Source organism: Mytilus californianus, unplaced genomic scaffold, assembly GCF_021869535.1.
Source record: "Mytilus californianus isolate M0D057914Y unplaced genomic scaffold, xbMytCali1.0.p SCAF_4, whole genome shotgun sequence".
Classification (NCBI taxonomy): domain Eukaryota; kingdom Metazoa; phylum Mollusca; class Bivalvia; order Mytilida; family Mytilidae; genus Mytilus; species Mytilus californianus.
The window spans coordinates 52,951,986-53,007,838 of NW_026262690.1; the positions used below are offsets into that span (position 1 = coordinate 52,951,986).

The 55,853-nt window shown below is 33.0% G+C and overlaps 5 protein-coding genes across 7 annotated transcripts in view; 3 read left to right on the plus strand and 2 right to left on the minus strand.

Moving 5' to 3' along the window:
- The window catches only part of LOC127738238 (calmodulin-A-like), an 8,650-nt gene extending 8,130 nt beyond the window's left edge, over positions 1-520 (plus strand). Inside the window, exon 5 of the mRNA XM_052249417.1 lies at positions 1-520. This exon is cut by the window's left edge and continues 19 nt beyond it. Coding sequence (XP_052105377.1) covers positions 1-7 — 7 coding nt within the window. The 3' untranslated portion in view covers positions 8-520.
- A 2,896-nt stretch (positions 521-3,416) lies between these two features.
- Positions 3,417-14,873, plus strand: LOC127738239 (calmodulin-A-like). 3 transcript variants are annotated; one of them, XM_052249420.1, is made up of 7 exons: positions 3,417-3,432; positions 6,181-6,255; positions 8,840-8,891; positions 9,529-9,553; positions 11,108-11,251; positions 13,610-13,864; positions 14,696-14,873. In XM_052249420.1, exons 3-7 carry the CDS (start codon positions 8,889-8,891, stop codon positions 14,788-14,790), a joined length of 522 nt encoding a protein of 173 aa, XP_052105380.1. In that variant the 5' UTR covers positions 3,417-3,432; positions 6,181-6,255; positions 8,840-8,888; the 3' UTR covers positions 14,791-14,873. The 3 variants fall into 3 exon arrangements, with proteins under 3 accessions (XP_052105380.1, XP_052105379.1, XP_052105378.1); XM_052249419.1 differs by lacking the exon at positions 3,417-3,432 and adding an exon at positions 3,822-3,838; XM_052249418.1 differs by lacking the exons at positions 3,417-3,432; positions 6,181-6,255 and adding an exon at positions 8,622-8,729.
- An 18,661-nt stretch (positions 14,874-33,534) lies between these two features.
- On the plus strand, positions 33,535-42,405 carry LOC127738243 (calmodulin-beta-like). The gene is made up of 5 exons (XM_052249424.1): positions 33,535-33,645; positions 36,001-36,028; positions 36,273-36,416; positions 40,828-41,070; positions 42,160-42,405. Exons 1-5 carry the CDS (start codon positions 33,643-33,645, stop codon positions 42,195-42,197), a joined length of 456 nt encoding a protein of 151 aa, XP_052105384.1. The 5' UTR covers positions 33,535-33,642; the 3' UTR covers positions 42,198-42,405.
- Positions 42,406-50,312: 7,907 nt separating this feature from the next.
- LOC127736969 (ATP-dependent helicase wrn-1-like) lies at positions 50,313-50,879 on the minus strand. Its single transcript, XM_052247529.1, has one exon. The coding sequence runs from the start codon at positions 50,877-50,879 to the stop codon at positions 50,313-50,315; it is 567 nt and encodes a 188-aa protein (XP_052103489.1).
- Positions 50,880-50,987: 108 nt separating this feature from the next.
- LOC127738254 (probable ATP-dependent DNA helicase RecS) lies at positions 50,988-54,998 on the minus strand. The gene is made up of 5 exons (XM_052249438.1): positions 54,924-54,998; positions 53,681-53,909; positions 53,228-53,241; positions 52,169-52,314; positions 50,988-51,264 (listed from the first exon to the last, which is right to left on the minus strand). The coding sequence occupies exons 1-5, from the start codon at positions 54,996-54,998 to the stop codon at positions 50,997-50,999; spliced, it is 732 nt and encodes a 243-aa protein (XP_052105398.1). The 3' UTR covers positions 50,988-50,996.
- Between the last annotated feature and the right edge of the window lie 855 nt (positions 54,999-55,853).

Sequence of the window (55,853 nt, forward strand, 5' to 3'; positions counted from 1 at the left end):
AAAGTAAACTGCGACCAAGTTGCTGTTGAGAGATTAGCTCATAAGTAATGACATTTACCATATGCCCTACGAGGTGTGTTGTATTCAGCATTTGTAAACCATAATTAGTGTTTTATTTTGCTTTGCATAAGACTACGTAAATGGAATTTAAATGCAAGAAGTGGTTCATTTACATGCCACTATAGTATAGTTTAAATATGTACTTATCTAAAATATGCGCATTCAAGGATACAGATTAGTAAAAGTACATGTAGGTCATTAATGTAATCTCAAAAGCATATGTTTTATATAAAATGCATATGGAGAAAAAAATAAGACAATTGTAAACAATTTGTAGTCTTAGACCTTGTACACATATATTTTACTTTTTTATTTTACACATGTTGTTCTAAACAGGTTGTACTTTGAGGCATTAGCATCAGTATCATAAAGCGTATACATGTATATGTTACATTGCCTACTACTGTTAAATACAAATATAAAAACCAATGTGTATTTCCAAATAAATACCAAAAATGCAGTTGTTCAGTTATTTACGCACGTACCGAGTCTGAAAGACACACATGATTTACCAGCAGAACAGATTTGTAATATAAAAAGATTTTAACAATCAATGTACATGTTATCCTCCATATTGACAAACACTAGAAAGTAATGATACAGCTTTATAAAAAACCTCAATGCACCATGAACACTACATTGACTAAAATGTTTATAACTTTAAAAGTTCAAAAAGAGATAGGCTGTCCATAAGATATGATAAATTAACAAAGTTCAAGAAGCCTTAATTTTTGTAATAAAACATTACTAAGATAAGATATTAAGATAATTTTATTGGTTCAAAATCCAAAATTATAGGATTGTTACCAAGACAATAAACATTGACTATACATAAACATACAAACATAATCTGACCACATTTATAAACATTATATATATAACTGTATATCCCCTCCATTATTAAAAGAAAATATTGTTAAAATAATAAATGAATGTATATAATCTCTGCTGAGGAGGTGGTACCACAAAGTTATTAAGTACTCAATAAAGCATTTCTAGAATTACACATGGTGCTTATGAATTTTACAATAATTTTAATTATATCAGTCTCACCACAGGTATACAAAAATTTAAATCTTGCTTCATTAGTCATATTTAAAAAAGAGGGAACTATTTCACTAATTTTGGAAAATAATTGTTCTCTAATTGTATTTAGTTTTGTACATATTATAGTGAAATGAAATTCATTACTAAGAAAAACAAGTTCTGGCAATATGTACCATCTGTTTATATCTATGCTATGCCTGTTATTCAGTGGAAGTCGTGTGTTGCTATATATATCATATTTGTTTTTTCGTTTATTATCTAGTACATAAATCGGGTCGTTAGTTTTCTTGTTTGAATTGTTTTACATTTTGTCGAGTCCCTTCATAGCTTCCTATGTGGAGGTATGGGTTTGATTAATTGTTGAAGCCCGTACGGTCCCCTATAGTTTCTTACTTTTACGTCATTTTGGTCTTTAGTGGAGAATTGTCTCATTGCCAATCATACCACATTTTTCTTGTTTTTATATCAGAACATAAAAAAGATTTTGCTGGAATATCGTAAGAAGAGTTAACGGTAACGCATTAGTAGGCAAACGATTTGTCTTTTAATCAAGTTCCACATAAACAAAAGTTCCATAGTTCTTAATTGACATTTTTAATGCTGAAGATTGTACTAAAAATACAGCTTTATAAAATATTAACTTAAATAAATCGCATCATACTAATACGTATAGGTCAGACAAATGAATACTTGGCTACGCCTTGGGTTTTAATATTCATAAAACATGACCAAGTATTGACTAACCTATACCTATAAAAGGTTTATTATTATCTCCACTCAGTAGCGATCTAATAGTTTTAAAACATATCATCAATGAAATGTTTATTATATTTTATTGTGTTTCCTATCATGATTTCCTTGATAGAGGATTGCTGCTCACAAGGAAGCTATTAAACCAAGAGTTCCGAATGGTGAGGTTGAAGTCATCCCTTCGTAAATTTTACGGACGCCATCACGAGTTGGTTGACCGTTATGGAATAACCGTTTCACAGATGATATCGGATATGTTCCTTATGTCGTAACTACAATACCCTCCCTTTTCACGAATGTGACTTACCGAATTAGACTATTTACCGGATTTGTAATAAAATAAGCAACACGACGGGTGCCGCATGTGGAGCAGGATCTGCTTACCCTTCCGGAGCACCTGAGATCACCCCCAGTTTTTGGTGGGGTTCGTGTTGCTTAGTCTTTGGTTTTCTATGTTCTGTCATCTGTACTATTATTTGTCTGTTTGTCTTTTTATTTTTGGCCATGGCGTTGTCAGTTTGTTCTCGATCTATGAGTTTGACTGTCCCTCTGGTATCTTTCGTCCCTCTTTTATACAATAAATGACTATGTTAATAAAATGTACAACATAGGGCGTTATAAAATACATTTATTAGCATTCTTTGAAGTAATAGAATGAATCACCATTCCGTTTTTAAATGATTTTAATATGAAAGGATATTGTCCGAGATTACTCTGACGTCCAACGGCTGTTTTGTCAGACAAGCTATGGCCGTGGGTCCGGCCCCATCTTGTCTGGCAAAACAGCCGTTGGACGTTAGAGTAATCTCGGACTAGAAAGGAAAATGTGTAAGAAGATACCAAGGGTACAATACATAGACAATAAATAGGATTATCGCACCGCGGGTAAATTATTACGTTGTGACTGGTTTAACGCCGTCACGTGGTGACCCCCTATGGATCCGTAGGGGGTTAGTAAATTTCATAGTGGGTTCATGACGTCATGTCTACTGTTAATGGTGACGTCATGTATTGATGTTGTTGTATTTCATTGTTTATTTTTCTACAAAACGCTGCAGAAAAAGTCTCGCGTACGATAAATTCGTTATACGGTTCACTACTGACCCCCTACGGACCATAGAGGGTGAATAAAATCCACAGGGGATTCGGCCTTCGGCCTCACCCCCTATGGATTTTACTCACCCTCTATGGATCCGTAGGGGGTCAGTAGCGAACCATATAACTTATAATAGTGAGCACAATCATCAATTAATTATAGATTTTTCATATCTGATCAAAACGGTTAAAAACAGTTGTTGGTGATAATGTTTATCCCCATTCCTTCAAATCTTATGGCGACAAGATGATCTAAGAATGTTTCCACTCCCCTAGGTTTTGCTTAGAGAAACTGTCTTTCGCATTAACTTCGAAATTACTTTTTTCACAAGTGTTGTGATGTTTGTAGTTTCTCAATGTCACAGTGCTCCAATCGTTTCAAATCAATGGCTGTTTTTTGTCAGTAAGTTGACAGGCAATTTTGACCATGTGTTTTGTACCTACCTATCTTTGATTATTGGATGCAGTACTAATTGTAAGGTATGTTTTTGCAAGATATTTGGCAGTTTTTTATTTCTTTAATTATAAAAAAATGAAAACAACACATTATAAATAATTGAAAAATCAATATTGCTTAAAAGAGGACATTTTTTTCTGCAAGATACGTGTTTGGCACTACAAAATGAGAATTCTTCATTTACAACGAGCGTGAATACTCCAAAAGAGGGACAAAAGATACCAAATGGACATTCAAACTCATAAGTCGAAATGCGCCACGGATTGTAGTAGTGAACCTTCATTTATGACGTATTACATATTGACTTGTCACAGTGCTCCAATCGTTTCAAATCAATGGCTGTTTTTTGTCAGTAAGTTGACAGGCAATTTTGACCATGTGTTTTGTACCTACCTATCTTTGATTATTGGATGCAGTACTAATTGTAAGGTATGTTTTTGCAAGATATTTGGCAGTTTTTTATTTCTTTAATTATAAAAAAATGAAAACAACACATTATAAATAATTGAAAAATCAATATTGCTTAAAAGAGGACATTTTTTCTGCAAGATACGTGTTTGGCACTACGAAATGAGAATTCTTCATTTACAACGAGCGTGAATACTCCAAAAGAGGGACGAAAGATACCAAATGGACATTCAAACTCATAAGTCGAAATATGCCACGGATTGTAGTAGTGAACCTTCATTTATGACGTATTACATATTGACTTGGTTCTGTTGCTTGTAGCCTAGCACGTTTAACCTCCTATACGTGTCGGTTTAGTACCGAAGCAGGATATAATCTTAGGATATTTATAACCTTATCATTGTCCTCAGTATTCATTCAATATTCGACACTCCACTTTAATCAAGTCAGGAATATGACAGTTGTTTTCCATTCGTTTGATGTGTTTGAGCTTTTGATTTTGCCATTTGATAAGGGACTTTCCGTTTTGAATTTTCCTTGGAGTTCGGTATTTTTGTTATTTTACTTTTTACACAGCCAACAAACACACAAAATAAAAAAGAAACTTATGCAAAATTATGAGGATACTGACTTTGCAAATATACTTTGAAATTCTGATATTTTCAATAAAATATTACAAAATACATCAGCACTTCCTATGGTCACTTTATTTTCAAGATAAACATTAAACATTTTCTAATTCGTTTTGAATAGATTGTTTTATACAATTGAAAAAGGGTGACCATAGAGCATATTAGGCTGGTGGTAACGAGTGTTACATTGTATACATGTAGGCATTTTCATTCGTATAAATAACATAGTTACATTTTCAATATGTTAAATAACTACAGAAAGTTGGGATGAAAAGGGAGGGGTTGTTTTGTTGTTGCTCACAGCAAAATTAATATGGACATTCAAATATCGAAGAGTGTAGCATAAGGGCTAAATGGGTCATCGGCAGAGTATTACATTCGCAAATATAATGCCCCTAATATACTAAAGTGCACAGCATTGGTTTCATTTAAAAGCCTTGATGATCTAATATGAATAAAAGGTGATGTGGGAAATTACGTCAATGAGACAACAATCCAACAAAATAAAAACGAAAAGGCATCTAAATATTTGTAAAAACATTTTTGATTAAAGGTGCTTTTGGTGCCATGTAGCTTTTATCTTAGTGAAGGTGTTCCGTAAAAATCGGCACATTATGTTGCTTATGATAAAAATATTTCATTTTCATCATGAAATAACTCAGTTGTTATGAATGTTCTTCCGTGTACCCGCACGTTTGACATCCATTGACACGAATGTGGAACATGGAGCACCATAACTGTTTGACATCCATTGACACGAATGTGGAACATGGAGCACCATAACTGTTTGACATCCATTGACACGAATGTGGAACATGGAGCACCATAACTGTTTGACATCCATTGACACGAATGTGGAACATGGAACACCATAACTGTTTGCTTCTGATAGAGTGATAGTGAATTAAAAAAAACCCACATAGTTTTTTTTCATAGAATCTTCACACATGTTGAGGATAAAATATGATTTACTGGTAATTAATTTTCGTTCGGAATACGTATGAAATATTTGCCACTGAACGCTATCAAACAACAATCAATCATTGTAAAATCTCCCGAATCGGGCTTTTTGCTTCGAAAATGTAATTATCTATAACTCCTTTATTTATCAGTCAGAGGATTGCTCTTATTGTCAAAATATTAGGTCTGAAACCAGCAGGTAAACATCAATTACGTGTGTATAGTCTCGTTCGTCTGATCCTGTCTAGAATTGAGCCTATCAAGTTTATTTCTTCACTTGAAGTGCAACATTTTACAACAAAAGAAAGTTAAATCAATATGGAATCAAGCATAAAATAAGTTTTAAACAAACGTTGCTTTTGTGTCTAAAATGATATTTTGAGTTTAAATTCTGCATTATTATCAATACACTATTGATCATATGCATGCATATAAGACTTGCTCACATTTTCCAATACTTATAAATATATTTATATACATATCACTTTCTTGTATCACATGAATTCTACTTCAATTATTCAGGACTAAGTCAATTCCGGGTGAAATAACAACCCGTAGAATATAAGACTCCATTCAACATTAGGACAATTGCTTCAACTGGAAAAGATGGATTATGTCTCCCGTTTCCATAGTCATAAAAATACAATACCCGATCTACATTTAGTTAATTGCTTTACCTGAGAAAATATAACCTAGAAACTGAAGTAAATGTTTACTGTATGTAGGAAATCGTAGGTGCTTTCTTTGATATTTTATTCAGTTTCGTTGTAGATAGAGAAGTTAAAGAATACAGTATATAACCGGATCGATACTGTTCTAGCAAGACTCGGAAATACAGCTAAACAGGTATGTGATAATAGAAGTGTTGCATGTATTTCAATTAATTAAGGGAGGTCGGTAGGGGCGGGATGATTCAAGAATGATAAAAAGAGGAACTCATAATTTTTGTTTATATTTGAAAGTCTTTTAAAAAACAATTTTAAAACATTTTTATGTACACTCAGAAGGTGTCCCCCACCCCTCATAGGAAAACAAACTCAAGTGAATGAAACTTTAAGAGTAACTCCGCTTGCGTAGAACCCACTGTTCAAGAGAGAGCGAACGAATCCAAATTATAAAATAAGGGTTTTGTAATCGAGTGTCTAGCATGTCTCATGAAACTAGAGAAGGATGCGTTATTAGCATGATGATTCTATCAACCCAGCCTTTTTGTAGATATCGTAATTGGTCACTTGAAAATCAGCCACATCAATTGGGCATTGTTAACAAATGTCTTAATTTGTGCCAATCTTACAATATATCTAAACACTTGGTAGTTTTGGAAATAGTTTAGATTAACAAACATCAAACCACTAATGAATTAAGAAATTATTGTAAATTCGGTTATTGTAATGTTTGACTCGAATCTTTATGTCAGTGCAGGAAGACAAAAACAAATAAATAAATATATGTATAAGCATTTTACCTGATTTTGATGTCCAATCAACTAAATGATTGAGACATATTATCATCGGATAAATAGGATGTCACTAGTCGAGCAGGGTTTAATAACCCTTCTAAATTTGAATGCAGAACAGAAAGTCAACAGGACAAAAAGTCACAAACAAAAAAGTCACGGACAAAAAGTTACGGACAAAAAGTCAAGGGACAAAAAGTCACAATTCAGTGTGAGATTATTTTTCTTTGAATAAAAAAATTTTATTTAAAAAAAAAAACATTTTTGGAATTTTCTTGAACTATTATATATAAAACAACTTTGTAGACAAAATGTATTCTAAATAAAATCAATAATGATCAAACTAATAAACGAATTATTTGTGAGTTTTTTGTCCAATTAATTTTTGACTTTCGGTGCTGTGACTTTTTGTCCTGTGACTTTCTGTCCGCTTACCCCGAAATTTCATTCTTGTTTTTGGCGGGGTTTCTAATCGTTTATGTAGTGTTTCGTAGACTGTTGTTTGTTTGTTTGTCTGTTGGTTCTGGCATTGTCGATATTCCCTCTTGGTATTATGATTTTTCATATAGCGATTTGGGAGCATCAGTAGAACATATGTTACCTCATACTTTCACATTTGTGTGTGAATCATGGTTACAATTGCTTGATTGTTGTTGTTTACTTATCGTTCAGTGGCAAATATTTCATGCATATTCAGGACGAGAACATATTAACAATAACTTCAATAGTTTGATTTTGCATAATGGGTCGACCGGGATTAATGACAGGAATTTCGAGTGCCAATGGAAAATGAGGGTTCCTTGGATACAAACAGAAATTTTGCCTTGCAGCATGCCTCTTATAGACCCCTCAAAGAGTTGTTACAAGGGTTCTAAAATTGGCATGCAGACATTGTAATATTATATACACGAGGCATCGAATTTAACACCATAATTCAGACAAGACGTGGCTGCATATTTATTCATCCCCCAGTCAAACGGATATCCCACATTAACAGCCATGGGTTTACGATCGGATTTTGGTAGTCCAGTCATGGCCATATTTGTATACCCCAATCAACAATTGTGGCTCCAACGCTAAAAAATTTCAATGGATTGAAAACAAAAATAAGAGTGGCGTTTATAGTGGCATTTGCTACATTTGTAATTCATATAGACGATGACTGACAAACGTATTTAAAATTGTACACATATATTAGTGAGGCGCCGTCCCTGTATCGTGTTAAAAAGATAACTACAGGACTTAGAAACGGAGAGCTACTAAGGGGTAATCAAAATCTTAGGCGAAAAACCATAGGCGAAGATACAAAGACAACACAATGGTCAAAATAAAAGTGAAGAACAGACAACCAATAGTCCACTAAACATCACACAGAAAACTAAAGACTGAGCATCACGCGAACCCCACACAAACCGGGAGGTGTCAGGGGCTCCAAGTGTTAATATGGTGTTATGAAGCAAGATATGCTTAATTGGGTAGCGTTGAACGCTGGTGAAATTCAGAAAAAGGTCGGTGAAGAATGAGTAAGAAATAGTATATAACAACACCAGTTTTTATAAGTAAATGTATAATGATACCGTATTATCATATGGGCCCATTTAAAAAAAAAGTTCGCTTAAGTATTATAAAGTCGACAATTATATATTACACGAATATTTGTAGATTTAAAAAACACAAATATTGTCACAAGTAGAAAGAAAGAAGTATTATGATAAATAGCAACAGTTGTTAAGATGATTGTTAGAATATTCAAATTCTTTTTTTAATTATAATTTTAAATGGTAAACTACAGAAAGTTTTGACATGAACTTATACTTAAGTGATTAAAGTTTATCAATCGATGACACGGGTATCATAATATAAGGTAGGATTTATAACATTAAAGAATTATTTTTCTTGGAATAAATATATAATTCGATCCAATAATAATTACAATGATGCTTTGTTAAAACCATTACATATTGTATTTTACAGACTGAGAGCATAATTTGGGACGCTTAAACTGCAAACACAATTAACGAAAATGGTAAGTTCTGTTTTTAGATTGTATTGAACTTGTATGCGACTTGTTAATATTGAGTGAGATAAATTTTGAAATTGTATTAAGCTTGAAATTTGAATAACCCATAGCCATTACGACAACTTTGATACATATTTCATAAATGACTTTGCAGTGTATCTGGTTTTTTGTTTTATTTTTTTTTTTGGTTTTGTATATACCTGTTGGCATATTCCATTGCACAGTCCGACTAGATATATATGTCCAAATGATCCAAATTTAATATATTTTGGCACAAGCAATTTATTACTTTTTGTGTGAATTAAAGACATATTAACGCTGAATGTAAATTGTGTATACAATGAACACGTAAATTTTAGTTATATACAAGCTTATATGTAAACGGCTAGCAAGTTCAGCTACATTGAGTTAATTCGTTAAGTTGATTTTTTGTAGACCTCTTAAATTCTTGACAATTTGTCAAAACTCAATCGATTTGAAGCTGGCATATGATAGAAGCACTTGACTGTCACTGAAGGCCACAAAATGTCTTTTAGATGTTCATATTATTGTTTTATATTTTTTTTTTATGTCATTGACGTTTATCCAATGTTAACCAGTATATTCATTGTATAATTTAAATCAACTTTCATCTGGATTTTAGGCAATGACAGAAGATCAGCTAAAGGGTAAGATACGTTTATTAGATCTAGACTGAAAGATATTATTAGTGAAAAAAGCGACTGAGATAAATGTACTACAGTTGCGAATATGAATATTTGTTGACCTTTTATGATATAAAAATAGCCTACTTATCCCTTAAGTTAACACAGTAATGTAAGTACAAATATTTCTCTTTCAGATAAGCGAGTTTAAATATTAATTTCTTTTATATTTTACTATTCAAAATTCATGGAGGCTAGTTTGACTTTCGACATCACTAAGCCGTAGCAAACTTATTTTATTTTTAAGTTCTATTGATTGTTAAAAGAATGTAATAAGAAAGATAATTTAGTCACAGAACCTCGTTAGACGAGATATTATATGCATACTGTTTTCCCTATTTCCACTATCATCGTTTGTGACATTTACGGGTGCCACATGTGGAGCAGGATCTGCTTACCCTGAGATCACCCCCGGTTTTAGGTGGGGTTCGTGTTCCTCAATCTTTAGTTTTCTATGTTATGTTTTGTGTACTATTCTTTGTCTGTTTGTCTTTTTCTGTTTTAGCCATAGCGTTGTCAGTTTATTTTCGACTTATGTGTTTGAATGCCCCTTTGGTATCTTTCGCCTCTCTTTACATATGGTTATGATCTCATTTCCAAACGTTATTACTTTCCATAACAAAATTTTGAGTTCATTTGCCATAATATTCTGCCAAAAGGAGGGAGTAAACATCACATTTTTTCTAAATAAATCCTTTCCTCTGATCCTTTACAAGAATATAAAAACAATATGCGCTTTCTCTTATTTTCCGGCTTAATTGCATCGTATTGTCTGTATTTATATTCGTGGGTATATCAGGATTTACATATATAAGGTATAGATAAGACCATACGAACTGAAGGCAAAGATAAGAGCCAACAGAATATACATATAAAGATCATTATATTGATAAGAACCCACTCTATTTAATCCTATGTAATGTTGAGAAAGACAATTATTGCACCACTTTCTCGAAATAAAAAGATCTGAAAAAAGTAAATAAATGTACGTTAGAAGCATAGCCGACTTAGTAAGAACAATGATATATTTTGTGTCTCTTTCAGTTGTAATAAATTGTTGAACAATTAAAACTTTGTACACAAGTCGTCTAACCATTGACTATGATAAATGAATACAACAAATAAATAGCGAATACTGCTCCTATTTCATTAATTCAACATGCATATATACATGCAAGTGTGATTCAGGAATTACCAATGTGAGATACATTGTAACTTGCGATGTTTAACCCAAATCCCAAAATCTTTTTTGCATGGATTCCAGTGAAATGAATTTAACAGATAGAAGAAAACTATTTAACTTTCCCGTGAAAGTATTAAATAAGAGAGAAGACACAAAGGGGACAATCAAAAACCTTAAGTCTAACAAAAAAAATAGCAAATGAAGAAGATAGAAATACGAAAGGACACACAACAGAAGTACGAGTTAGAAAAATGTGTTGTATACCTTTAGAAACAGATGAATTATGGAAACATTTATGGTTCTAAATCTTTATGGTAATATTTATCTTGAAACAGAATTAGAAGATACATTCTTACTTTTTGACAAAACTGGTGACCAGGAACTCGATATTGAAGAAGCAGGAAAAATGTGGAGATCAACAGGATTAAATCCGACCAAATCAGAAATACAAGAGATGTTCAACGAAATTGACCAAGATGGTAAGTTCAAAATTACAAAAAAATAAATAAATTATTGTGTCCTTTGCATTTTAGACAAATACATTTTTTGTAGATGCACATGTTTTTGTTCTGGTAATGAATAACAAACAAAAATAGTGTTAGCCTAATATCGTGCATAGTTAAGACCATATGCCGTATAGCTATGTACTCTTTAACAAATCTAGAGGTCACCACATATACAACTGTTTCCATAAAAAGACAAAATAATAATTGAGGTATAACTTCATGTATTTTTTCCATGAAAAAATATATATTCTTGAAACAAATTAAAATGACAGCTGGAGCGGTATAATGTAAAATCTTATATTGTTGACCTGTCAAGCTCACATGGAGTTACTGACCAATAGGCGGGCATAGTTAAAAAAAATCTGATTGACAGAAATATGACAGACCAAGATGTTCCGTGAACTATTGCTCACAAGTGATACCTCCGCTATAAGTATTCGGTAAACAAGCAATTGCAACAGGCAGTACTAACATTGCCTTTATGTGTAAGAATATATAAAAATGTAAACAGGAAATTGATGACCGATGGATGTAAAGGCATCAGGCGGTAAAGCATACGCAAAGAAAAATTGATATCAAATTTCAGAAATCTCTGATTTGTCCTTTCTTGGAAAAATGCGACAAAAACAATTCATGCGGAGAACTTATTGATTGACCGACAGAGGTATAGCTGTATACCACCCTCCGTCGATGTTGGGTTATAACAACAATATGAATTGCATGAATTCAAATCTGAATGAGAATATGAAAACCACCAGTGTAAGCATTTTCTGTGCAAGCATCACCTGATATAACATTTTAAAGTTTTATCCGATAGTAAGGTTCACAGGAATTATAAAAATATAAGACAGTTACAACCCAACAACCACTTACAACCGACTAGCTTCACCGAGGAAATTAATATACAATATGAAAATAAGGAGCTGTGGTATGATTGCCCCCAAGACAACTTTCACCAGACACCAAAGAGCGAGGATCTTAGCAACTAAATGTCTCCATACGACCTTCCAAAACGACCAAATCCCATACCATATAGTAAGCTATAAAAAGCCCCGGCATATACAGATTTGGAACAATTCAAACTGGAAAGCCAACGGTCTGATTTATTCTAAAACAATAATCGAAAAAACAAAAAAAGACAAACAGCAACCAACAACAACCACTCTGAATTACGGACTCCTGCCTAGAGACACACATCAAGAATGTTTCGGGGTTTAATACGCTCAACCCTCTCCTTACCTGGTTTAGTGGTATAACATGGTTGTGTATTACATGTAGTTGAAAAGGTCAGTACTCATAGATCGGTAGTTTACGTCTATTGTCTATTCCCCAATTATTGTCACGTTATCCAATTATGTCCTTTTGGGTTGCTCACAAAATTTTGTCAAAATAACGGAACTTTAAACAACTGTCATACATGTTGAAGGTCTAGCTAGCTATACAACCAGGTTTAACCCACCATTTTCTTCAGAAAATGCCTGTACCAAGTACTGTATGGAAAATGAGTTGTTTTCCATTCGTTCCGTTGGTTTTTATAGTGGAGCGTTTATATTAAGCGCATCTATTTCATCGAAATAGAAATGCATGATACTAATACCACAGACACAGTAGTCTGCTTCATATCTTGACTTTCACATAAAAATTGACAATGGGGATCGGTCAAAAGCTAAACTTTACGGCAAGAGAATTATTTCAGCTTTCCGATTGTGAATTTCCATGCATATGTAGAGTGCCTGGATGTGGAGTTGATTACTCAAAGTTGATACACTATTCCAGAGCTAACATTTACTTTCCTATCATGATTTTTTGACAACGGATTGCTGTTTATAATTAACGAAGTTATTGAACCAAGGGTTCAGACTGGTAAAGAAGTTGAATTTCATCCATTCTAAAGGTTTATCGACGCTATTATAATTTGATTGACCATTATGGAATATCTGTGTCACAGATGACCACAGATATTTTCTAATTGTCGATGCCATAATCCCGTCCTCTTTATCTCAAATATGACATCATTGAATGCAACTTATCAATGAATTTTACTTGCCATGAACAGCACGACGGTTGCCACTAGTGGAGCAGGATTTGCTTACCCTTCTGGTGTTCACCCCGATTTTTTGTGGGTTTCGTGTAGCTCAGTCCTAAGTGTTCTGTGATGTGTTTTGTAGACTGTTGTTTGTCCTTTTGTCGTTTTTCTTTTTATCATGGTATAATTGTCTGTTTTTCTTCCAACTTATGACATTTGGTATATTCTGTGATGGTAGCATCTATAGGTCATTGTCTGTTATGTCTTCTATCAAAGTTTCAATGATATCATATTTATACATATAGGTCGTGGAACGATCGACTGCAAAGAATTTATATCATGGATGTCAACAAATGGAAACAAGAATTTTGTTGATAACTTGGAGGAAGAAATGAGAGAAGCATTCAAAGTATTTGATAGAAATGGTGACGGTTTCATAGATAGAAAAGAATTCAAACGTATCATGACTGAACTTGGAGACGAACCCTTGACCTCTGAAGAATTAGAAAAGCTGATGGGAAAATACGACGAAGATGGAGACGACAAAATAAGCTATGAAGGTAAACGATATAAATAATGTTACATGTGTTATATTAAAATTTTCATGTAACAGGGGCAAAACTGTACAGATATCATATATAGACTCTTTGTAATAAGAAGTTATGTATAACACCTATTTAAACATCAGTGTGGTTATTTAGTTAGACAGTGCTTTTGTTTAAAACTTACTTATACACATATTATGCATTTTTATACCATATCGAAGCCATGAGCTTTCCTGAAAATATTCAAAACCTTATTTTGATAATGATAAGTTATTATGAAGGAGTTTATTTATGTGTTAATTCGGCCGACTCACTAAGGCACAAACTGAATCAAGTCCTAATTAATGATAATTTTGTGCGTGAAAGGCAAAATTAAAAGATAAATTAACTACGTAAAATAACATTGTTACTTATTTATTCCAATGAAAGGTAATACCACTTATATCCAAATAGAAAATATACCAATTACACTTACAGAAATATTTCGCCCGTGTAGGAATTCATACTCGTGACGCCAGTGGTTGCCGTGGCACTATTTAAGTTTATAAATGAAAAATACATGTGTATCAACAATAACTATATGTATCATACAACAGTGGATCACTGGAATGTGATAAAAGCTTTTCTTTAATGCAGGAAGTTCTTTTAAAATAAGCACAAATATATTAAAGAGGACTGACTTTTGTTAAAGGCCAAACGTGTTTGTAATATTGACCATCGTGCACTTATATTATAAGTGCAACTTATTCTATATCTATTCAAAACCGATTTTGTTGAAGAGTTATTTATACTTTCACAAATAAATAAAATTTCAGGTTCTATATTTATTACCTCCTCTTTTTGCAGAATTCATACCAGGTTTTGTTGAAATGGCGCGAATCAGAGATGCATTTGAAGTAAAAGAAGATGACGAACAAACAAACAATGAAAATGAATACTAAACATCATAATTCATAATAGACTGAAATGTTAAACATTTGTATTTGTTTTAGTTATTAGTGCAATATATTCTCATCAAGCTTCATTATTATCAATTTACACAGTTTTAGTTTGCTCTTGTCTTGCTTTTTTGGCATATACGCTGTTGTTAGCACTCAGTTTTTGTGGTCGTCCCGATAGGCAGCAACAGCGATGTTTTCACTTCAAAAAACAAAGATTATAAAAGTAAGCTTGTCAGAAATATTCGAAAGGTATACCGCAACTTCTCTGCGGAACATATTATTCTGCTGCGGATTGCCTACTTAACTTAATAAATATTCACTCGTTAGACTCAATCGCAAATACATCTGAATTATATCTATGCACATTATAGATTTAAAACAATATGTTAAAATATAAACAAAACCCATTAAATCGATGACAGTTGAATATGTAAACAGTAACTGTCTTTGGTTAGGTAAATATGTGGTTTTATTTCTCATTATGACGGTGACAGTTGACTATTTATACACTTATTGTCTTATGGTTAGGTAAATATGTGGTTTTATTTCTCATTATGACGGTGACAGTTGACTATTTATACACTTATTGTCTTATGGTTAGGTAAATATGTGGTTTTATTTCTCATTATGACGGTGACAGTTGAATATTTATACAGTTACTGTCTTTTGGTGTTTTATTTCTGTCACTGGACCCCACCAATTGCAGTTCATTTAAAATTCTTAGCAAATTGCAATTTGTTTTTTCAAACCAAACTGTTCAACTTGTCAGAAATTTCAACCAACTTATGTAGAAAACCACAGTCAAGTCATACAGGTGCAAAGGGAGAAAATAAAAACAAATTGCAAATCGTGTTTACTCATTGTAAAAGGATATATATATGTTATGTAAGTCAACATCTTTTAATGGTAGTAATATAAATTTGTGCTTCAATGATGCATTATGGGTATCAGCATGTCCTCAGGAAAAAGAGAACATTATTGGTGTTAAAAAAGTCTAGTGAACAGGTCAGAATTCTGAATCATCAGAAATCATGAACGCTATGTTAATAATTTATATTTGACTACAGTTTTATCATAATTCCTGTTGCTTGGAATTAATCAATTCATGGTACGTCAAACTTTTTGTGCATTAATATTCTATTTCACAATAAAAAAGATCAGTCCTTCGAACAAGGACATGCTTTGTAAACCATCTTACCTTGGGTACTATATAATTAAAAGGTCAGAATTTTGAATAAACTGCAATAGTTGGAGGGCAACAGTCAAGTCACAGTACATTTAGGAAAAAACCTGATATTCAATAAGGCCAACTATCGTAGTTAGTATCAGTTTTTTATATTAAAGTTAATAAACCACATGTTTACCGAAATAAAAGACAATAGTTGTTTTATTCTATTTCCGAAAGAAAAAATATGGTAAAATGTATGGTAAAATAATTGTCATTAAATATGTTTTTCTCGGAATATGGAATAAAACAATTATAATTGTCTTTTGTTTGGTAAAATATGCGGTTTAACTGACTTTTATAAAAAAATATTCACTTTGGCCGTCAATAAAAACACAAAGACACAGGTATGACATAAATACTACTAAATAGTTCTTAAAAAGGAAATTTTAAATTCTACATTCAGACCCGTGCGCTCAAAGATGAGTCAAATAGTAAACAATCATATCATTACCACATATCAGATTAAGGCATTTTTGAACACTTGAAAGTCCCTAGTATGTATTGGTTAACTAAATTACGCCAAAAAAACCCCTAAATATTGTTTCATCTCGGCCTCTAATAAGTGTTCTTCAACTAACCGCTCCGTGTTTTAACTACAGGTTCCCAACTATTATCAAAGAAGTTATCATTAACTTTTGTAGTATGGCATAAGTAAATAATGAAGAGTAAAAAAAAATAAATGTTTTAGGTAAATTTCGTGCTTTTGATGGTCGACAGTTTTTACTTTTCGTCTCTCTATACTACACTTCCATACAATTTTTCAAACAAAAGTTTTCTATTTAAATAAATGGTCGTTTGAACAATCTCAGTGCAACATTTGCTACATGTACAACTCATTATATCTTCTATAATGAAAAAGGCAAATATGCTAGACATACCTACTGGAAATGTGATGAGAGTGATTAAAGCTATAAATTTTCCCCTTACCAACATCTATGTACGTTTTGGCAATACAGATTATCGACAGGTTGCAGGTATTCATATGGGCATTAATTGCGCCCCTTTGATAGAAAACTTGTTCCTGTATTGTAACATCCACAGTTTATGGCAAAACTCAGTAAAGATCCGTCTCAGTTCCATTTAATTACTAAATTCAACAACACTTACCGTTAAATAATCAAGAGTTCTGTAAATATACTGCCAAAATCTACCCAAAGAAACTTACTTTTAAATAAATAAATCATATATTAACAGCAATAATTATCCTTTCCCAGATTCATTTATTTCAGTTGCAAACGGGAAAAACTTTACACAAATTTTCGTCAAAAGGGACGATTTTTCGTTCTCTATTGTTATTTTTTCCTTTTTTGGACGTAGATGTTTCTTTGTCTTTATCTTAAGATGTTTATATAGTTCACATTATTTGGTTCGGAATTTTGGTTGCACCTGCAGAAAAACGTATTACAAACAGCATATCACATCCTATTTTTACGGCAATGTTGTTTATAGAGGACCGTAAATTTAGAGATTATTCTTGGAAGTTTATCGACCCTTAAATAGACTTCATCTAAAAATATCAATTTAACTCAGTATAATTGAGTGTAATAAATTTTTTGAATACTGTTTAATCGGTACAAACATTGATTTTGTTACTTAATTAAGTAGTATTACTATACAGCTATGAACATTAACGATACTACATTCTGTCGATACTTATATTTTGACTTTGCATAAGATCGTGTTTTTCTCTGACTGTTTATGACGATTTAAATTAAATCCTTTGCATGTGTACCTTATTGATATTTTAGTGTTGAATAGATAATTTTTTATTAGATGTAATTAACTTTGAACTAGCTTTCAAAGTCTTTCTTCTGTTGTTTTTTTTTTGGTATTTTTGTTGGTTTTTATAGTTTTATATTATGTCACATTCTGCATGTGCCCATCCAAAGTGATCAGAAGCCTGTAATTTCAGTGGTTGTCGTTTGATGTTGTATATCAAATTTGTTTTTCGTTTATTATCTTGTACATAAATCAGACAGTTAGTTTTCTTGTTTAAATTGTTTTACATTTGTCTTGTCGTGGCCTTCTATAGCTAGCTATGCAGTATGGGTTTTGCTCATTGTTAGAGGAAGTACGGTGACCTATAAATGATAGATTTTCCGTCATTTGGTGGAAATCTTTTATCAGCTCATTTGGCTCGAAGAGGCAGTGTGAGCTTTTGCCGACAAACATTGCCGACATGGCTAAAAAATAGAACATAGGGGTAAAATGCAGTTTTTGTCAATTGTCTTGAAAACTACAATTATAGATAAAGAAAATATGACAGCATCAAAAATGTTTAAAATGATGAGATCTACTTTCTGTCTATTAACATCAAAACTGTCAGACGACTTCTTATAGAAGTTATTGCCCTTGAATGACGATTTTCCCCATTTTTAGGCTATTTTGCCAATCATATAGAAAACTATAATAGATAAATAGAAACTTTTAATAGAAAAAATGATCAGCAAGACAAAATCTACAAATAGGTGTATGAATCGTTAGTCGATCCTTTTTGAAGTTATTGCCGTTTAATGGTTATTTTCTTCAATTTTTTGCACTTTTATCTATTATCGTAAAACTACAACATATATATAGAAATTTCAATAAAAAAAATTACCAGCAAGACGAGATCTACAAATAAGTCATCTTGCCGAAATCTTCAGTCGACTCATTATTAGAGTTACTGCCCTTTAATATTAATTTTTACCATTTTTTAGAGGTTTTTTTTTTGCCTATTAACATGGAAACAATAATAGATAAATATAAACTTTGAATACGAAAAAAGATCAGCAGAATAAGGTCCACAAATAAATCAACATGACTGAAATTGTCAGTTAACTCTTAATAGAAATATTTTCCTTTAATGATGATTTTTACTAAAAATTGGTCATTGTTGAATATACAGGTGAGTAACACAGACTCTTTAGAGCCTCTAGTTTTTGTCGAGCCTGCGACTTTTGTCGCAGAAAGCTCGACATAGGGATAGTGATCCGGCGGCGGCGGCGGCGGCGTTAGCTAACTTCTTAAAAGCTTTATATTTTAGAAGATGGAAGACCTGGATGCTTCATACTTTGTATATGGATGCCTCATGTTACGAAGTTTCCGTCAGTCACATGTCCAATGTCCTTGACCTCATTTTCATGGTTCAGTGACTACTTGAAAAAAAAGTTCAGATTTTTTGTAATGTTAAATTCTCTCTTATTATAAGTAATAGGATAACTATATTTGGTATGTGCGTACCTTGCAAGGTCCTCATGCCCGTCAGACAGTTTTTACTTGACCTCGACCTCATTTCATGGATCAGTGAACAAGGTTAAGTTTTCGTGGTCAAGTCCATATCTCAGATACTATAAGCAATCATAGGTCTAGTACATTCGGTGTATGGAAGGACTGTAAGGTGAACATGTCCAACTGGCAGGTGTCATCTGACCTTGACCTCACTTTCATGGTTCAGTGGTTATAGTTAAGTTTTGTGTTTTGGTCTGTTTTTCTTATACTGTATGCAATAGGTCTACTATATTTGGTGTATGGAATGATTGTAAGGTGTACATATCTAGCTGGCAGGTGTCATCTGACCTTGACCTCATTTTCATGGTTCAGTGGTTATAGTTAAGTTTTTGTGTTTTGGTCTGTTTTTCTTATTCTGTATGCAATAGGTCTACTATATTTGGTGTATGGAATGATTATAAGGTGTACATGTCTAGCTGGCAGGTGTCATCTGACCTTGACCTCATCTTCATGGTTCAGTGGTCAAAGTTAAGTTTTTGAGTTTTGGTCTTTTTTTCTAATACTGCATGCAATAGGTCAGCTATATTTGGTGTATGGAATGATTGTAAGGTGTACATGTCTAGCTTGCAGGTGTCATCTTACCTTGACCTCATTTTCATGGTTCAGTGGTCAAAGTTAAGTTTTTGAGTTTTGGTCTTTTTTTCTAATACTATATGCAATAGTTCAACTATATTTGGTGTATGGAAATATTTTATGATCTATATGTCAGTCACGCAGGTTTTATTTGACCTTGACCTCATTTTCAAGGTTCATTGCTCAGTGTTAAGTTTTTGTGTTTTCGTCTGTTTTTCTTAAACTATAAGCAATAGGTCAACTATATTTGTTGTATGGAAGAATTGTTAGCTGTACATGCCTGCCTAGCATGGTTCATCTGACCTTGACCTCATTTTCATGGTTCATTGGTCAATGTTTAGTTTACTTGGTTAATGTTAAGTTTATCTGACAGTTGTAATAAAGCTTTATATTTAGGACTATCAACATAATATCAATGATTAGTAAAGAAGGCGAGACATTTCAGCGTGTGCACTCTTGTTATACATATTTATATGTAGAACTGGATTATAAATGTATATGCAGCCAGCTTTTTAGACACAGTATTATAAAGATACAGTGTATTGAAATACCAGTCCATGAAATAATATCAGCATTGTGGTTTCATGTGAAAGTGGTATTCCACTAAATAAGTAAAAAAGTAAGGTAATACCAGAGTGACAATTAAAAACATAAAGTCTAGGGAAATAATCGCCAAAGAACTATCCATAGGATACTATAGATTAAGCAAAATGGTCCCCACCAAAAACGGGAGTGAACTGTCCACCAGTGACTCCTGTTGATTTGCTCTTTTACAATTCTGGTTATAACTCGTATTAGAGATTTCCAATAAAATGACATACGTACGTAACTCGACGTACGAACCTAATGGGACTGGTTATTGCCAACCATTGAATTTGATTAAATACGTCGCTCAAGTTTAAACAAAGTATTCCAAGACTTCTAAAATCACACACTGGACTTTTCGTCCATATAAAATAATTTTATCATGACGAAAAATGATAGAAATCTTGCATTTTTATTTATCACGTGGTTTTCCAGATTCCCGCCTTTATTTTCACTGACATAAGATCACGTATAAACACGCTTATCTCATACCTATCGTACGATTTGAGTTATCTTTCATGGTTTTGATTATGACAATTATTTTCCAATATACTTTGCAGATGAACGCCCCATTATGCTTTTTTTCTGTCTTTCTTTATAGTTTATCTATCTTTTTATTATATTTGTTGCGGGGAAAATATTTAGGATATTTTTCTGACAATTTCAGAAATATCGAAACCTGAGTTTGTCAGAATCTGTCTCTTTATTAAAGTTGAAAATTGAGATAAAACTATCGCTTTCATTTAATTTCTAAACAAAAGTATTTTTCATTTATTATAAAATGTATTGATAAAAAAAATCCCTATATATGTTGTTTTTAAGAATTAAAGTGTGTTCGATTAGGGATTGTTCTGTATTAATTTGTTTAACGGGAATGCTATCGGAGTCCAAATACAAAAGACATTTCCAGGCATTTTTTTTATACCCCTTGAAGTAAATTAACTTATAGTATTTTATCTATTTTATTGATAAACAATTAAAAGGGGTCACCGAATTCATTTTACTGAATAAATCATTAATGGAAATGTGTAAGGTAAGTAACATTGAACAACAGAATATAATAAGATTTCGTTGCCAGATGCGGATCCAGGATTTTAAAAAGGGGGGGGGGGGGGGGGGGGGGTATAGGCAATGTTAGAAGTGGAACAAAAAATAGAAGTATTAATAGGATGTAAGGCCATATATATATAAGTGTTCGTTGCATATGCATATTTAGGACGTGAAGATGTATATAAACAAGACTTTGTATTATACCGCAGAAAGACATGTCATCCTACCCGGACACATGATTTCTACCCCGGACCGACCAATCTTTGCTCTAATTCCTAAATATTGCTTGCTTGGCAGAGAGGCAGCCAATCTTCGATTTGAAACGGGCAAGGATCGAGCCCAAGACTTCCCGCACTCGAGCAGTGGTGTAGCTTTCATTGACGCAATGAGGCAACCGCCTCGCCAAATTTTTGACCATTAAAACAGAGAGATAAAGAGAACTATATACCACGTACGTTATAGTATAAAGTATACTGAGTGACGACTGTTCAAAACATTGACTGCTTTACTCTTTACTCACTCATTCCTCATTATTAACGTCTTGAAAACTTTCTTTCATAAAATGAACAAGACAGATGCAAATATCTTTTTTAAGTAACAGAAAAAGTATACCTCGCAAAAAACTGATTCAAACAAGAGGTCATAACTGTGAAACTGATATGATGATTGATATTTTTTTTGACAATGAACTTGTTACTTTTGGTGGAAAAAGTTTTCAACAGACACTTGGTATCCCTACATTTTATGTAGTACTCATCTACCTTGGTTAATATAAGCAAGACTTCATAGTTCACCCAGTAATTATCATCCATACATTTTGACCAAAGCTAAACGTACAAAGTTAACAAGAGGCTCTCAAGAGCCTGAATCGCTCACCTGTATTTCAGAGGAGACGATTTTTAAATGTAAGCAAACTTGATGAACAAATTGTGTAAAATTGTCTTTAAAGGGCAATAACTCCTTAAGAGGTCAATTGACAATTATGGTCATATTAACTTTTTTGTAGATCTTACTTTGCTGAACATTATTGCTGCTTACAGTTTATATATATCTATAATATTCAAAATAATAACAAAAAACTGCAAAATTTTGTTAAAACTACCAATTCGGTGGCAGCAACCCAACAATGGGTTGTTCGATTCGTCTGACAATTTCAGAGCTGTTAGATCTTGACCAATTGAACAATTTTACCCCATGTCAGATTTGCTCTAAAAGCTTTAGTTTTTGAGATATAAGCCAAAAACTGCATTTGATCCCTATGTTCTATTTTTAGCCATGGTGGCCATGTTTGTCGATGGATCAAAACTTCGGATACAATTTATAAACTAGATACCCTAAGGAACATTTAGTTAAAGTTTGAAGGTATTTGGCCCAGTAGTTTCAGAGGAGAAGATTTTTGAAATAGTTTACGACGACAGACGACAACAGACGACGACAGACGACGACGACGGACGACGACGGACGCCAAGTGATGGCATAAGTTCACATGGGGCCCTTCGGGCCCCGGTGAGCTAAAAAACATAGTGGATCTTAAACTTAATATCCCCAAATCTGTACAAAAGCATTTTAGAGGAGGTCATACATACAATTCTGTCAATTATTTTTGTTTTGATCAGGACCTGTCTGTAATTGAATACTGAGAATTAAACCTTTAAGCAGCAGTTTATTGAAATATATTGATTTAATGCGCACTATAAATATTATATCATGATAAAATTCCACAAATCTGGATTTTTCATAGATAGGATCTTTTTGCCAGTGTGTGACCTATCAAGAGTATGATCAATACATCTATTTTGCGATTCATATTTTCAATTAACCGTCCACTCCTACGGAAGCCGATAAGGGCCATTAAAAAAAAAAAATTATGTCGTAATTACGACATAGCATGTCGTAATTTCGACATAACATGTCGTTATAACGACATCGCTATGTCGTAATTTCGACATAACATGTCGTTATAACGACATCGCTATGTCGTAATTTCGACATAACATGTCGTTATTTCGATATCACTATGTCGTAATAACGACATAGCTATGTCGTAATAACGACATCGCTATATATATATATAAGAATATGTATTATGATTGCCAAGAGACTTAATGACACAGAAATTAACAACTATAAGTCATCATAATGCCCTCAATAATGAGAAAAGCCCCCGCATAGTCAGCTATAAAAGAGGGACTAAAGATACCAGAGGGAGAGTCCCCGACATGACAGCTGTTTAACAATTTAATTCAAACGAGTGAAAATAACGGTTTTAATAATGTACAAACAAAGACCGGAAAACGAATATGTAACACAGCAACAAATGACAACCACTGAATTACAGACTCCTGACCGCTATGTGATAATAACGGCAACCTTATAGTTAAACTTTTCACTTTTTGATGCGATAGGCATTTCAAAATGGTTGTCAGTAAAGGCAAAGTTTGTAGCGGAAACAAATTTATCTTTTCTTTTTTTTTAGAATAATGAACACTATATGCAATCAAGCTTAATTAAAGTTATTCACTTGCACCTCAGACTTGCACATACTAGAACTTTATTTATAATCAAGTCAAATGAGACCCAGTTGAATAGGGGAGCAATTCAAGCTCCTTGGAGCCTCTTATTATGTTTGGCATGTACAGATTTGTGTAAATTATGAAGTCCTGCATTTCCATTGCAGGTTCTGAATAAGATGAATTTTAAGCTTTTCCCAATAAAGACTATGTTAAACTTTGGACTCATAGTGCTCAGACCCACGGATCTCTGTACCTTCATTTGTACACACTTGAATCTTAATGTACAGTAACTCCTGAGGCTTGATGCAAATTATTACTGCATTGCTATTGTTGGTTCTTAATGAGATTCTTCAAGCGTCCTCCCCATTGAAGCCCTATTAAAACTTTGTACCCCAAGTTCTTTTAACCACTTTTCCCCAGGGCAACTATTCCTACAAACTTAAGGGGAGGGTTAGGATCCCGCTAACATGTTTAACCCCGCCACATTCTTTATGTATGTGTATGTCCCAAGTCTTTAATTTACATATTTGTTTTTCGTTTATTTTTGTACATAAATTAGACCGCTAGTTTTTCTCGTTTGAATTGTATTACATTTGTCATTTCGGAGACTTTTATAGCTGAATATGCGGTATGGGCTGTGATCATTGTTGAAGGCCGTACGGTGACTTTAATTGTAAATTTCTGTGTCATTTGGTTTCTTGTTGAGAGTTGCGTTTTTGAACAAACCAGCGTATCCCAAGGCCTTGATAACCTCTGTAGGCCCCAAATAAGACGAAAAAAACATCAAAATTGGAGAGAAAACTGAAAAAAATGGTTTCTAACCTCAGGGATATTAACCCTTGGCTATCTTAGATTTAATGCAATCAGTATGCATCAGCATCAGCATCAGCATTTGCATATCATTTGCATATTTTTACAAATACACGAAATTTAGACAATTTCTGATAACAATTCAGCATGCCAAGGGTTAATATCCCTGAGGTTAGAAACCATTTATTTTCAGTTTTCTCTCCAATTTTGATGTTTTTTCGTCTTATTTGGGGCCTACAGAGGTTATCAAGGCTTTGGGATACGCTGGTTTGTTCATAAACGCAACTCTCCACAAGAAACAAAATGACACAGAAATTAACAATTATAGGTAACCGTACGGCCTTCAACAATGATCACAGCCCATACCGCATAGTCAGCTATAAAAGGCCCCGAAATGACAAATGTAATACAATTCAAACGAGAAAAACTAGCGGCCTATTTCATGTACAAAAATAAACGAAAAACAAATATGTAAATTAAAGACTTGGGACAGACACATAAATTAAGAATGTGGCGGGGTTAAACATGTTAGCGGGATCCCAACACTCCCTCTAAGTTTGTAGAAATAGTTGTCCTGGGGAACAGTGGTTAAAAGAACTTGGGGTACAAAGTTTAAATAGGGCTTCAATGGGGAGGACGCTTGAAGAATCTCATTAAGAACAAACAATAGCAATGCAGTTATAATTTGCATCAAGCCTCAGTAGTACATTAAGATTCAAGTGATTACAAATGAAGGTGCAGAGATCCGTGGGTCTGAGCACTATGAGTCCAAAGTTTAACATAGTCTTTATTGGGAAAAGCTTAAAATTCATCTTATTCAGAACCTGCAATGCCAAACATAATTAGAGGCTCCAGGGAGCTTGAATTGCTCCCCTATTCAACTGGGTCTCATTTGACTTGATTATAAATAAAGTTCTAGTATGTGCAAGTCTGAGGTGCTAGTGAATAACTTTAATTAAGCTTGATTGCATAAAGTGTTCAATATTCTCAAAAAAAAAAGATGAATTTATTTACGATACAAACTTTGCCTTTACTGGCGACCATTTTGAAATTCCTATCGCTTCAAAAAGTGAAAAGTTAAACTATAAGGTTGTCGTTATTATCACATAGCGGTCAGGAGTCTGTAATTTAGTGGTTGTCATTTGTTGCTGTGTTACATATTCGTGTTTCGGTCTTTATTTGTACATTATTAAAACCGTTATTTTCACTCGTTTGAATTAAATTGTTAAACAGCTGTCATTTCGGGGACTCTCCCTCTTGTATCTTTCGTCCCTCTTTTATAGATGACTATGCGGGGGCTTTTCTCATTATTGAGGGCATTATGATGACTTATAGTTGTTAATTTCTGTGTCATTTAGTCTCTTGGCAATCATAATACATATTCTTTTATATATATAGCGATGTCGTTATTACGACATAGCTATGTCGTAATTACGACATAGTGTTGTCGTAATTACGACTTGTTATGTCGAAATTACGACATAGCGATGTCGTTATAACGACATGTTATGTCGAAATTACGACATAGCGATGTCGTTATAACGACATGTTATGTCGAAATTACGACATAGCGATGTCGTAATAACGACATGTTATGTCGAAATTACGACATAGTGATGTCGTTATTACGTCATGTTATGTCGTAATTACGACATAAAATTTTTTTTGAATGGCCCTTATCGGCTTCCGTACACTCCCTATTGGCATTGACGTCTTTTAATCAAGGTGGGGCTTTGACTGCCAAGATTCAAATCATTTGCCTCACCAGAAATAAAATTTAAGTTACGCTACTGTCGATTGATTGATAGTTGGTTGCTTAACGTCCAGTGGCAAATATTTCATGCATAATTAACGTGTAGAGAGCGTGACATTCTCTCTACAAGAGGCATCCGATTTAACGTCCCCACTCTGACCGAACGGGACTGTGTACTTGTACATCCCGCACAACCAAACGGACTCCCCACTTTGGCAATGGTTTAACTGCCGATCGGAACAAGACCAATAGTGACTATATTTTTATTCCCCCGATCACCTTTGAGTGGTTACTGTCGAGGCGAGCGCGCGACCAAAGAGACAGTTATGAATATGGAAGATACATGTACATGTACGTGTATTAATCAAAACATTTGCAACAAGAATGTGTGGCCTTAAGACACCGTGCCCCTTCACATGATCATATTTCCATGTTCAGTGCACCACTTAATCCGGGTCAAACTCTAATTTGGTATATAATTTTAAACGTTTTATATTTTGAACAAAACAGAAGAACGGACGGATGCACAGACCAGTAAATATAATATCCCCTTGCTATCATTCATAAGTTGGTCCTAAAACTAAAATGATCATCCTACTTAACAAAACTTCAATCAAATATTCCGTACATATCCGTTTTTCATACGTATTTGTATAAGTTAAACGCCAAACATTTTAGAATAACAATTTAAGAGCACTGACGTTAAATTACGCATACGTTTTTACGGGCTCTTCCTAGAATCCATGCATCATTATAATTAAAGACAAGATATAACAAAAAATTAACTGATTCAGTAAAGTGTAATCATATTTTTTCTTGAAGATGCTTCCTCATAAATTCCATTTGATAAAATTCTACGGAAAGGTGACAAAGTACTATCAGAAAGATGCATCAGTGATCTGAATTTTTACCTTTGACAAAAGTATCTTGAAATAAATTATAGAAGTATGCTATGAAAAAAAAGAAGAAAGTCGTGTACACCTTTTAACTTCCGGCATGTTTGAAACTCTTGTTTTAATCTTATATCTTTTAAATCAAAAATGAGAATATGATCTCGCTTCAGATTCCATTATTTTTATTTTTTCAAAATTCATTTTGATTTAGTATCTTTTAGAATTCATCGTTTGAGGGATAAGTATATGGGTCAAGTGAAATGACGAAGTAATGATCGGTGCATTTGATTACCGGTAACTGTAATGAATTATGAATTAATTATTCCCTTTAAAGGTTGTTGTCAATGAAATAATCCCAAATTTAATAACAAAATATGTAAAGAATTGAAAAAGTAGTTGGTGCTAATTTCTAAATAGCATCGATTCCAACAAAGTATGTGTATTCAACGAGCCAAAAATTCATGCAGTTTATGCTCCCCTCCGTCATCCTTCAATGCAATAGGCCGAGATACGGTCAGATAGGTTGGTTATGTCGAGTAATGTCATTTTATTGGAAATCTCTATTAGGTTATAAATGTATCGCAAAAAGAGGTAGAAGATAGCAAAGGGCAATCAACACTCATAAATTAAGACAAATTGACAACGTCATGGCAAAAAAGAAAGACCACGAAAAGATTAACAAGTTAACAAAAATAAAAATTAAACTGAGCATCACGACCCCCACCAAAAACGTGGGGGATCTCTGGTGAACCGGATGGGTAGGTAAATCCTGTTCTGCTAGTGGGACCCGCCGCGTTACTTATGGTAAGTACAATCCATGAAAAGAATACGGAATTGTGCGATAGAGGAAAACAGTGCAGGCATGTGACTACGAAAAGAGACACTACAAGCCCTGAAATATCGTATCAACTGGAAATATAATTGAAGGTTCTATAGGCAAAAACAAAGAGGGAACAGATACTAAGGAAGCGATCGAAAATCGTACGTCGAAAAAATAACACACAACATCATAACAAAAATGAAAATTGAAGAGAGAAAAACAATTGCCCACACTACACAGAATTAAAAGACTGAGCAACACGAACCAAACCAAACAGGGGGATGAACACATAAATGTTGATTCAAATACTTAAAACTATTACTTACTTTTAGAATTTTGAACTTGGCAAATTACTGAAGTTTATTCAAGCAATTTTTTTTTCTGAATCTGTGTTTGCTCTACTTACATCTTGACTTCTTAGTCTGTTAGAAATACACATCTGCTGAAGAAAATTAAAGTCAATAATTCATTTCACGTTTCTATCATATTTTTATGAAAACTGAATATTTAGTACAGTGGAGTTTTCATGTTTGTATTTCCTTCCCTTTTATATATATAAAACTGAGGGGGTGGACAGCTTTTGAGGGAGGTGGGAGGGGGGCGGGAGGTGGGAGACAAAAAATAGGTGGGGGAGAAAAAAATATTCTAAAAGTGGGAGGTGAGAGATAGGGGCGGGAGGTGGGAGAAGGGTACCCCCTGTCCACCCCCTCATAACTATCTCAATCATCTATATAACAGTAACGGTGCCAATTTTCTGCACCAGATGCGCAGTTCGACAATAAATATCTCTTCAGTGATGCTCGAGTCTAAACTATTTGAAAATCAAAAACTTATTGAAAAAAAGAAGAGCTTATAAATGACAAAAAGTAAAACCAAAGCCGGCCAAGGAACCAAAGCCGGCCAAGGAACCAAAGCTTTACATGAGAGAGATACACTTAATTAAAATATTCCTTAATTTCAAAATAATTTTCACAAAATTTTGTAACAGAAACGTTTGTATGTTGTGTTAAATTTTATGCAAATTATAATTTGTGCAGATTCTTTGCACGAGTTTTAAGTATTTTGCGAACCTCTTATTTTGGTTTCACTTGTGTCATATGTGCATGACTACACAATACGGTCTCGCACATAACACCGATCCAAAGTTTTTATAAGAAATGATAACATATTTTGGGGACACAGAATCTGATATAAGTAAAACAAATGTAAATAGAATTTAACCCAATTTTGTCCTCATGTGTAGCTTTTATTCAATAGAACACAATTCTCAATGAAGATTGAAGTAAACAAATTTGAGAATAAAACACCAGGCTACTGGTTACTGATATATTGTACAAAAAAATGGTACAAATTATACGTTTTACATTTGTTTTAACTTCTACTTAATATGTATAGACTGTTGTTTGTCGTTCCGTTCTAGAAAATCAAGTGTGTTTCACCCCCTCCCGAAGCGAATGACGATAGATATGTGCTATTGAGTGAATAAAATAATTTTGCATTTTTAAAAATATTACGAAGGGCCATGAAAATTGAAAAAAAAAGTTAGATTATAGATTTAACAGCATTTAGCTTTTCACGGACTTTCCAAAATATTTTTCTGAAAATAAAATGGGAGGACAAACATATTACTTCTCCCACATGTATAGACACATTTGAAGGTACATGTATGCAATTTCTCAAACATATCATAATAACAAAAATTCTGTCTGTTTCTTTATTTTTCTAATTATTATCTTACATGTATGTTAAAAAATCGATACTATTGATTGGCTAGAAGCATTCACGAGGCATTTCAATATCAAATTATATTTCTCCATAAAATTCAACATTCATGACAGCGCGTGCTTCTCATGACAGCGTCACAACAATGCATAGAAAAACAAACGAAAAATTAGCTATAAATCGTAATTTGATGGTTGTATACGTAAACATTAACTAAAAGAATTAAATGCTGCTTTTTACAAAGGATGACCTTCAGGTCATTCCGATGTATTGCTATCGCCTAAATTTCCATTATGCAAATTAGTTTTGGGATTTCAACCGATCTATAAAAATTATAGATCCGCGGTCATTACAAGGGAAAAAAGTGCATTTTTATACCTGCGATTCCGTTTTCCGTTCGTACGATGTTTCATCAAAAAATGGAATCATTTCAGTTGTTGATTTAGTACTGAAAATTTTACTGAATTATCTCCTTTTAAATACGGTTTTATATGTTTAATTGGTGTTTAAGAAAGAGGTCAGGTGCTCATGTTCATTCATAAAATTATCGTTCATTCATTCATGAATTTATCGTAAAATCAAAATCACTACACAGGTCACACAGGTTGTATACGTAATGTCAAATGATTACTACCTGTAATCTAAAAATAAACAAACTTAACTGACACCCCTTACTATAGTGTGTGATAACATTTTGTGAGGAAATTCGATGTTTGCTATACCACTGTTCATTTCAACGCACTTTATGACGATACCACTTTATCAATATGAATGAAATTTTTTGCAGTGTTTTAAGAAATAATTTTACTTTAAAATCGCGTATCATTTGTGAACTATTAAATGTTTTACAAGGACGAATTTTCTGTATAAAGTCAATAATTGTGTGAACTTTTGAAGCCCAAACTTTTTATAGCCTTAAATACGCTAATGAAAGATCCGAAAACTATACCCATACAGAACGACATGTTTTTGAAATTGTAGCAAAACTTTTGGTTGACAAATTTTAATTCGTTATTGCATAAATATTAACTTGAAATATCTGTCATTTTCTCCCTAACAAGTTTACCCCTATTACTCATTATGATGTGGACTGGACATTGTTATTGAATCTTATGCAATTTGATTGGATTAAGTTATTATTAGATTACCTTCAAACTGTTCATGCTTTTTCGTACGAGTATATCGATTAAATCAGAGCGTGCATGAATGTGTACAGTAAATTAAATGACCTGCAAACTGGACACTGGACCAGTCCATATTACGTTTTATCAATGAATAGATTTTTTTTTTTGTATTTTCCAAATTACAGGGCCCATAAAGGGCATAAAATCAGATACAATTGATTTACATAATTGGTAACAACAACAATAATAGCGGTATATGAATGAAACTTAAGGTATGAAAGGTAACAATTGCCACTTTTTATCTTTTCACATAATTTTCCACATACACATTAGATAAATTATTTTTGATAGCCTATTGCGGAGAAAAAAGAGAAAGTTTACTGTATTAACGTTCTATTCCATTAAATACGCCATTTTTCGCAGAAAAACATTTTATGCACGGCTACGCCAGGTAAAATTGTTGTTTATCCTAACAAAAAAATACAATTTTCAGTTTCATTAGAATATTATAATAATAATAAATCCCAAATTTATGTAGTCATTAGATAAAGTCCTTATATGTCCGATCTGCCTATTTTTGGACATCAAAAGACAATACGATCGTTTTAAGGTCAATTTCGTCTACCTCACACAATCTTGTTAGGCACTATAATGAAATGGACCTGAAATTTATTTCACATGTTTCCTGAAAATTGATAAAAATCAAAGCAACATAGAGCTGTTTGTTCTAGTTCGTATAATGACAATTTAATGTCATGTTTGTTTGTGATGACCCCCCTTTTCGGGATTGCATCAGAATTATAGTTATCTCGTATCGCATGAGGATGACACATATCAACTGAGCAATTATGTTTGGGACTTAGTTTTAAGAAATGATGTCAAAGTAACATTATGAAAATATTTTTAGTAAGCTGAAATGTATATTTATTTTTTACATGTTTATATGTCTTGTAAGATATTTTATTTCTTGCCCGTTTTTCAACATTTGCGTCTGGAAAGTTGAAATGTTTTAACTGAATGGTTAAATTAAATTAATTATGAAAATTGTTAAAATTAAATCAATAAAGGAAATTATTGCCCAGTTACAAACACTACCAGGGGTCAATCCATATTGATTTTTTTTTTAGTTATATGTTTCAGCACATGTATAATTAACCCCAACTTTAGCCTTGTAAACTTGTTGTCTCCTTGTGAAATATAAAACATATTTAAAATGATTTCCTGCTAAAGTCTTTTATTGATATAAAGTTAAAACCGTCTTGCTTCTCACTAGTCAACACTCCTGTCCTGTCAGGTTTAATTCTTATATATATGGATGAAAAATAAAAGTCCACAAAGCATTAACATGGCAGCAATTGCTTTTACAGCCTTTAAGGCTTTGATTTTTTTTACAGAAGAGTGTCCACCATGCACTTGCACTGCACTATAATAATAGTAGAATAGAATGATATACAAATAGATGAAAATTATATATACATGCAACCGTAATATTAATATAATATATAACAAACCAGTGTATTCTCTGGAACTATTATTATATTAGTATAATAGTCTAAGGTATACTGATTTGTATCACTACAATATAATAGCTATTACGGTGAGGTTGAATTTCCTGTCATTTATTCATCATCCAAGCAGGAACTTGTATCAGAAAAAAAAATCTCTGTAAATTAACCTCAGTTTCAGGTATAGAGATGTGATCTGTTTCTGTGACATGTGCTTTTGACCATACACAAGAACCTGCGGTCATCCGATGTTCAGTACTTCAGTACTTTGATTGTAATTTTATAGTGTTGTTTTAAAAGCGTTGATCGTGCGCACATTTTAAATATGAATTCATACAAAATGTTCTTCGGTCAACGCTTTTACAATCCAATAAAATTATAAACATGTTTAATTCTTAAATATATATGCTATATTTAAATGAATCCGGTAAACATTGGACATGCATAAAAGCTGAGAGTTTAATTATAATATAACACTTAAAACTGATAAAATACGTTTATCTATTAAGTGTTTGTGTGTATGCGTGTTCAAATTGAGATATTTATTAATTCATAATAATGATTATCGGTTTATCGATTTGTCGTTCTTTAGAGGGTTTTTAAATTTTCAACATTATTGCCGTTAAATGTAAACGACCGAGTAAGAATGGTTATTGAAATTCGATCGACACTAATTGTCTAGCAATCATAGCTAGATAATTCTATCAAACATTTAAATAACTGGACCGAATTAAGGTACATAAATGGGGGGAACACTTATATCATCACTTTGATATTTCTACTAGCATTTCCCGCAAGATATATTGCACTGAAAATAAGATAAAATTAATTGTCTGAAATTATTTAAACCATTTCTTGTTGAGAAAAAACAAATAATAATTCATAAATGGTTGTATATTGAACGTGTAAACGTGCAGCGCCTCGTCCAATGGTATATGAATGTTTAAACGTTGTTTTTGACAACAAAGCGGAAGTAGTTTTTTTTTTTTGAGTTTAGGGCATCAACATGGTAAGTGTCAATTTACTTAAATCGGTAATTAGAAATTAGACAGTATATTAATTCATTAAATATCATATTTTCCCCAAAATAAGACAATTTGTTTGCAACTTGAGGAAATCGCTACATGTTTAATCTCATTCATTTCACATTTTTATTACACACATTCCGAGAGGTCAGATTTCTTGTGCATGATATTGCATTTCCTTAACACAATAGCATTTTGATCTTTTCTTCGAAAAATCAAGTGTCACAGCTTTACGGGTCGAAAAGACGATATCGAGATTATATGTTTACACAAAACATGTTTTCACAAAACATGTTTTACCCCGCCGCATTTTTGTGCCTGTCCCAAGTCAGGAACATCTGCGACTCTTTTCTCAAAAAATCTTACGATTAAAATTGATCATAAGTTATACTGAAATGTATATGACTTACGAGTATTTTTACTCTTAAGATTTTTGTGAAAAGATCAGCAGGCCTTTGTTAGTCTTGTATGTTTTTTTAATTTTGGATATGTTTCGAAGTATAGCGTGACGTCCATTCTCGCTGAACTAGTATACGTTATTGTTTAGGGGTCAGCTAAAGCCCGCTTTAGGATGCGGGATTTTCTCGCTGTGTTGAAGACCCATTGGTGGCCTTGGGCTTTTTCTGCTTTTTGGTCGTGTTGTTGTCTCTTTGACACATTTCCGGTTTCCATTTTTAATTTAATGTTGTTTGAAGTTAGATTGTTTTGACCTTGCTGTATCAATACAATTATCGACGCGTATAACACGTATCTCTCTCTCTCTTTCTTTATCTTCCTCTCCATCCCGTAAAAACATCATATATATTTCACAAAACCTCTGTTTATATTTCAATAATTTTATTGTATTGCAGGACATTGTCTTTAAAAAAACCAAAGAAAAACAAAACAATTATGAAACAGAGTTATGAATATCCTTTATTTTAATGACAAATTTCAGACATTCAGTTTGCGACGAATATATGTTATAGTTATTGAACAAGCAAATCGGTATATGTCATTTAATCTGCACGCCTCGGGTGACCCAACTTGACCTGAACGACGTGGGAGTTTGGGCTAAAGGGTCATCCCGACCGTGTATATTAAATGACATAACCGATATTGTATTACTAGTTGTCTGGAGGAGTGGGAAGAAATTGTAGTGCATTGAATTACAAATATACATTAATAATCCATTCCAAGAGACAAAGGAGTTACATATTATACTCTTCTATAGAGAAAAAAATAAACAGATAAATGTAAAGCTACTACCTCCATCCCAGCAATATTTAAGTGGGGACTCAGTATCTATACTGCATCGTTACACTGGCCGAAATTGACAGACGTATGACTCCCCCGTTTTATTTGATTTGGCAAATTCTACTAAATAATATCAATGAAAGTGCTTTAACTTATTTAACGATTTTTTTTTGTAAAGGGCTTATATTTAAAATGCTTTCTGCGAATGAAATTGATTATTTTTATTATTTTATGATGTATGTATTGTATATATATAGATCTATAATTGAAAATATCAATTTTCTCTGTAACTATGACATGTAGTTTTATGAGAATAAAGTTTATTCAACATAGATATCTTACATTATGTTTGTTTGATACTGGACTTCCTTTCGTCATATGTGTCGTTATGTTGCTATCTAATTGACAGTTACCCCACATATACCTTTAATCGTATTAATAGTCATATTCGTAGAAGTCAAAGGCGCAAATGATTAAGAGAGTCGTATACCGGGTCAAATTAGTGTTCACATGTTTGAATATTGTATATAGTCGTTATAAGCAATGGACAAAGGTTCGTCGTCTTCTATAAAATTTGGTGTTGGTTGCATATCTTTGGCAGTCTCTGTTCAATAATTCACAATTTCAAACGATTTTGGTTACACTTTCCATAATTGAAAATAAATATTTGGTTTTTTTTTCTTACATAAGAGCAAAGCATTCGATAGAGTTTGACATTAAGGTCTTAATCATAAATTATAAAAAGTAGGAATATCTGGTTCAATATTGAATTGGTTCCAAAACTGTTTATTTGAAAATGTCTACTGTGTGCATACACAGTAGTTGATTGTGGTTCCTCTGATATTTTTGTTCTTTATAAATTATATATCGACAACTTGTATATCAAAATTGAATTGTTTGCTGATGATACTTCTTTGTACTTTGTTGTAGATTATCGCATGGAAGCTGCTATCACCCGTTTTTCTCATCAATAATAATATTTTACTTTGAAATTCAGTTAATTAACATCCATTCCGCGCACACCTACACACACACACCTACACACACACGCAAATTTTCTAATGGTCAACATTAAATTTTCACATGCTTAATTTCTATTGCAGAGCAACCTTTCGGAGGAAACTATTGCAGGTAAAAGCAATTATTAATAAACATATAATTAACAAGACTATCTAATATAAAACTGGGATTTAATATTTGTTCAGTACTTATAGAAATGCAATCATATTGAAATGAAATGAAAAAAAGAATTAATGAATTAATTTTATAAATACAATACAATACATAAATCTTTGACAAATGAAATAGAATACATATTCGCTTGAAGTTTTACAAGGTAAATATTGTTTGTTATTGTTAAAAACTTATATTATAGAATTTAAAGAAGCTTTTGGTTTGTTTGACAAAGACAATAATGGCCAGATTACGAGTTCGGAACTTGGAACAGTAATGAGATCTTTAGGGCAAAATCCAACGAATGCTGACATTACAGATATGATAAATGAAGTAGATAGTGACGGTAAGGTTCTGAACAACAGTACTGTTCAATGTTCTATAGTCCCAAACAGGTATACTGTGTAATGTTCTATAGTCCCAAACAAGTAAACTGTGTAATGTTATATAGTCCGAAACAAATATACTGTTTAATGTTCTATAGTCCAAAACAAATATACTGTGTACTGTTCTATATTCCCAAACAAGCATACTGTGTAATGTTCTATTATAGTCCCAAACAAGCATACTGTGTAATGTTCTATAGTCCCAAACAAGCATACTGTTTCATGTTCTATAGTCCCAAACAAGCATACTGTGTAATGTTCTATAGTCCCAAACAAGCATACTGTTTCATGTTCTATAGTCCCAAACAAGTATACTGTGTAATGTTCTATAGTCCCAAACAAGCATACTGTTGCATGTTCCATTGTCCAAAACAAGTATACTGTGTAATGTTCTATAGTCCCAAACAAGCATACTGTTTCATGTTCTATAGTCCCAAACAAGAATACTGTGTAATGTTCTATAGTCCCAAACAAGCATACTGTGTATTGTTCTATAGTCCGAAACAAATATACTGTTTCATGTTCTATAGTCCAAAACAAATATACTGTTTAATGTTCTATAGTCCAAAACAAGAATACTGTGTAATGTTCTATAGTCCCAAACAAGCATACTGTGTATTGTTCTATAGTCCGAAACAAATATACTGTTTCATGTTCTATAGTCCAAAACAAATATACTGTTTAATGTTCTATAGTCCAAAACAAGAATACTGTGTAATGTTCTATAGTCCCAAACAAGCATACTGTGTAATGTTCTATAGTCCCAAACAAGCATACTGTGTAATGTTCTATAGTCCAAAACAAATATACTGTTTCATGTTCTATAGTCCGAAACAAATATACTGTTTCATGTTCTATAGTCCAAAACAAATATACTGTTTAATGTTCTATAGTCCAAAACAAGAATACTGTGTAATGTTCTATAGTCCCAAACAAGCAAACTGTGTAATGTTCTATAGTCCCAAACAAGCATACTGTGTAATGTTCTATAGTCCAAAACAAATATACTGTTTAATGTTCTATAGTCCCAAATAAGTATACAGTGTAATGTTATATAGTCCGAAACAAATATACTGTTTCATGTTCAATAGTCCAAAACAAGAATACTGTGTAATGTTCTAGTGAATCTAGTCCCAAACAAGTATAATGTATAATGCTCTATAGTCCAAAACAAGTAAACTGTGTAATGTTCTAGTCCCAAACATGTATAATGTTTAATGCTCTATAGTCCAAAACAAGCAAACTGTGTAATGTTCTATACTCCCAAACAAGTATGCTGTGAAATGTCCTTTAGTCCCAAACAAGTATACTGTGTAATGTCCTTTAGTCCCAAACAAGTAAACTGTGTAATGTTCTATATTCCCAAAAAAGCATACTGTGTAATGTTCTATAGTCCCAAACAAGCATACTGTTTCATGTTCTATAGTCCGAAACAAATATACTGTTTCATGTTCTATAGTCCAAAACAAATATACTGTTTAATGTTCTATAGTCCAAAACAAGAATACTGTGTAATGTTCTATAGTCCCAAACAAGCATACTGTGTATTGTTCTATAGTCCCAAACAAATATACTGTTTCATGTTCTATAGTCCGAAACAAATATACTGTTTCATGTTCTATAGTCCAAAACAAATATACTGTTTAATGTTCTATAGTCCAAAACAAGAATACTGTGTAATGTTCTATAGTCCCAAACAAGCATACTGTGTATTGTTCTATAGTCCGAAACAAATATACTGTTTCATGTTCTATAGTCCAAAACAAATATACTGTTTAATGTTCTATGGTCCAAAACAAGAATACTGTGTAATGTTCTATAGTCCCAAACAAGCATACTGTGTAATGTTCTATAGACCCAAACAATTATACTGTTTAATGTTTTATAGTCCCAAACAAGCATACTGTGTAATGTTATATAGTCCGAAACAAATATACTGTTTCATGTTCAATAGTCCAAAACAAGAATACTGTGTAATGTTCTAGTGAATCTAGTCCCAAACAAGTATAATGTATAATGCTCTATAGTCCAAAACAAGTAAACTGTGTAATGTTCTAGTCCCAAACAAGTATACTGTTTAATGCTCTATAGTCCAAAACAAGCAAACTGTGTAATGTTCTATACTCCCAAACAAGTATGCTGTGAAATGTCCTTTAGTCCCAAACAAGTATACTGTGAAATGTCCTTTAGTCCCAAACAAGTAAACTGTGTAATGTTCTATAGTCCGAAACAAATATACTGTTTCATGTTCTATAGTCCAAAACAAGAATACTGTGTAATGTTCTTTAGTACCAAACAAGTATGCTGTGAAATGTCCTTTAGTCCCAAACAAGTATGCTGTGAAATGTCCTTTAGTCCCAAACAAATATACTGTGTAATGTTCTATAGACCCAAACAAGCATACTGTGTAATGTTCTATAGTCCCAAACAAGTATACTGTGTACTGTTCTATAGTCCTAAACATATATACAGACCAGTTTTTGGTATGATACGGTTTATGTTATTCTCGTGTATTTTATGATGGTATGATTCTAAACCCCTAACGGGAGGGATTGTGCTTGATTTTCATATGATGAAGACATAATCTTTCAATCAGTTTAATTGAGGTCTGGAGCTGGCATGTCAGTAACTGCTAGTAGTCTTTTGTTAATTTATGTTTATCATTGTCATTTTGCTTAGTTTTTCTGTTACCTCTTCTAACATCGGACTCGGACTTCTTTTTAACTGAATTTTACTGTGCGTTTTGCTGTGGATTTATTTATTCTACATTGGCTAGAGGTATAGGGGGAGGGTTGAGATCTCACTAAACATGTTTAACCCCGCCGCATTTTTGCGCCGGTCCCAATTCAGGAACCTCTGGCCTTTGTTAGTCCTGTATGTTTTTTTTAAATTTTGGTTCATTTATGTTTTTGGAGTTTAGTGTGACGTCCATTTTCTCTGAACTATAGTACACATTTTTGTTAAGGGGCCAACTGAAACCCGCCTCCGGCAGTGGGATTTTCTCGCTGTGTTGAAGACCCATTGGTGGCCTTGGGCTGTTTTCTGCTCTTTGGTCGGGTTGTTGTCTCTTTGACACATTACCGGTTTCTATTCTCAATTTTATACTGTTTAATGTGTCATAGTCCAAATGAAGTGTACTGTTTAATGTTCTATAGTCCCAAACAGGTATATACATGTATTAATGTTCTTTTGTTCCAAACTAGTATACTGTGTAATGTTCTGATGTCACAAACAAGTATACGGTAGCTGTTGAATGTTCTATAGTCTCAAATAAGTATACAGTAACTGCTGAATGTTCTTTAATCCCAAACCAGTTAACTGTTTAATTTACGTATACTGTGTTTAATGTTCCTCAGTCCCAAGCTAGTATAAAAGTATTATTGCATGAATATTTGTGAATACTATCCATATTGCAATATAAAAATAACACGGAACAATTTTCACCAATATCGCTATTTTTTGTTACTTTTTGTTGACTTTATCAAATTTAAAGTTAATAACAAAAAAAAGAAAAGGATATTTTCCCGAGGCCCGCCTAAAAATAACCTTTCAAGATTTAATGATTAAATAATATCAACTTTTAATGAAGATCATACTGAACTAAATATGGGATTTTGTTTCTTTTGTTGCATTTTTTGTGTTTTAAGAGTCTTTTTATGGTTATATATTTTCTATGTCTAGATCAGACCTGCAACCGAATCTTCCGGCTACTGCAGTTTTTACCAGACGACAGCTTCTTATTATTTCGACTTTCACTAGCGCTCCAAATTTAAAAGGGGTATTTTCACTACGTGCAATTTTCCAAACATTTTTTTTAATTCAATAATGAAAGTGTTAATATATTAATATTTTATCTTTGGCAATAGTTGTTAAAATAGTAAAATTATGAATTGCCAAAGATAAAATTTTAATATAACAAAAGTATAATAATAAATTATATGGACGTTATACAGGTACCAAACAAATCCATAACCACGAACATAGTATACAATAATATTACAAAAGTACAAATATATTGCATGTTAACTCCAATGACAACAAATAGACAATGTGCTATGCAAATTATACTGGTACAGAAATAATGCATTTCCACGATAATAAACAGACATTGTGTAAATAACTACAGCTACCAACAATAATCAATTATGCATAAAACCAATAATGATAAATCGGTACAGTGTTATCTAGATAACACGTCTTATAATGATAAATCGATAATGTGTTAACCAGATAACACAAATAATGATAAATCGATTTCGTGTTATCCAGATACCACCACAATAATAATAAATTTATAATACTGCATTTGAACAAGCGTGAAAATAATCATAGCTACGATAAATTGAATAAAATCGATACTGTGTTATACAGGTAGTGGAACAATTAATTTTACCGAGTTTACAAATATGATGGGGAAAAAGATGGAAAACAGTAATCCAGTAGAAGATCTCAGAGAAGCATTCAAAATTTTTGACAAAAACAATGATGGTAAAATAGATACTAATGAACTTAAAAAGGTGATGGTCAATATTGGTGAAAAATTGACTGATGAAGAAGCTAATGAGATGATTAAAGAGGCAGATGTCGACGGAGATGGAAAGGTTAATTACGAAGGTTTGTATAAGAATTGTAACTTATAGATATTTGGTGCGTTATGCCTAAAATCAATTTAAAAGTGTCTATTAATTGGAAAAATCCATCCAGACTAATTGTCGATGAATGTGTCAAAATGATCAATAAAAATAATATTAATCTGAAAACTTATCGATACAAATAAAGGTGTATAAATGTATGCTATGTTACCTGGTTTCCTGTATCTGGTAATATACGTTAACAGTAACATTGACATCGCTCTGTATGCCACATTAGATTCTAGCTCTCAATCATGTCTAAACAATGCTAAAATACAATATTAAACAGAGTATGGCACGATTGCTAATGAGAGAACTATCCACTTTAGACCAAACGGTGTAGATGTTAGCAACTTTAGGTCACCGTAAGGTCTTCAACAATGAGAAAAATACATACCGTGTAGACCGTATATAAAGCACCGACATGAAAATTGTGAAACAGTTCAAACAAAACAAATAACGGCCGAAGTTATTTGACAATCATAGCAAATTTCTTATTTCTATACTGACTTATCAGATCGATACAAGGCAAAGTTTAACAAACCATTACTTTTAAAGATGCTTAATAGAATAAAAATGAAAATGTGGGCTATGATTTGTTTTTATTTGATTTTAGATTTTGTATATCGTTTTATAATGCTTATTAAAAAACATTTTGATAACACCATATACCTTCTTAACTACATTTCCTATATGATTAATAGTAGACATGGGGTAATCATTAACAAGACAGCAACCCAACGACAAATATAATCAAGGGACATCTAGTATATTACGGTTGGTTATCTCAACTACATCCAAACAAGATCAGAATAAAAAAGTATAAAATTTTACCACATAATTTATAAGAAAGTCTTGTGAAGGCAAACTGTTATCAAACTATTGACAACTAATGCCTTAGGCTAAATGGCCTAGATTATGCCTAATAATGGTAAATTCTCAGAGCACAACCGTTATTGAACGTTAAAAAATGAGAAGAAAAAATCAAACAATCTAAAAAAATCTTGCTGCAAAGTGACAGTTACTACTTAAAATTAACTATCATTTTATAATATTGTGATTTTATTTTCAGAGTTTGTAAAAATGATGACAAGTAAAACAGTTGTGTGAACAGACAATGATATGACATACATTTTCACTTTTTGCTGCTACAAGTAAAAAGTTTTCTGTAGTTGTATTTACAAAATGCTGAAAGATTCTAAGTGGAAAACCAAGAAAACAGTTCATAAGATAGCATAAAATAAATTGATAATATTACATTATAACCCCTAGCTTTGATTTACATAAAATATGTCACAATACAATGTTTTTGTAGGAGCATAGGTGTCGTACTTTTATTTGCAAATAATTGTTTGGAATATAAATAAATATATATATATATATAAGAGCAGCCTAACACAAAACGGGAAACATATCACAGTATTAAAAAGGAGACAAAAAAAAAACAAAAAAAACACCAAGAGCACCCGAAACTCAATCAACAAACCGAGAAAGAAAAAAAATCAGGCAAAGGAAACATAAACTGCTGACAAAGAGATTTGTCTCGCCTGTATGTAATTTAGATATAAAATCGCAAACGTTGAAAGTAAAACAGCAAAACTTTAACATGTATATTATGCAAAATGTTGAAGAGTCGGTAAACCCTGACTGAAGGTAAAGGGCCAAATGATTTCCATTGAAATAGAATATGCTAATGTTAATACAACTGCATACCAAATATCACTTAGTTATCTTAAGTGGTTCAAACTGAACGTATAACAAACCTTAACAAATTGTTGACGCCACAGCGGTCGCCGAACAGAAAACCTAAGTCTCGCTTTTTCACTTCATCAAGGCGAGACAAAAATTATTCAAATAAAGTAAAATTAAGAAGAAAAAAAAAATGCAACAAAACACAGATAAAATAAAAAAGAAATACAAAAAAGTAGAATAAGATGGAAAACACGCTTTGCATTTCAATGTGACATCCTTGTATCTGCAGCAACAACAAAAAATATCACCACCAGTTATTATAACTCATGTTATAAATACATTGGAGAGACTAGTTAGTTATTTTAGCTTTAGTTACTTAATCAAGCAATATTATCTACAAATTGGTGCTATTTCTGTATCTGTACCATCTTTGATTAAAATGTATACTTGAAATATAATTTATTAGCACACCTCAAGCAATGTGAAAGTAAATTGTACTAAAATTGGCAAGATTGTAAATGACATATTTTGTTTGAAAATTTCCAGTTTATAATTTTGGGGTTGCTTTTCGTCTATAACAATGTAATTATAGATGCTTTCGAAAACGCCTGGCCTATATATACAGCTTAGAATGGATTTCATAACAGCGTGGACATAGACACATAGTAATTAAATGTTATCGTGTGCACAACTGACTGTCGACAACAAAAACTTCACGCAATTACAGTATGTCAGGGGCCTCTCAATGGGGATATAAAAGTTTTTGCATGAAAGTTTATAGGAATTCGTTTTGAATATATTTATATACTCAAAAAAAAAAGTTTCTTTGGACAGAATGAATATATTCAGAGGTGATATCACCAATCACCAAGTAATCGAGAAAAAAAACGTTATGTTTTTTTCTTGCACAAACGTTCTGTGGCTCCTTAAAAATATAAGAAAACATTTATATCGAACGAGTTGATATAGAGTAACCTATGATCAGATTTCATACAAAGATTATTTTTGTTGGTAATACGAACCCCGGACCTTCATAAAAAATCAGTTTAGTCCTCTGGGCTGCATAATGTTTTGCACGGAACAAATTTGAATTCCCATCGAAGACTCCAACGATCAGATTTTCGTGAACATTTAAATATCATTCTAACAAAAAATAACTCGTGAAAATATCAAGAAGCATATGAATCCGGTCTTATGTGCAAAATTTACGTTGATTGGAGTCAGAGTAGCTTTTGTGGAAACATTGATATTTATTTTAGATTTTTTTTTATACCTGAACACGTAAAAAAAAAATTACGGGATCTATATTCTTTTGCTTCAAATTAAGCAGGTAATTTCAATGAATTTGATCATTACGTAATGTTAAAATCATATAAAGAATAGGCAAATCATCATTACAAAATAACAAAACCACATCATGTAATGAAACAACTACATAACGTTAAGTCACATTCACATCAAGAATTGTTAAACCACATTGATTAAAGACACAACCACATTAAATAGTGGTGAAACCACATCGAGTAATGACAAAACCATATTGAGTAATGACAAAACTATATCAAGTCAATACGAAACCATATCGTGTAATATCGAAATATCATTAAGTAATGACTATTCCATATTGAGTTATATCAAAACATCATTACGTAATGTCAAAACCATATTAAGTAAAGACAAAATATCATCAAGTAATAATAAAACAACATAAAGTAATATCAGTTTTCCACATAAGACAGCTGTGGCGTTCCATACATGCATTGTGCGTGTTGAGTTATTTAAAGGAAAAGAATGTCAACATTGAAAGTGAAACAAAGGTAAATCATTTGATTAAAATTGAGAATGGAAATGGGGAATGTGTCAAAGAGACAACAACCCGACCACAGAACAGACAACAGCAGAAGGCCACCAACAGGTCTTCAATGCAGCGAGAAATTCCCGCACCCGGAGGCGTCCTTCAGCTGGCCCCTAAACAAATATATATACTAGTTCAGTGATAATGAACGCCATACTAAACTTAATTGACTGATTCGATTCACAAAATATCATTCTTATACAGGTAAAAACGATGATTAACATATATATTTTTAATCTATAATATGAAATTAAACAGACCTAGAAAAATCCAAATGCACGAGTTCGTTTCTATTTATATCTATATTTATGTTTATATTGCTTTTATGGCCATCGGAGGTCAACTCGATAGTTAATTAGATAGCGTCTAGACTAAAATACACACGAAACAAAGTTACATATTCTCGAGCCCATGCCCTGTAAATTGTTTGTTTTAGACTTTTCATAATGTGGATAAATGTTTTACATTGTTATAAATGAAATATGAGAATTTTAGTCAAATCGGTGAACATGAATTTGACAGCTAGTGCCCCTTTAATCAGGAATGGTCGCTCCCTTACAATTTGAAATTGTACTCACTTCTTTTTCGGTTTCTGTGTTTCAATATATATCCATGAATTTAATGATATGTTCACAATACATCTGTTTTTGAATAATAAATCATGTGCAGTGTAATAATAACCTTTAAACTGGGTGAACTCGTTTAATTATTCTAGAATAAAAGGTATTGTAAACATATTTAATTCATGGATAAATACTGAAACACAAATTAAAAAAAGTTAAGTACAGTTCTAAATTAAATCGCTGTGATCCGTCCATTCGTTTTTCAAATCAACAGAACAGCTGCATTCAACAGGTAGGACACATTTCCTTATACGGATTACTTGGTGATATCACCTATGCATATACTCATTCTTTCAAAAGAAACTTTTTGCTGTGAGTATACATATATTAAAAAGAAATTCCTATAAACTTTCATGCAAAAAAAATAATTCTATGAAAGGACATGTGTAAAATAGTAATAATGTATATCCCCATTGAGAGGCCCCTGACATACTGCAATTGCGTGAAGTCTTTGTTGTCGACGGCCAGTGACCGACACGATATTATATAAATAACACATAGCTGAGAGGGTGATAGAGCAGATTGTTACCCCGAAAAAACATTGTCAACTGAGGCGAAGCCAAGTTTGACAATGTCTTTTCGAGGGGTAACAATCTGCTCTATCACCCTCTCAGATATGTGTTATTTAATTTATTATACTGAATGTTCTGTTATAACTGTCGATTAAATTTCAAATTCAAAGTAATAAACTATGACGTCTTGTACATAACAACCATCCGTATGTAATAAAGCGCACACTTGATCAAGCGTCTCCGTGAAGGGTAATAGAGTATTTGCCATAGGATAGAGTCGGATTTAATAAAGCGCACACTTGATCAAGCGTCTCCGTGAAGGGTAATAGAGTATTTACCATAGAATAGAGTAAATTGTCTCACTCGTATTAACCAATTAAAATCTGGAATTTTGACATGAAGTATAAATACATTTAAATATCAGGTGTCCATGTCCACACTGTTATATTCTATATGGTGCAGCTTATTCTGGGAAAAAACGGTGGTGAGCACAGATGTCGGAATCATACCAATCTAATTAAATTAAATCTCCGCACTTGCTCCTCGTTGTTTATATGTCGCGCGTGGGAGATCTAACTACAGCCGCTTGAGGGTCATGTCTAGGGTCAAATTTGCAGTAGCCAATCAGCGAAGGTGCTACAAACTGTTAGGGTATTGGACTGGCATAGGAGTCTTAGTAGCGTCTAGAGGTCTTCCGAATGTATATAAACAAAAATGGCAGCCCCATGCGAAAAAAGTTTCGTAACATACAACTGTAATAATAGTTTGTATTATTGCCTTCCGAGGTTAAAATGGCATCAAGTGAAGTATGCACCCAAAGGAAAATATCAGGAAGAACAAACATTTGTGTTTTATGCGGTTTTTCTTTCATCCAGATAGAAATCTCAACGGGAGAACGTGTTGAAAAAAAAACTGTTCAAACTGAAACTTCAGCAGAACTCAGAGAATCGCAATAATTTCTAGTGTTGTTACTGGTTTTGAAGTAAACGCCGAAGTAGACAAGGACAATGGCGTCTGTATTAAATGTTTTAGAAAAGTCCAACAGTCAATCAAATTAAAAAAAGATGCATTAAAAATGCAAGAAGAACTAAGTGACTAACTTCGGGTGTCTTACCACCTGACCAATCAGAAAGATTAATTGTTAATAGATTTGTAAATCTGCAAGGTGGAACAAACAATAATATAAGCTTAGATGAATACTTAGAGATGTTGAACAAGGATACAAAAGTAACATGTTCAGGACATCAGACAAAGGAAAGTATCCTTCAACACTCTAAAGAGTATCCTCACCTAGTTAATTTTGCAAGCCATTTTGATAACATTACCAATTTAACAGGAAAGAAGGGGTTCCCCCATATACCGTCATACCAAGCTGATGTTCAGAAAATTGCAAAAGACCTACTACACTACAAGAACATGTACTAACATATAAAACTTCAAGAATAATTAAGTGCAAGGAGCTAAAAAAAGACAAAAACCCATTTGACAGTGCATTTATAGGACTTCGTACATTGATTCATTGACATCAACCAACAGTCCCCTTCCATCACCTTCGAAACCCACGTATTTGAAAAATATTGCTTGGAAATAAATTATTGTGAATAAAGTGTGCAGGTTTAATTTTCTCTTAAGTCATAACCTTAATTAGCTGGTACTTTTTTTAGTAGTTTGTTGCTGATATTAAAAAAAATGTGTGTCATAAGTCAATGAGACATCAACCCAACAACAAAGTAATGAAATACTTTCAGTTTAGTGGCAGAATATCATGGTCATTTTGATTAGGCAGCATAACTACCTACAAAAACATGTTTATAAAAATGTGGCATGATTTCTAACGAGACAACTATTCAAAAGGGACCAACCTATTTTTCTGTTCACAGTTCCACCTCTGACTTTGAGTAAAACCTATAGCAAGCTATAAAAAGGCCGGAAATAACTTTATGAAAACATCAAGCATGTTTGTACAAAACAACAATGAGATAAAAACCAAACTTTTACAGATTTGTTCACAAGGCGACCAGCATGCGGATATTTACCCTATATGTACATGTAAAGAGCTGTTGATAAAACTTATACAAGGTGGTGTTGGTTAAATGTGCTTTCCTGACTGATGGAGTTATTAGTGCACATTATTTGGTTCAATTTCTATCTAAGTCAAATTAAACACAGTAACTTAATATAATAAAATGCTCCGCTGGGCGCAGCTTGATACGACCGCAGAGGTCGAACCCTGAACAGTTGGGGCAAGTATGGACACAACATTCAAGCTTGATACAGCACTGAATTTGGATTGTGATTAAATATTTGACACTGCATAGGTTTCTGACACAGAATGAATGTGGTCTAAGAACTTATAAATTTTAAATTTACCTATTCAAACCATATCATTATTATTTGGTTTTATATATAAATCAGAAATAACAAATTTAAAATGGAAAATTTTAAAGAAAAAAAGGGAAAAAAAATCCCTCCCACCCAAATTTTGAACCCCCTTATGATTCATCACCCCCAAACTCAATCCCAGCCTTCCCTTTGTGGTATGGTACCTTGCTGTACAAATTCTGAGAGATCCATACACTTGAACACAAGTTATTGACTGGAAACTAGAAAAATGCTTGTTTTTTGGCCCCTTTTTGGTTTAAAATTTCTAAACATTTAGGGAAATTACCCCCAAACTCAAACCCAGCTTTCCCTTTGTGATATGGAACCTTGTAGTACAATTTCAGAAAGATCCATACACTTACACACAAGTTATTGCCATGAAACTGAGAAATGCTTGTTTTTTGCCCCTTTTTTTACCCCTAATTACTAAAATTTTGAGGCAATTACCCCCAAAATCAATCCCAGCCTTCCCTTTGTGATATGGAACCTTGTGGTACAATGTCAGAGAGATCCATACACTTACACACAAGTAATGTCTGGAAGTTACAAAAATGCTTATTTTTGGCCCCTAATTCCTGAACTGTTGGTACCATAACCCCCAAAATCAATCCCCACCTGCCTTTTGTGGTATTGAACCTTATGGTAAAATTTCATGGAGATCCATTCACTCAAACTAAAGTTAGAGTGCGAAAACCAATGTGTCTTCGGAGGACGACGACAACGCCAACGTCATACCAATATACGACCGCAAATTTTTTTTGTGGTCGTATAAAAAAGAAGATGTGGTATTAAGTCTATATTTGACGGTTTTCTTGATGAACACATTGGTCTTGAACAAAGTTGTAAGTAAGATATAGTCCCACTGCTTGTTATTGTCTTGAATATGCATGAAATATTTGCCACTGAAACCCAAGTGAAGAAATCAATAATCAATCAACCTGTCAATGTTTATTTTGAGCAAAATAATCATCCTCTGTATACTGTTGGCTACACCAAGTTAAATACAATGAGTTTGCTATATAGAACAAATATAACATCAAGAACAATGAACAAAAAGGTCAAAGTCATACATGTCATATGAACCATGCCAAAATTTAGCACAAAAGGACATACATCAATAGCAATAATTCTGTACAGTAATACACCAAAGATAGTTGACTTGTTGATCAATAAACCATGAAAAGTCAAGGTCAGAAACCAACCAGACTGATTTTTATAGTTCGTTCCTGTGTTGTACTGTTACACCACTGTCCCAGGTAAGGATCCTGCTAACATGTTAAACCCCGCCACATTCTGTATGTATGTGCACGTGCCTGTCCTAAGTCAGGAGCCTGTAATTCAGTGGTTGTCGTTTGTTTATGTGTTACATATTTGTTTTTCGTTCATTTTTTGTACATAAATTAGGCCGTTAGTTTTCTTGCTTGAATTGTTTTACAATTGTCATTTCAGGGCCTTTTAGAGCCGACTATGCGGTATCGGCTTTGCTCATTGTTGAAGGCCGTACAGTGACCTATAGTTGTTAATTTCTGTTTCATTTGGTCTCTTGTGGAGAGTTGTCTCATCATGCTCATTGGCTATCATACCACATCTTCTTTTTTATATAGCATGTACATCTTACAATAATTCCACTCCAAATATATTTTTCTGTTTGTTTATCATGTTTATAGTAATCGAGATGCAGACTTGACCCCGAATATATGCTTGTTTCATGAAATGAGGTCAAAATTAGGCGAATCTGCAACCATATCTGACAGACATGGTTTTCTCTTTTGAATTTTTTTCATATTTTTCTGGTCGGGGCCTTTTGTAGCCGACTAAAGGCATGGGTTTTTCTCGTTGTACTACAATTGCTTATATCAAGTTATTGAAAAGTCTGGAGGGTAGTTGTCTGATTGGCAATCATACCGCATCTCTTTATTTTTAAGATGAAAAATAGTAAATATCTTATGATGTGTGTCATTCAGTTACTGTCTCATTTGTTTTCATACGCTACATCTCTTTTTAGTCACATTGACAGCTGCAGGCATGACATGACCCAGATCTAGAGTGGCAATACAGCAATTGTAAGGGGGTTAAAAGTCAAAAAAATTTGAAGAGTCTTAAGTTGAATAAGTTACAGCAACCAGATACTGAAAAATTAAATAAATAAATATCAACTGTTTTAATCATCTTGTACTTCTAATAAAGCCATATCAAGATCTTCGAAGTATTCATAGGCAGACAAATTGTAGTCTTCAGTATTTCTATCTGATACAGCAGAATCTTCTTGCTCCTCAACAACTTGTTCTGACAGAAATAACTTCTCAAGAGGTAACATATCACAGGATTCACAATTACAAGACTTAGCACACAAGTCACAGCATGAATGTTTCCTGCTTTCTTTCTTCATCAAATCATCCAAGTCTGAATTTCTGAGGAAATTACACATCAGATCCTTTCTCCTACAATCTTTAGCTTTAAGAATTGCCTTAACTTCCGGTTTCAACTTCTGCAAGTGGTATCCATTGTATAGGATAATGGCAACTGATGGATTTCCATCACTCCCCACTCGCCCTATTTCTTGCAGCAAATCTACCAGATTATTTTGAGGTCCAAATAATACCACTCCACTACACAAACCCATTCCCAGGGCACTGGTTGACAAAATAAGTCTCAAAACACTACTTTCCTCCTTCAATGCATTAATTATAATGTTTTTGTTAACATCTGGAGTTTCAGAATGGAACATCTCAATATACTTGGCACAATGTGGCAAATCTGTTACAATGTATTTATAAGGTTTGGAAGTGTCATTTATCGATGAATAATACAAAAGTGTACGTGGGAAGTCCTGTCTTTTTTCCTCTTATGCATCTACTGACCATGTCATTCCCATTTCAATTTCATTTTTAATTTTGGAAGATACTAGTTTAATATTAGACTTGTTTGGTGATAAATTAATTTCTGTTGTGTCCTCCCCTAGCTGTAATATTTTCATGAGTTTTTTCCTAAAGCTTACATTGCAAGTTGCACTTAAAGCCAATACTGTAGCATCGGGAAAGAGGGATCTTAGTTCACCTACATTTGAAAACCATTTTCGGAAAGCCTCTTTTCTGTCTCCTTCATCTTGGCCCCTGAAAGAAAAATAGAAATAAGTACATCTATAAAAACTTTTATAAAAGGTAAATATCAGCACCTCTTGCCTAGTTTGTTAATTCTTATGGCAAAACAAAAATAAATACATGTATGTGCATGTCCATATTGTTATGTAACAGCCTATCATTCAGTGGTTGTTGTTGGTTGCTGTCTAGCACATTTGTTTATGGTGTTATTTTTCATACATTCTTATAATTACATTGTAATGGTTCAACATTTTGCAAGTAGTGGTCTTAAAAGAGCTTACTTTTTAGTATTAGGTTATCTCGTTCTTGAAAGCTGTACAGTTCTGTACCAGTGGTCTTAATTTTTTACTTCTATATTTTTGAAAATCTAAAATTCATAAAAATGGGAAGGGAGTACACATCAATATATAGAAACAATTCATCAAAGTTTCATGCAAATTCGTTGAATAGTTTTTGAGTTACTGTCTGACATGTTGACGATTGACAGACAGTCACAGGTTAGGGGAGGGTTGGGATCCCGCTAACATGTTTAACCCTGCCACATTCTGTATAGTGCCTGTCCCAAGTCAGGAGCCTGTAATTCAGTAGTTGTCATTTGTTTATGTGTTACATATTTGTTTTTCATTCATTTTTTGTGCATAAATAAGGCCGTTTGTTTTCTCGTTTGAATTGTTTTACATTGTCATTTTGGGGCCTTTGATAGCTGACTGTGCGGTATGGGCTTTGCTCATTGTTGAAGGCCGTACGGTGACCTATTATAGTTATTTATTTCTGTGTCATTTGGTCTCTTGTGGAGAGTTGTCTCATTGGCAATCCTACCACTATTCTTTTTTATATAGACAACGGTATACCATAATACGTCCTGTAGATGTGCGAATAGAAATGAACATGGGGAATAAACATTGTATCCACTTACCAAATTGCTATTGTGTGAAACTCATCAATTACAATCAACTTAATGTTCAACTTCTTTAAACAAGTTCTCCAATAGGGATCACCAACCAATGTTTCTGGAGATGCAAAAATGACATCTATCAACCCCTCTTTGATTCGATCGTCACTCTGGGGGGGATGATCCTAAAATGCAAAAAAAAATGTAGGTGGGCAGTCTCCAAAAAGACATATTTCTATGATAACTTCTATAATTTAAATGTACACAAAAATGTACACTGTACAAATACCCTTTATCCATTTCACTGCGTTTGATTCAAGATTGAAATCCAATGAAATAATTCTTATTGTTGTAAAGTCCAATACAGAAATGAATCTAGCTGAGATTTCAATGAATGCATGGCATATTTTCTCGATTTTGAGATGTTTCTGCCAATTTACCTGTTTGGCCATCCAACAAGGTCATTTAGACTGCACTTTTTCATATTTTTCTTTTATTTTTTCATTGTTTAACACAGATAACAATCTAATTTAAAAATTAAGTTTCCCGCACGTTTCTGGGCCATGTAAAGCTGACTATGCTGTATGATTTTGCTCATTGTTGAAGGTCAGATGGTGACCTATCGTTGTAAACTTTGTCATTTGTTGTCTGGTGGAGAGTCGAGTTGGCAATTATAGTCTTGTACATGTACGACATCTTCTTATTTTTATATGCATGTATATTTGTTTTGAGATAGATTATTAGTACATGTAATTAACAACATTTCCCTTGGACTCTGGTGCTTCATTAATACAACATGTAGTATATATCTTTATACAAAGTATGAAGAACTAGCATTATGGCCAAAACGACTGTAAAATACTGGCAATATGACCGATACAATCTGTTCTCGGTGAAATGAGACAAATTTATGTGCTACCATGGCTACGATCTACTGCTTCTGCAGTTTTTTTTAACTTTGCTCATGTATATCTAAGTTTCATATTACTGCTTTGTTACTGTTAGTCATGTGTATGTGTTGATATACTGAAGTTTAAATGTATGTTCCTGCAAATAAATTTTATTTTATTTGATAAGGCATACATGTACATCTTTGCCTGGTCAGATGCGGATCCAGGGCTATGGAAAAGGGGGCCCTGTGTGGGAATAACGTCTTAAGATAGAGTCATTGCATTAATTATATAAGTAGCTCAAACAGCATAGGTGGATCCAGGGGGGCCTGTGCCCCCCTTTTGTGGGAAAAATTTAGTTGATTATATAGGGAATCACTGAAGCATGACTGGAGCGGGCCCCCTCTTAGGTCAGTCAGTGGGCCCCCCTTACAAAAAGTTCTGGATCCTCCACTGTACAGGGGGATAACATGTCACCCCCTAAATGATTTCTCAGGTGTTATAAACATCTTTATTATACAACACTGCCAACATAATAATTATAATATAAATTAGGTGTTTAATGGCATTAAATACTATACATGTAGTATAGACTATTCCATTTATTGAAGCCTTACTACCACTGCATGCTTAAAGTTATACTAACCTTTGTATGTAGCAGTACTATTTCCAATGTGCGAGAGTTTTTCCACCTGGTCCTGCATCAGAGCTACTAAGGAACAACAGACTAAAACTTTCCAGTCAGAACTGTTTTCAATAACCTCCCGGACAACTGGAAGGTACAGTTGAAACGGCAGTGACTTGCCAAAACCAGTCGGGAGTACAGCCACGCAGTTCTTCTTGTTAACAAAACACTCTAAAATTTCCTTTTGCTCCTTCTTTATATCATTTATAAGGGGACGAAGTCCCCTATTACAGTAGAAAAATCAATAAAAAAAAAAAAAAAAAAAAATCGGGAAAATTTCCCGAAATTTTCATTGTACTAATGAACTCAAAATCGTTAACTTTTTTTTTGTAACTTTTTTAAATTCCCGCATTTGCGCAGAAATCTACTTCCTTTTTCCGGTCTCGTTTGTCATGAGACTTTGAGTGAAATATATATTTATCAGTCCAGTACATTATAGGAAGGAACACAATAACAATTTCATTTCTAATTATTCTTTGATATGAAAAAACGTTACCTGATGATAGCGTCTTTGTTTACATTGAATATGACGTCATAATTAAAATAACGTCACAACTAAAATCCCTAACAACAGAACCAAAATCGGAAACGTTACGGTATTTCCGTTTCTTTTTTAACAGATTTAGAACTTTTAAAAAATATGTTTGAATTAAAAAAAAATAATTGATATAGACTTCGTCCCCTTTCACAGGTAATGCCTGCCTCATATTAAGGGGACGAAGTCCCCTATTACGGTAGAAAAATCAATAAAAAAAAAAAAAAAAAAAAAAAAAAAAATCGGGAAAATTTCCCGAAATTTTCATTCTACTAATGAACTCAAAATCGTTAACTTTTTTATTTTCAGACTTTTTTATTTTCCCGCATTTGCGCAGAAATCTACTTCCTTTTTCCGGTCTCGTTTGCATGAGTCTTTGAGTAAAATATATATTTATCAGTCTAGTAAAATATAGGAAGGAACGCAATACCAATTCCATTTTTAATAATTTCTTGAATGGCTTGATATGAAAAAAACGTTACCTGATAGCGTTTCTTTGTTTACATTGAATATGACGTCATAACATAAATAACGTCACAACTAAAATTCCGAACAACAGAACCGAAATCGGAAACGTAAGGGTATTTCCGTTTCTTTTTGAACAGATTTTGAAGTTAAAATATGTTTGAATTAAAAAAAATAATTCATACAGACTTCGTCCCCTTTCACAGGTAACGCCTGCCTCATATTACCAAATTTTGGCAAAACTTTTGTCAAAACGTTGTCCAAACTGGGCGCATCCATATTTTTTAACGATTCGATAATGATATACAAGCCCGTCGCTGATTGGTTAATCGAAATTGATTTTCTGCACGCTGATTGGTCGGTCAAAGTTCACCAAATTTGACCCTAGTCATGACCCTCAAGCGGCTGTTGTTAGATCTCTCACGCGCGACATATAAACAACGAGGAGCAAGTGCGGAGATTTAATTTTAATTAGATTGGTATCATACGTTTTTAATACTGCTATTGTGTTATTATATACATATTACATCGGCATTTTTAGCGATACACGTTACAGAGTTATTTACTATTGAACCATAAAATTTGGAGACTCTTCATAATTATTTCCTGCTCTCGTTGGACTTTTTAAAAAAAGGTTTGTTAGTCACTCTTTATATTCACTTCAAAATATATATAAAGTAAACAAAATGATGACGTATTTAAACTACAAATGCAGCAACTATGACTAGTTTGTCATAGTTCGTTTGCATTTAATTTACAATTTTAATCTGTTCACTTTAAATGTTTTTAAAGGCAAACTGATTATAATTTATTGCATTTACATTTTTATAAAACAAACAACCTACTTAGTGAAACAGATGAGTGTTGAGATTTAAGATCTCCAGCGCTTGACTTTAAACCAACAGGGCACCGTAGTATTGTGATCACTGTGTCTTTAGTACTAAATTGATATTTCGATAGTTTTTTTAATGAAATTGATTTTTTTACTGTGTTATAGCAAATATAGGTTGATGACTTGCTTATACCCCAACCATCCTTGATTCATATCCACAATTCTCGTTAAACCATTATTTGATGGAAATTGAATTTTAATAAATAGATTGGTCAGTAGTCAAGAGTGCACTCTTTTTATTA

What these genes read in the sequence shown, in the direction of transcription:
- LOC127738254 (XM_052249438.1), bottom strand. Translation starts at nt 54,998, where the DNA reads ATGGATGCGCCCAGTTTGGACAACGTTTTGACAAAAGTTTTGCCAAAA. An exon ending in ATATGAGGCAGGCGTTACCT is followed by an intron (nt 53,910 to 54,923) that starts GTGAAAGGGGAC and finishes GATATAAAGAAG; the next exon opens with GAGCAAAAGGAAATTTTAGA. An exon ending in TTTCACACAATAGCAATTTG is followed by an intron (nt 51,265 to 52,168) that starts GTAAGTGGATAC and finishes TTTTTCTTTCAG; the next exon opens with GGGCCAAGATGAAGGAGACA.
- LOC127736969 (XM_052247529.1), bottom strand. Translation starts at nt 50,879, where the DNA reads ATGTTCCATTCTGAAACTCCAGATGTTAACAAAAACATTATAATTAAT.
- LOC127738243 (XM_052249424.1), top strand. An exon ending in TTCGGAGGAAACTATTGCAG is followed by an intron (nt 36,029 to 36,272) that starts GTAAAAGCAATT and finishes CTTATATTATAG; the next exon opens with AATTTAAAGAAGCTTTTGGT. An exon ending in AAATGAAGTAGATAGTGACG is followed by an intron (nt 36,417 to 40,827) that starts GTAAGGTTCTGA and finishes TGTGTTATACAG; the next exon opens with GTAGTGGAACAATTAATTTT.
- LOC127738239 (XM_052249420.1), top strand. An exon ending in GACAGAAGATCAGCTAAAGG is followed by an intron (nt 9,554 to 11,107) that starts GTAAGATACGTT and finishes ATCTTGAAACAG; the next exon opens with AATTAGAAGATACATTCTTA. An exon ending in CGACAAAATAAGCTATGAAG is followed by an intron (nt 13,865 to 14,695) that starts GTAAACGATATA and finishes CTCTTTTTGCAG; the next exon opens with AATTCATACCAGGTTTTGTT.